General features: G+C 38.6%; 4 protein-coding genes across 4 annotated transcripts; 2 read left to right on the plus strand and 2 right to left on the minus strand.

Moving 5' to 3' along the window:
• The first annotated feature begins 3,068 nt into the window (after positions 1–3,068).
• Positions 3,069–13,081, plus strand: LOC119793172 (fibroblast growth factor 6-like). The gene is made up of 3 exons (XM_038300193.1): positions 3,069–3,839; positions 4,262–4,365; positions 10,419–13,081. Exons 1-3 carry the CDS (start codon positions 3,497–3,499, stop codon positions 10,593–10,595), a joined length of 624 nt encoding a protein of 207 aa, XP_038156121.1. The 5' UTR covers positions 3,069–3,496; the 3' UTR covers positions 10,596–13,081.
• Positions 13,082–18,095: 5,014 nt separating this feature from the next.
• fgf23 (fibroblast growth factor 23) lies at positions 18,096–21,464 on the plus strand. The gene is made up of 3 exons (XM_038300191.1): positions 18,096–18,429; positions 18,542–18,645; positions 20,526–21,464. Exons 1-3 carry the CDS (start codon positions 18,195–18,197, stop codon positions 20,973–20,975), a joined length of 789 nt encoding a protein of 262 aa, XP_038156119.1. The 5' UTR covers positions 18,096–18,194; the 3' UTR covers positions 20,976–21,464.
• A 2,755-nt stretch (positions 21,465–24,219) lies between these two features.
• tigarb (TP53 induced glycolysis regulatory phosphatase b) lies at positions 24,220–31,246 on the minus strand. Its single transcript, XM_038300192.1, has 6 exons — positions 31,179–31,246; positions 30,984–31,021; positions 29,655–29,776; positions 26,736–26,813; positions 26,518–26,628; positions 24,220–25,504 (listed from the first exon to the last, which is right to left on the minus strand). Exons 1-6 carry the CDS (start codon positions 31,208–31,210, stop codon positions 25,112–25,114), a joined length of 774 nt encoding a protein of 257 aa, XP_038156120.1. The 5' UTR covers positions 31,211–31,246; the 3' UTR covers positions 24,220–25,111.
• A 4,204-nt stretch (positions 31,247–35,450) lies between these two features.
• On the minus strand, positions 35,451–51,094 carry ccnd2b (cyclin D2, b). The gene is made up of 5 exons (XM_038300202.1): positions 50,686–51,094; positions 48,380–48,595; positions 43,466–43,625; positions 41,510–41,658; positions 35,451–37,992 (listed from the first exon to the last, which is right to left on the minus strand). The coding sequence occupies exons 1-5, from the start codon at positions 50,908–50,910 to the stop codon at positions 37,828–37,830; spliced, it is 915 nt and encodes a 304-aa protein (XP_038156130.1). The 5' UTR covers positions 50,911–51,094; the 3' UTR covers positions 35,451–37,827.
• Positions 51,095–71,805: the final 20,711 nt, after the last annotated feature.

The raw sequence follows: 71,805 nt of genomic DNA on the forward strand, positions 1-71,805 counted from the left end.
TTGTAGGTTTTTGAGAACTGAACCTGAGTTCTCCCCCTCTGTTTAATTTAGTTTTTATGCTCTTAAAGGAATAGTACACCCAAAACATGATTAGCCTTCATTTTCTACTCACCCCCATGCTGAACAACACTCTGGAGTACTTTTTTGATATCTCAAATGCATCTGGAGATCTGGGAGGCTTCTTGCTGTCTGCTGACATTCAAATAATGGAGGTCTATGGTGCCCGAGACAGAAAGGTCCATAAAAGTCCACAAAAAACGTGTCAATATTCCTCCATACTGCTCGTCCAATGTAATCCAAGTGTCCTGAGTGGGTAGCGTCCATAATTTACTCGAAACAAAGTCATTTAGAATGTTTTTAGAGCATAAACAGTAGTGTATAGGATTTCCTGAAAGCACGCGCCTGCGAGTTCACGACTCTACGGAAACCTCGGCAGACCAAACCAGATGAAAGTGCGCATTGAGCGTCTGCTCTGCCGATAATGCAAGCGTAGAAGAAGAAATGTGCTGTTTACCTGTGCAAAGAAAGAAACAACGAAAGAAAAATGTCTGAGGACTTCAGTGTTGAGGAAGAGCATGAGTTCTTTGCCGAGCTGAATGCGCACTTTCATCTGGTTTGGTCTGCCGCGGTTTCCGTAGACTCGTGAACTCGCAGGCGCGCGCTTTCAGGAAATCCTATACACTACTGTTTATGCTCTAAAAACATTCTAAATGACTTCATTTCGAATAAATTATGGACGCTACCCACTCAGGACACTTGGAATACATTGGACGAGCAGTATGGAGGAATATTGACACGTTTTTTGTGGACTTTTATGGACCTTTCTGCCTCGGGCGCCATAGACCTCCATTATTTGAATGTCAGCAGACAGCAAGAAGCCTCCCAGATCTCCAGATGCATTTGAGATATCAAAAAAGTACTCCAGAGTGTTGTTCAGCATGGGGGTGAGTAGAAAATGAAGGCTAATCATGTTTTGGGTGTACTATTCCTCATCTTAAAGACTAAAAGAAATTAAAATGGTGCAAATAAATTACAATATTACAAAAATGAAAATTCCCGACGAATAAAAAAAAATTCCACTCCTTGGAATGAGGTTTACACATCTGTTAGAAGGTAAGGAATTTCCACTACCAATATTTGTCGTTCATTGTGTTTTACCTGATCTTTGTTCAGCTTAAGTTACAGTGGAACCTTTACAAGAGTAGCAGTAGCAAAAAACTTTTCCTCTAACTGATAATCAGGTAAATGTAACTGAGTAGATGTAGATAATTACTACCCGCCCCTGTCAAACTTACTGTTTTTATTAATTAAGCAATTAAACCCCTGTTTTTAAGTTCATTATCAAATGCATTTCTTCCAGTTAAATATAGAACCTTGTAGCATCTGTACGGCTTTAAGACTCCAAAGGTTTATCAATCTGTGACATGCAAACAAGGACCTAAAAAAGAAAAAGTTTGTTCATGTATGTGTATATAAAGGCATTTTCTACAATCGTATTTCAATTTAGATTAGATTTTTCTTATACTTTAAGAAGAGAATTTATATTTTAAATGAACTTGTAACATTCACAACTATTTCCATCAATAATAAGGTGTAACAGACCCAAATATAGCAGGTATATAGCCATACTAAACAAATCTATTATCAAAGGGACTTTGATAAATAAATAAATAAATGGTTTATGTTTCTCTGTTTTGATTTTGCATAAATGGTCGTTCTACTGGTGTATCTCTGTTTATAAATCCAATATTGGCATTATTTCAAGATCTCCACACAAAAGTATGCCGTGAATTTGATCCACGCAGATGCTATTTATGCAGTGCAGAGTGTGTTAGTTACAATAATAATAATAACAATAATAACAATACGCAATCTGACCTGGTGGAATATTTTGGCTGTGTAAACTTCCTGGACAAACAGCGAGGGAAGTGTCAGACAGGATTGCCATTTGCTCCCCCGAGACTGTTTTTACACCTCCTTCTAAATAAGGACGCAGGCTGCCAGGACATATGACCACCGTCCCAATTTGGGCCCTGGACACAGTATCCATCCATCTATCATATGCCTGCTCTATGCCAATAAAAGCCAAAGTCTCCCTCCCTCTCTCTGTCTCTCTATGGGTTACACACAAACACTCACACACACTGAAGGTTTCCCATGTGAGGAAAATCTCCATCAAGTTAGCCTTGTTATACCGAGGAAGACTAAAAAGACAGGTTAGTTCCAATTCAAAATAAAATCACAGATTTAAACAACAATTTTAATGATAAGTTAAAGTCTTCACTAGATATTAATTTTCGAATGGCAAAATATCAGTTTAATATTTCAGCAATGTTTGGGCCTCAGCCAGCTTGCTTGCAGTGTTTCTGTTTAGAACAGATATAGAACTTCAGATTTCCAGGTATGGGACTTTTACAAGCAGTTTTCAAACGTTTTTAAAAAACCTTTAAAATAAAAACAATGCAGCAGTGTTCTATTTTAGAAAACTAGCTTAATCCAGCCTACCATGACAGCCCTGACAATTAATGTTGTCACAGAAGGTGCTTGTTTCGTAAATTTTATGGTTTAGAAAAGTGTTTCTTTCGTTCTGGGATTGTTATATATTATATATTTTTTATTATAGTTCATAAAATACTAGAATTTCCTCATATCTTGAGGAAATTAAGACTTTTTACTCTCTTGGAGTAATTTTTTGGATTGCTACTTTTTATTCTTCCTTATGTAAAAGTATGATAAAATTGTGTTTTTATACTCAAGTACAATTTTTGAGTATTTTGAGTTTAGTAATTTTTTTCACATAGAGCCAGGTTGGTTTTAGTATCTTAAATATTGTTTATTATTATTATTATTTATTCAGGTTCTTCCTGTTTGCTTTTTAAATTTGATTGTTCACCTGAAACTGTAAAAACAGTAGCTAAAACAGTAGAACTATGTATAAGGGTTTTTTTTGTTTAGATGCCTGATTTGGTATTTGCATAGTCATTGATGTAATGTTTTATTTTGAAAAGCTTTTAAAGGAAACTCTTGCTTTAAGTCCATCTTACTTTCCTGAGGCTGGTGTGAAGGTGCAGTCCCCCCCATCAGTGGTATCAGACCTGCTGGTGCTGCTGGGGTCCACAGGCTCTCTCCTCCTCCCTCTCCCCTCTTGTAATGGGGGGCTGCGTGCAGCGGTGAAGTCACAGTGATGTCATTTGAGGAGGTGAGGGAGTAGGGGGCAAGGTGAGCTGGTCTTGCAGTGAGTGGTGCCGCCCCCTCCACGGCAAGCGTTGTCTGTACAGAGGCGTGGAGCGGCGAAAGATGGTCATCGCCACCGGCACCAATCCAAGTTGCGACGCCTTCTGTTCTCCACTTGTTCAGATCTCGGGCCATGGGGCCCTGATCTACATTGACCCAAAAACTCTAACCCTTCACAGCCAATATGCCAGAGGACAGAAGATAAGAAGAGTTGCTTTTTCAGGGCAGGTAACTTTAACCAGGTGCCCCAAAGGTAAACTGGATGGCCTTTGCGCAAAGGTGTCACTACAGCATGCGCAGCGGGGCCAGGACGCACTGGACTTTGCCAGCAGTTATTGTTTTGTGGACTTCTCTGTGGGCAATCGCTTCCTCTTTTCCGATCCCACACAGGACTAATGCTACTTTGTTAGAAAGGAAGTGGGAGACCCTTTTCTCCCGCTCCTACCTGGGTATAAATGGGGACAGATCGCAGCTGAACTGGCAGAGCGACTACTTGCAGGGCATCAAAAGAGTGCGGCGGCTGTACTGCAACGTGGGCATTGGGTTTCACCTGCAGGTGCTCCCTGATGGCAGGATAAGCGGTGTGCACAGTGAGAACCCATACAGTGAGTTGCATCCTGCAAAAAAATAAAAATAAAAATGCATTGGAATCCAAAGAGAGTGTATCTTTAAAAGTTAGATCCGGTCCTGCATGATATTTAAGTAGCGCAGCATGGGTTGAAAGTTTCCAAAGGCAAACACAGTGTACCGAGCCGTGCAACGGTGCATCCAAAAACACGACACGAATGCATGACGCGGACTTATTTTTACCCTGATGTGGGGCACTCATATTCCTCCCAGCGCGCTGTAAACCAACCACAATGTCTAACATGCAGATAGCTGATTGCTGCACACATAACGGAGCATCATCCAAGTCGCAGTGCACCTGCAAGGCTACACCCATCACTGCTGCATAGGCCACTGAAACTTGTCCCAAACCGCAGCGTCGCACTGACTCTGCCTCTCTGTCACATTATGTCTCATTCAGGTCTGATAGAGATCTCCACCGTGGACCGAGGAGTGATCAGTCTGTTCGGGGTGAGGAGTCAGCTGTTTGTCGCAATGAACAGCAGAGGAAGGTTGTACGGAACGGTAGGTTACAGTGGCGCAACTCTGGAGTTCAACAGAGCTGTTGCTACATCCACTGCTTTATGAGGGCTGCTGTGTTATTAATATACCCTGATGAGAGGAGGGGGACAGGTCACAGCTCTTTACAGCCTCTGCTACAAATATCTCATTTAATAATTATTGTATTACTTAATTTAACTATCACATGGTATGTTTATAGATATTTAATTGAACTGGTGTGGTATGTTTGTTGTCACAAATCAACTTGAAATATAAAGCTTGGAGTATAATATCATAGCCACAGTCACAACCTAACTTTTTTTTTGTACTTTTATTTTGCTTTTGCATAAAATATATATAACACTTGGACATTTTACCAAGTTATTTTAAATATTTATTAAAAAAAGGCAAAAGTTTGACTTGGGGGGAATTAGCCTGCTGCTTTAAAAATGTTAAATAAATGCGATAAAGCTTATAAAAGTGAATCAAACTCTAATCTCTTCATTCATATGTTTGGATCGTTTGTAATGTTTACAAAAGTTGATTGCTGCAAATTAAGTTTAATACTATATATCTTAGAAAAACAAATGGACTAATCTTCAACTGAGTGACATACTGTAGTCATCAATATCACATTGTTAGATATTTAAAAATAACATTTATTATTAAAAGGGCTATAAATCACAGCTATTTTACATATGTGTGATGAATTAAGCTATTAAATCAGTGTAGCTTCAATATTGACATTGGGCGAGTGGATTATTGACTCTTTTACCATTCAGCCTTTAAGAAAATGCACCAGCAAACTTCTTATTCATGGTTTTAATTTTCTGGAATGAAAATAAATCTACATGGGTATATATTTAGGGAATGGTTAACAACAAGATATTTTCAAATAAAAAACATCAGATTAAAAGTTTAGCATTTTTGCATTAGTTGGTTAATTGTTTTTAATATAACAGATACTAGATGAGGGTTTTTGTACATCTACATTGTTAAAGGAAAATTCCGGTTTTTAACACTTTTAGCCCATTTTCTGTAGTGTCCAGGATGAAATCGAATGATCGACACCAAAATTTTGACGATTGGTCCTGTCTCTGCTATTTGGCTCATGCAGAATCCCCCCCTGGCTGCTTCAGAATGGCTTCCATAGTGCATATCCAATAATGTCCTTAAAACAACCTTAAACGTTCTTTTTTTAAAATATGCTACACACCGGGGTCGTCAGCGCTGTTCAATGACGTTCCAAAAAAAGTTTCGTGAAGAAAAACCGTTCCTGTCTTGTTTTATTTAGCATTTTGTAAATCCCAGGACTATTTTTTCCGATACATCACAACCGCTTATAAACTTCCGCTTCCCATTCCAATCTGAAGCGTTGCACACTCCAGACCACTAGTTGGCGACGGTATCCTCTACCGTCAAACTCAAAGTCCAATATGTCCTCCTCAAGAATCCACCTTTCGTATTCCATTTTCAGAGTTTTTTAAAGATTTTAACAGAGATGTTAGCACCTCGACGTCGGAGTACACAGAGTGAAGCAGAAACACTTGGGCCTTGCGAAAAGATTATAACTAAGCGTAAACAGGCCCCATTTCCTATTTCCGGTGGCGGAGGGATATTGACTATTCCAACAGAACTCAATGGGATTTACAAACTGCTAAATAAAACACTACAGGAACGTTTTTTCTTTACGAAACTTTTTTTGGAACGTCATTGAACAGCGCTGACAACCCGGTGAGTAGCATATTTTAAAAAAAGAACGTTTAAGGTTGTTTTAAGGACATTATCGGACATGCACAATGGAAGCCATTCTGAAGCAGCCGGGGGGGATTCTGCATGAGCCAAAAAGCAGAACAGGACCAATTGTCAAAATTTTGGTGTCGATCATTGGATTTCATCCTGGACACTACAGAAAATGGGCTAAAAGTGTTAAAAACCGGAATTTTCCTTTAAGGTCTTAAAAGCGTCTATAGTAAAATAGCCACAGCGTTTCTGATCATCCTTGGAAAAGTAAACAGTGAACCAGATTTTATGCAATATAGCAACATGAAGCAACAATGCCACATACAGGGTAGGGAAAAATGCTGCAGGGTTTCTGAAATTGTTCCAAATGGAGAATCTGAAATGTTGTGTACTTGTATTTGTGGAACAAGTTATTGTAATTCTAGCTGCAGGTCCTTTGGGTAAGGTCTCAACCATCTTTCTAACTAGAAACAGAAATGCTTGGTGATTCCTTTCAGTCAGATTGGAGATCATTTCTGAACTTATCAAAGATTCTAGTCGGTCTGGTCTTGGTCATGATCTAACCATCGCCCTTTAACTGCTTTAATGTTATGGGCCATATTTTTGTGGCTAGATTAACCTCCTCCTTAATCTGAGTTTGTTTTTCAATCCCACCTCTTTCAAGAATAGCCTTAATTTCAGCTCTATACATCTTCTGCTGTAACATCACACACCATGATGCTGCCACCACCGTGTTTTACTGAGGGGTAGTATTCTCAGGTTTGTGTGTGATATAATATAGGGGTGTTGTACTAAAGGAGGCTAAATAAAATCACAAACTATGCTTTTCAGAATCGTATTCAGAAATGTTGCCCTGCTATCTGCTTATTAGATGAAATCTCCTTAAAATTGTCAAGTGGGGGGGAGGTTTGACAGGAGGACCCAAATGTAGACTGAAACTGAAGGAGTTTACTTGTATATTTATTAACGAAAACATTCAACAGAGGCAAAAATCCAAAACATACAGGTGCTGGTCATAAAATTAGAATATCATGAAAAAGTAGATTGATTTCAGTAATTCCATTTAAAAAGTGAAACTTGTATATTATATTCATACATTACATACAAACTCATATATTTCAGATGTTTATTTTGTTTAATTTTGATGATTACAAATGACAACAAATGAAAATCTCAAATTCATCATATCAGAAAATTAGAATATTACTGAAGACCAATAAAAACAAAGGATTTATAGAAATGTTGGCCAACTGAAAAGTATGAACATGAAAAGTATGAGCATGTACAGCACTCAGTATTTAGTTGGGCCTCCTTTGGCCTGTATTACTGCAGCAATGCGGCGTGGCATGGAGTCGATCAGTCTGTGGCACTGCTCAGGTGTTATGATAGCCCAGGTTGCTCTAATAGTGGCTTTTAGCTCTTCTGAATTGTTGGGTCTGGTGTATTGCATCTTCTTCTTCACAATACCCCATAGATTTTCTATGGGGTTAAGGTCAGGAGAGTTTGCTGGCCAATTAAGAACAGGGATACCATTGTCCTTCAACCAGGTACTGGTAGCTTTGGCACTGTGTGCAGGTGCCAAGTCCTGTTGGAAAATGAAATCTGCATCTCCAAAAAGTTGGTCAGCTGCAGGAAGCATGAAGTGCTCTAAAACTTCCTGGTATGTGGCTGCGTTGACCCTGGACCTCAGAAAACACAATGGACCAACACCAGCAGATGACATGGCACCCCAAACCATCACTGACTGTGGAAACTTTACACTGGACTTCAAGCAACGTGGATGAAGTGCCTCTCTTCTTTTCCTCCAGACTCTGGGACCTTGATTTCCAAAGGAAATGCAAAATTTACTTTCATCAGAGAACATGACTTTGGACCACTCACCAGCAGTCCAGTCCTGTTTCTCTTTAGCCCAGGCAAGACGCTTCTGACGCTGTCTGTGGTTCAAGAGTGGCTTGACACAAGGAATGCGACAGCAGAAACCCATGTCTTTCATACGTCTGTGTGTGGTGGTTCTTGAAGCACTCACTCCAGCTGCAGTCCACTCTTTGTGAATCTCCCCCACATTTTTGAATGGGTTTTGTTTCACAATCCTCTCCAGGGTGCGGTTATCTCTCTTGCTTGTACACTTTTTTCGACCACATCTTTTCCTTCCCTTCGCCTCTCTATTAATGTGCTTGGACACTGAGCTCTGTGAACAGCCAGCCTCTTTAGCGATGACCTTTTGTGTCTTGCCCTCCTTGTGCAAGGTGTCGATGGTCGTCTTTTGGACAACTGTCAAGTCAGCAGTCTTCCCCATGATTGTGTAGCCTATAGAACTAGACTGAAAGACCATTTAAAGGCTTTTGCAGGTGGTTTGAGTTAATTAGCTGATTAGAGTGTGGCACCAGGGGCCATCAATTTTGAACCTTTTCACAATATTCTAATTTTCTGATATGATGAATTTGAGATTTTCATTTGTTGTCATTTGTAATCATCAAAATTAAACAAAATAAACATCTGAAATATATGAGTTTGTATGTAATGTATGAATATAATATACAAGTTTCACTTTTTAAATGGAATTACTGAAATCAATCTACTTTTTCATGATATTCTAATTTTATGACCAGCACCTGTAAATCCACAAAATACTTACAAAAGGGGTAAAGAAATGACGACAAACCAGCAACAGGACTGAACAGGTGGAGAACATATGGGAGAGAGAAACAAAGACCAGACTAATTAGCAGATTGGGAGCAGGTGTGAACAGAGGCAGGAAGGGAGTTGGGGAAAGGAGAACGACACAAGAGGGAAATATCTAAGAACTCAAAAACAATCAAAAATAACTACAACACAAAAATGGAAGTAAGACCAATGGAAACTCAGAGTTAAAACTTGAACAGGACCAAAACCGTGACAAAAAAGCTTTTTTTGATTGTAATATGGAAAAAAGGTTAAAGGGATATGAATATTCTTGCAAGGCACTTTAAGCAAATATTATTCTTTTCTTTCAGATTAACAAACAAAAGTAAATGTATCTCCACTGTCAAAAGCTACGTTATTTAAAAAAAGAGTCATATAATGATTGTTGTTTAGTGATTTTCATTTGTACCATTGTTATCTATGGGATTTGTTAGTTCAGGTCGCACCAAATGACCAGGGACAGCCTTATCAGTTCAGATACGAGAGCACGATGAATCCTTATTTCTGAAATGCGTCTCTTTTCCAACAACATTCCACCTCCTCCATGTTTACTTCACAGCACTTTGTCTGAAAAATCTGCTCACTGCAATAAACACCTGAGCCCCATATATATTAAAACCTGTTATTAACATACACATTCTGACACTAAAGCTGATTAAACCTCAGTATATGGTAGGATAAACTCTATAACTTTGGTCAAATGTTTTGGAAATCTTGCCAGTAGGTTCTTAAATCAGTTTGCCAGAATTCAGCCCTTTTCCTTCTAAAGAGAACCTGAGGAGCTGATCATTTGGAGAAGGCACAAGCTGCTTTTTTTCTTGGAAGTGAAATTATTTTTAGTGTCCCCGTCTTAAAAATGACAACCCCCACTGAAGGCGGAATGGAAAAGTCCTAGAGCAATCCAGAAGACGGACCCCAATAGGTCTGAACCAGCAATCTGCCAATTCTTAGAGTTTAAATCGATAAACCAAGTGGCCCACATGGTAGTTTCTTTTGTGTGTAAAAAATAATAATTAGAGATAATTACTTTATTTATTTGTATCATTAATCAGGACCAAAACGGACACAATTTCCAGCTTTGAGCTACAACTTTTTAGACAAATCAAATGCAGCATTTGTTTTTCAAACTTGACTGTTTTTATTTAGCATTTGGAATAATGGCTTCTTCCTCCCAGAGTGGATTTTCAACCCATGCTTGTACAGGCTGTGATTCACTGCAGATAATAAATCTCTGCAAACAGCTTTAAACAGCATCTAGCAAGGTGCTAAGCTGTCGTTTTGAAGTCGATTCAACACATTTCAAATGGAAACTTGTCCAACCTGTCTCCTCTCTAAAAATTGAGACAGCTGGACTTTCCCAAGCTATTTATACTAGTATATAGTTGTCATAGCATCAGGAGATTTTAGCAGACATGTGGGGGTCCACCATTCTCTCTCTAATATGTTGGCTGACTTCTTTTAAAATTTCTGATCTTAAACAAGGATATGCATCTCTGAGGGATTGCCTTTAAATAAATGAACAGATGCGCCTTTTTTGAAATGTTATAAATTAAGAAATAAAAAAAAATTTAATCAGACTTAATATCAGAAAATAATAAAAAAAGCTCCCGCGTTGTGACAGTCGCTGAAACATTTCTTCCTCTCCTCTCTAGAGAGTCTTCAAAGACGAATGCAAGTTCAAGGAGACGTTGCTGCCGAACAACTACAACGCCTACGAGTCTTTTGTTTACAAGGGCTTCTACATCGGCCTGAGCAAGCACGGCCGCGTAAAGAGAGGCAACAAGGCGACCACGGCCATGACTGTCACACATTTCCTCCCGCGACTATGAAGGAAGCTGACTATTTCATAGAAATTTGCACATGCGGATGTTCCTCCAGGTAACATATATGTAGAAATGCAAAGGCCTGACAGACACATCCATGAACTGCGAAGGAAAATACAAATATTTATTCTGTTATACATAAATATTTATGTGTATATTTGGATAGGTGCGTTTGTAAATGTATGCCAAACTGAGCTGCTTATTGTTATTTTTTTTCTGGACAGGGTGAGTCAAAGCCTTTTTTCCCTGTTCCACCACATTGGTGCTTGCTGTAACTGAACTACACACCACTTACTTTTCTGTGATGGAGGATGAGCTATATGCTGTGCTTTTAAGAGTGAAATTAATACTTTTTATTACCTCAACGAACCACTTCACTAGATGAAGGAATGCATGGACTTCTGCTCAAATGTCTGTTTATCGTTTTATTCAAACCTTTAAATGCTTGATGGTTCACTGCTCAATTATTGATGTCCAGCAGTGGAGAGGAGGAAAATTAAATGCACTACTTTTTTTCCTGCACGATTTAAAGGTGCCTTGGTGTTCCCACTAGCTGGCCCCCGTTAAACTTCTGTGAAAGAGACACCCGGAGGAGTCAGAAATAGGGCTGACACTCCAGAGAGGCCCTCAGAAAGGGGAAAAGGTGGGATCGGCTATCTCTGGTTTATTTTCTTTTCTGTAATTAGATCGATTAAGTAATAAACAATCTGTGGTTGAGACCAGAGAATGGTCAGCCATAGAGACTGGCACAAGGCCGTATGTTTTACTGCGTAGCATATCCAGTAAGCAAACAGGGTGAAAAACCATATGTGCTGCCGCATGGAGAAACTTTTTGGATCGGACCTGGCTTGCTTCTGCACAATTATCGACTGAGTGGACAAAGGACACACAAAAGCTGCTGCACAATGCCTTTGAAAGAGCCCCAGCAGTAGAGTGGGCTGCTGTTTTTGAAATGCAAAGCTTTTAGCTGCTATTAAAAGGATGAAACAAATGGAAAACAATGTAAATAGCTGCAAGTTTGAAAGACGAATTTTTGTTGCACGAAAATACAAAGGCTGCACAAGAAACCAGCAATGATGCTACTTATCCATTCGCTTTCTTTACATTTTCTTTGGGAATTTGGAATATTTTGATGCTCTAGGTGTTTTTTTTTTTTGCAGTCTTTCCATCTTTTCTGCAGTAGCACTGCAGTGGCACATCGGTGAATAGAGCTAGAGCTAAAACAGGTCTAAATGCAATTATAGATTAATCAGTTTTTGTGCATCGAAGACTAAAAGGATAATGCAGATGAAAAAATGGATGCAAAGCTTAAGTTTTACTGCTAATCCTCTACATTAAGGGGGTAAAACGATGGAGGAGTTTAGCTATACTAGCAGCAGTTTGTTCATGTTTTGCAGACTCACAAAATGGGTATTCTTGTTCAGTATTCCAAAGATATTTTTCTTGCCTCGTTCTCTGAATTCCCAAGACTCCTCTAGAGGGGATCTACTTGTAGTTCCTGCAGCTGTTACCTGCTTCATTCCTGTGCGACAGGAAGCAGGACTATTTAAACCCAGGAAAGACGTGTGTGTGTGTGCATGGAGTCCGCACGCTGTCTTTGTTTGTCAAACCACCGCCTCCTCTGCGGGAATGTGGCTCTGTCAGGATGACAGGGACGCTTCCCCACATACCTGAACCCTTTGACGGGCCGCACTGTCCACCTCTGCCTGTTTGCTAACCCTAACCTTCACCCCCACAACTCACCCCCTGCAGGGTGGAACCTTTCAGATTCCTGTTTTAACCTGTGAGCTTCTTCCTCGAATATTAGCCTTTTTTAGTTCAAGGTCAGAGTCGTTGAGCTGTCTTTGGTTCCACGCCTGTGGTCAGGGTGGTCTGTTGTTCACAACAGGAATTTAAATCATCTTTTATGTATAAAGTGTAGAAGTACTTCTATCCCTTTATGTGAACTTTTCAACAATATCAGATGAGAGATCACCACAAAGTAGAGCTTAATTGTAGAGTGGAATGAAAACTGACATCCATTTGGCTCCCATAAGAAAATTAAGACATTGATGATGCCTTTTTGTGTTATATTGGAGCTTAATTCATCTTTCCATAAATGCTATCTGCCGAACAAACATCCCCACAGCAAGATCCTGCCACTACCATGTCTTATACTGTAAATTATATGTTCAGTTAGTTTCCTGCTAAACTTAGTCAGAAAGCTAAACATTTTCGTTCTTCCACGTGTTTCCTGTTCACTAAAACATGCAAACAGATTATGTGTTTTTCTTTACACTGAAGCTTTCTTTTTGCAACTTATCTCTAAGATTTTCGACATGGGTTGGTAGGTTTGTAGTTGTGTTGTATTCTGTCCCTTTTCAGCTGATGGATTGCACAGAGCTCCAGGAGATGTTTTTAAAACACTCAACACTTCCATAAACTTCTCCATATCTTTATGTCAGAACCCTGAGATTAAGATAAAAAAACATACTACTAGCACTTTGGGCTGTACAGGTGCTGGTCATAAAATTAGAATATCATGAAAAAGTAGATTGATTTCAGTAATTCCATTTAAAAAGTGAAACTTGTATATTATATTCATACATTACATACAAACTCATATATTTCAGATGTTTATTTTGTTTAATTTTGATGATTACAAATGACAACAAATGAAAATCTCAAATTCATCATATAAGAAAATTAGAATATTGTGAAAAGGTTCAAAATTGATGGCCCCTGGTGCCACACTCTAATCAGCTAATTAACTCAAACCACCTGCAAAAGCCTTTAAATGGTCTTTCAGTCTAGTTCTATAGGCTACACAATCATGGGGAAGACTGCTGACTTGACAGTTGTCCAAAAGACGACCATCGACACCTTGCACAAGGAGGGCAAGACACAAAAGGTCATCGCTAAAGAGGCTGGCTGTTCACAGAGCTCAGTGTCCAAGCACATTAATAGAGAGGCGAAGGGAAGGAAAAGATGTGGTCGAAAAAAGTGTACAAGCAAGAGAGATAACCGCACCCTGGAGAGGATTGTGAAACAAAACCCATTCAAAAATGTGGGGGAGATTCACAAAGAGTGGACTGCAGCTGGAGTGAGTGCTTCAAGAACCACCACACACAGACGTATGAAAGACATGGGTTTCTGCTGTCGCATTCCTTGTGTCAAGCCACTCTTGAACCACAGACAGCGTCAGAAGCGTCTTGCCTGGGCTAAAGAGAAACTGGACTGGACTGCTGGTGAGTGGTCCAAAGTCATGTTCTCTGATGAAAGTAAATTTTGCATTTCCTTTGGAAATCAAGGTCCCAGAGTCTGGAGGAAAAGAAGAGAGGCACTTCATCCACGTTGCTTGAAGTCCAGTGTAAAGTTTCCACAGTCAGTGATGGTTTGGGGTGCCATGTCATCTGCTGGTGTTGGTCCATTGTGTTTTCTGAGGTCCAGGGTCAACGCAGCCACATACCAGGAAGTTTTAGAGCACTTCATGCTTCCTGCAGCTGACCAACTTTTTGGAGATGCAGATTTCATTTTCCAACAGGACTTGGCACCTGCACACAGTGCCAAAGCTACCAGTACCTGGTTGAAGGACCATGGTATCCCTGTTCTTAATTGGCCAGCAAACTCTCCTGACCTTAACCCCATAGAAAATCTATGGGGTATTGTGAAGAAGAAGATGCAATACACCAGACCCAACAATTCAGAAGAGCTAAAAGCCACTATTAGAGCAACCTGGGCTATCATAACACCTGAGCAGTGCCACAGACTGATCGACTCCATGCCACGCCGCATTGCTGCAGTAATACAGGCCAAAGGAGGCCCAACTAAATACTGAGTGCTGTACATGCTCATACTTTTCATGTTCATACTTTTCAGTTGGCCAACATTTCTATAAATCCTTTGTTTTTATTGGTCTTCAGTAATATTCTAATTTTCTGATATGATGAATTTGAGATTTTCATTTGTTGTCATTTGTAATCATCAAAATTAAACAAAATAAACATCTGAAATATATGAGTTTGTATGTAATGTATGAATATAATATACAAGTTTCACTTTTTAAATGGAATTACTGAAATCAATCTACTTTTTCATGATATTCTAATTTTATGACCAGCACCTGTAAATGTAATCATTTCGGACTATCAGATTGAAGGAGGCTAAAATCAAATGGGAATAACAGTTTTTACATTTAGATTTGCAAACGCAATCAGCCATGTAACCACTTTTTGTTTTACTTCATCTTAATGCTCTACTTTGTGTTGGTCTACACCATAAAACTGTAAAGAAAACTAGGGAAAGGTGAAGGGATATAAATAATTTGCAAAGAACTGGATGTTTTTTTAGCCAGTCTTGTTCCTTTCAAGGATTTCAACAGTTCACTGTTAAGAACGCATCAGTACATCATGTTTCTTTCTGTTTTCTTAACGCGCTGGGATTGGAAAATATATATATATATATATATATCCCCCCAGGTCTTTCTCTCCTCAGGAGATAGCTCCTCCTGTGCTGACCTCAACCCCCCTGATTTTCTGTCCGCTCCATGGATTCCTGCCATTATTCTCTTTGCACATAAACTGCTTCAGCAGATAAAAATTCGAGAGAAAGAGTCAAAGTGGAAGTAAACTCTCAGATTAGGAGATCTGATCCCTCTAGTAGCACTTTAAACAGGACGTCTTGATCAATACACCACAGCAAATATATGATACTTAAAAAGGGGTTTAATGGACAAAACTCATTGTTTTCCTTAAATCCAAAATCTTAAAAAATAAAAATAATGCTATTTATTTATCTTTCTACATCTTATTTTAAGTGAAGGTAAGGAATGTGTCCTTTTATGTTTGAATGTATAGCAGAAAGCCTGACTGCAGGCGCGTGCTTCATACATTATCTCGATTCCTCTGTTCTCATATACCTCACCTCCTGCCTTAGTTTTGGTTTGCTGATCACTGTAAAATAAGGAGAAACAAACTTTAGGGGTTTGTTTCCGAGGGCAGACATTGCTAATTGTTTTTGTTCCTTTTATTTTTGTACGTATGTGCTGTGCACAGCAATCTACTGTATTCCTGAGAAAATAAATAATAAAAGTTTGTTTTGTTTTTTAAAAAAACTGCCTGGTAATTTATTGTCTTTCCCCCCAAAGTTAAAGTTCTAGGGTTTTTTCCTCAAACTACATTAATGACTTTTAATGTTTGAAGCTTTTATGTTAAGTTAAACAGAAGAAGATGAACTAACTCTGCTGTATCTGAAGACAACGGCATTAATTAATCATGCTTCCAACCCCTGAAGAATACCATGAAAATGTTGGGTGGGAAAAACCAATATACACACAGTAAGCATGGGTTAAGGCTGCATCTATTGTGAGAAATATATATTCACAATAAAAAAGTAAATACTAGTTATTCAGGCTATTTATTTTCAAGGAAATGACATACAGCAAATAGTCTTCAAACACAAAATCCATACATATTAAAACCAGTAAAGCTGCTCAGTTTACATAAAATCATAATGGGCATAAATTCTATTATATTTTTACCTTAATGGGGAATTTTTGCATGACATTCATGCATGATAAGTTTGAAAAATACAAGCGTTACAATTTTTTATCAGCTGATGTTTTTCTAAACCATAATGAATTCAAGATATTTAGATCATCTTCCAATACTTAAGTAGAAAGTTTCTCATCAGGCTGCTCTTACTTGCTTATTTTAGCCATAAACAGGCTTACAGCTCTTTGCACAATTGGGATTTTTAAGAGGTTATTCTAAAATCTTACTTTCAGTCTAATCTATTCAATACAAAGCTACTATTTGTTCGGCATAATTAAACACTAAATTGTGTTCCAGTTTCAACTATTTAGCCCCATAGACTCCCACCCAGATGTCAGGAAATTAGCTGAAATATCTAAAACAGTCCACGAAACACCACTGCTCAAGCCAATCATAAACTTAAGTAATCACAATAAAGCAAATTTTACATAACAATTGACTTAAAATGTGAGAAAATGGAGGAAAGCTTTACAATGAGCCTAATCATATAAATATCCAAGAATAAGTTTGCTGCAGTATAGGTGAGGCTTTAAGACCCAAGAAGCCAATACCAACGATTAGGGCCTATTAGGCCAAAGCTTCCATGGGGCCCTAAGCAAATTTAATTTCGGGGGCCCTATGCTGCCAATATCATCTTTGACTGTAATCGGCAGTCCAATGAGTAGAGCATTCACACACCGACTGAAACCTCATTGTAGCTGGAAGTGCTGTTTATAATTGGCTCTTTGTATGGACCACATAGGGTTACTAAAGGTAATAATACAAAATAGTTTGCAGAAATGTGTCGTAAAAGCTTAATGTGGTACTGGTATATACTTTTTATATTACAACTGAAACAGCAATATGCAAAAATAACCTGTAAAGCGATAGCATCAAACACATATTGCTTTGATAAAAACAAATCTATTGAACTGTACAATTATATCAAATAACCAATAAAACATCCAGCATATCTTTGCTCTTCAACGATAACATTGCCTCTAAAAAGATTCAATGATCATTCCTCTTCTTTGTGTTAATCTAGCCCCATCAGTAATAATTATTTTATCCTGTATAAGTAATAATTGTACATTATTAAAGCTATATTGATGTAAAAATACATAATTTCATCATGAAATTGAATGTTTTCTTGCATCTATATGAAAATCATTATAGATGCTAAAGAAAACAAAATATTGTTCCTGGGGGCCCTCTTAAAGCGCTGGGGTCCTAAGCAGTCATCATCATGCATGTTGGCTGAAAATCTGCATATCATGATTAAAAGCATCCATACCTGAAAGCTAGATGTCATTCACCATTCAGCAAGAAGGCTTTCAGAAGCTTGTTCATTGTTACATTAACAATTATAAAAATTAAGTTAACTTAATCCAAGTAAACAAGTTCAAGAAGTTGCTTTTTCTCCTTGACTGTAAAAAAAATCGTATTTCCTTAAAACCAAATGATTGTGAGGAAAAAACTGGAAATGACTGTTTCTGGGGGTTTTACATTGTCCCATTTAGATATTGCATCTCAGCCTCTTTTGCAGACTTTTCTAAGTAAGGAAGTGTCTCCATCTGCTGGTGAAAGAGTGGAAATGTAGTGACCAGCAGGTGTCTTAAAACAAGAGATAGAAAAAGCAAGCTGTAAGCCAAATATTGGCCCTAAAGTTGCACAGGGTAAATTGGAAGTATATGATGCAATTAAAAAACAAACTCTATAATTCTATTTTTAAAAGGTTCCAGGTTAAAAATGAAGATTTTTTTAGTACAATTACATAAATCAACCTCCTACACTAAATGACAACTTGAACCAGGATGATTATTAATAAACAGTTTAAAGTGGAGGAGGCGTGAGTTGTAACCAAAAATATGAGTGCCGTTGTTTGACCAACAAACCTGGGATAAACACAGAGATGTGGAAGTGGTCCTTCCGTTGCAGCAGCCCGCACATCTTTGGGGGCGACTGTTTTGCTTCTTTTTTTTTTTTTTTCTAGCTGTGGATGTGAGCAGGAGTGGCGCTCCGAGGGGTTTAAAAAGGTAGCGCCACCAAACTTTGGCGCAACAGAACCTCTGAACTTCCAGTGGAAACCAACAGGATGGATGTCAGAAAGCGACCCAGAATGAGGGACACCATGCTGGCTCTGCTCCTTGCCGTCCTGCAGGGTCTTCCCATCGGTGAAGCAGCCCCGAACCCCTCACCGCTGCTTGGATCCAACTGGGGGAACCCCAGGAGATACGTCCACCTTCAGACCTCCACGGACTTCAACACCTTCTACCTGGAGATCAGACTGGACGGCACTGTGTGCAGAGCCACAGCCAGAACATCTTACAGTAAGCTCTGCTTCTGATGAGGCTGTTCCTTAAAGGTTCATATGTGATCCTGACATCTGCGCACATCTTTCCAAGGTGGTGAAAAGTTTACTTTGTTTTTCCCCCCCTGCAGGTGTAATTCTTCTAAAAGCTGAAACACGGGAGCGAATGGCCATCTTCGGCGTCAAAAGCAACCGCTACTTGTGCATGGATTTGGAGGGCAACCCTTTCACCTCGGTAAGGCAAACAATAACTAATAAATCTCAGAAATATATAATCCAAACTAAACCGTGTTATAAAACATGTTTGGCACCTGTTACGCATTTTCTCCCATTTTACGCACGAGTCTGTAACATTTTTTCATTTTGTTTTATTTGTTAAATCTACTTTTTAATGCTTTTAACTTTAATCACAGCCCCCATTCTACAGTTTTATATTATCATTTCACTCTATTTATGCCATTATTGTGCTTTATGGCGCAATACGAACTTTTACGCACAACTCCAAATGCGTTCTTCTGCTCTTTACATAAAAGTTAAAAGTTGTTTCATCGGGAGATTTACACCAAGGAGCTTTTTATTACAAAACAAATTTAATTTGTCATTGATATGGTAAGTAATCGCGCCACTAAATTCAAGTTGAAAACAATTCAGAAAATGCATATTTCTCTGTTTTTGGAAGATAGATTTAAACAATAAAATTTGTCTGATTGGTTGAATATGAAAAACAAAAGTAATAACTAACCGGAAAACATTTTTATTGTGTAGATTTACAGTAATGTCTCTTTGTTTTAATTTTTAAGTCTGAAGATTTATTTTTCCCTGAATCATTCCTTTAATGGACTAAAAATAATTTTTTCCCGAATTCTCAACTTGTTGCTGTTAAGAATATTTGATTAGTGGAACAATAAGCAAATTGAAATGTAATATTTTTTCCTATTTTCAGGCCTATTATTTCGTTTTAAGTATAATTTTATGGCTATATTGTGTATGGATCTGATTCATTGCAAACTGTCAAGCTACCATCTGAAAATAGATTTTAAAAAGTTGTTTCTTTTGTTTATTTTAACCTTTGTCAGACCTATTTGTTTAAATTTAAAATGGAAGGACAGTACAAAATCAAAAAGTTCTATATGAAAAATGTCTGTAAGGTTGAGCTTTTAAATTATAATTTTAAAAGTAATGATTAAAATGCACTGTCCAAAAATCGATACAAGTCCTCCCCCCTGTTTTAATTATACTAGTTTATTTTGAGTTGAACAAAAACAACACTTTTAAACAGACTCTTAAAATAAATACAGATGCATATTAAGATAAATAAGACATTACATTTTTTTGCAAATACTAATTTTATTTCACTTATAAATTTTACAAGCAAAAAAATTAAACAATCCAATTAAATTTCTTTACCATTCACTAACAAAACAAAGGGTTCAAATTTCACCAATAAGACTATCATCATTAAACATTTAACTTTAAAGACTTTATCTAATAATTCTAGAAAGAAATGATTCCAGTTTAACAGTTAAGACAGATAAAAATTCACCCATTTCTGATCAAATTAAAATGTTTAAAATTATTCATTCAATTCAAACTCAAATAAGTTAAATTCTTACTAACTATTGAAACTATTTGTTATCCAATTAGTTATAAACGCTAAACATCGCAGCTAACCAGCATCATTAGCATTAGCACTACCACTAAGAAGATACAAATTAAATTTCTTTCTTCAATAGCATATAATCTTAAGATTATATATTTATATATATATAAATGGCTTTCTTTCCTACAATCTTTGAGTGAACCAACAGCTTTGTTTAACCATCACCTATTAGTAGTTAATGTTAGAATTTACAAGTTGTTTTGAAATTCAACATTTGTGGCTAAAAGTGAAAAAGAGAATCTATGGCTAATAATAAAGACACTCTAAAATTAATTTTCATAGTGTATACTGATAAAACAATCAGCATATATCAGCATTGATAGGATCTGTTGCATAATATATTTTATTAATCTGAAACTGAACTGAACTAACTTAATAAAATATGTTTTATAGTTTTCAAAGTTATGAAACTGAACATTAAGTGTTGATAAATGTGAACCATTTCTGTCTTGTAGCCTGTGTGTCTGAGGGAGGAATGTCTGTTCAACCACAAGCTTCTGGAGAATAACCGGGATGTGTACTACTCCACCCGGACCGGCATCCTGTTCAACTTGGAAGGCTCCCGGCAGGTGTACTCAATGGGTCAGAATCTGCCGCAGACCGCCCTCTTCCTACCCAAGAAAAACACAGTGCCGCTGGAGCGCCTCTTGCTGCACAGAGAAAAGAGGAACCGAGTGGTTGATCCCTCAGACCCACACAATGTCCTGCTGGGGCAGGCAGAGGAGGGCTCAGACTCCCAGGCTGTGCGAGAGGATGACGGCGAGCTGGAGGTGGAGATCGAGGTCGGGGATGACGGCATCAACGTTTCCAGGGAGACGCTGCAACAGGCTCCGTCCAACCAAGACCCCTGGAACGTTCAGTCTTTTAGACAGACTGGTCCAAGGAACACCGGCTCCGTGGGCTGAGCTTAGAGGGACAAACTACTTCTAGCTTAGGCCAAACTGCTGGTGGATCATGTAGAAACACAGCGTGTTGATACAATGAAAACGCAGCATATCACTTGAGCTATCGATTTTGCACAATTTATATTGTATTTAAATAATCTGTAACATTTGCGAAGATGGGATAATTAGATAGATTTTTTTAACATTTTAGTTTAGTTAGTTTAAATGTAATTTAATTCTGTTAAAACACCAAAGCTAAACCATATTCCACATATTTAGTTGGTATCTTTTCCAAAAACAACAAAATTCAGTAGAGAGAATATTTTCAAATGTGTTTGAGAACTTTTTGGGTTTCTTCCCAGACTAACAAACCCACAAAGATGTTTTTCCAAGGCAGAAATCCTAATTTATCCTACCTCTGGAGGACCAAAGTGTACATATAAATACATGTAGGCAAAGCTTCCATTACAGTTAGGGTTTTAATTAAATGCTTTTCCATTTCAGATATCGAAAATGACTTGAACATATCATGACAGAGTAGATTTACTGAATCAATCTAAACTTTATTTGTCCAATATTTAATTCATGGCTTTAAACGAAAATACAGGTTGAAAAATGTTTTTAAAAAGCTGTAAATTTTAGCTCCAATTAGTCTTCATGTGATAATCAGGTGCTGCACACCACCAGCAAACACAAAGAACAAAAAAATACCCCAAAGTGTATTTATTTATTTAAATCCATTCCTTTATTATTTATAGTATTTATAAGGATGCTTTGCAGTAACTGTGTACATACAAAAAAACAAAACAATTAAAGGTGTACTTTGAATGTATGAGCTGGAGTTGTTGTGGAAGGAGAGTTGCTTGAATTTGGGATAAAATAAAGCGAGAAAAGGAAACACTGTGTGTTACTTGGTGTGTAAACATTTGTGATTATAATAAACATGTCTTAAACAGCTTTCCACTCATTACTTAACATCCTGACATTTTACCTCAATCCATAAATAACATGCAAACAGGTAAAGCAACACTTTATAAAGCTTGTTCATCACTTCAATAATTAAACCGTTTTATTTAATCTAATCTTAAATCTAAACCAATCCTTTGTTTATATGAAATTAATTCATCATGTTTCTAAAAATACTTTTAAAATCAATACACTGCAACCTTTAAAATGATTGGCACTCCTGGTGAAGATAAACGCCTTTAAATTCATTTGTGTTTTTATATCTTTGAGTGCAATTATTCTGCAATGGAGATTTAGCAAGTAAAGAAATAAATAGCAGGGGGGAAAAATGAACTTGTTTAACTTAAACATGAACCAAAAGACTCCTTCTGGCAACACAACAGCACCTAATCTGGTTCTAAGGGATCTTTTCATGAGCGTCTCTTAAGATCACCTAGTTTTCCCTTATGATAAACTTACTGGATCTCTTCTGGAGTTTGAGTTTTAGGCCAAGATGGATATAGAAGACAGCTGATTGCAAATATTACCCAATGTAATATCAATTATCTGGCATCTTAACAAGTTATTGATGTTACACCCTACAGATATGCCGCATCACAGTTCCTGGGACATGGTATTTACAGCCTCAGTGGTTACCCCTGGCTGCCCGCATCAAATTCAAGTCCCTGATGCTAGCCTACAAAGGGTACAGTTCCCATCTACCTTAGCCCTCTAACAAAGACTTATGTCACAAATCAGCCAATTCGGTCAGCAATGTCAATGTTACAGCAATGATTGTCATCGAGCAGTGCCTACACCATGTTTAAGAAAATCCAAACTGTTTTCATGTGTTGTTTCAAGAAGGTGGAATGACCAACCAAGTGCTACAAGAACAGCAGAATCCCTGTCTTTCTTTAGGAAATGTGATCCCCTCTTCACCTCTTCACAGGCATCTCCTATCCTAACTCTTGCCCATGCCCCCTCTACTACTCTTTCTGCACTTCCCTCCCTCTTTGCTGTCACCACTGATTCTGACCAGGGATTTTAGAGAACTTATTTTCATATTGATAACTGTAAAATTGTATCAACTTTTTGGATAAAGGTGTCTGCTAAATGCCTTAACATTAACATTTACAACATCTTTTTCCTTTACTGAGGACCAATCCTCCATCATACTGGAGTCCGCTCTTCCCAAAGCACACGGTACCAGTGCTTTGGAAAGAGCGATAAACGTCATACACACTCTGGTTTGTTTAAAAAATATATATAAATATAAAAAATATAACCGCGGATGTTTGGGGGACAGTGATTCGCCTACTTACCATAAAGAATAAATTATGAACAGTTTAGTTTGTGCCTTCAAGTCGTTGCCCATAGGAAGACGTTACTTGGATATAACCTAACAGAATATCTTCAGAACAGCTTCAAATGACACAAAACTCATATGGGAGAGTAGAACATGATGTAATAACGAAAATCAAGGCCCAATGTAATATAAAAAAATAAAAAAAACGGCGTTCCCTTTTTAGCAAAACATGGTGGGAGAGTAAATGTCTTAATGCAGTGACTCAAACAGCGCCAATTTGGGAATTAACAGATTTATGGTGGAGCTGAACCATATCACCAACATCTAATTCTATTCAGATGAAGTTAATCACATTTTACCAACTTTTTTCACATTATAATTTAACTCTCATATGTGTTCTGATACATGTAGCATCTCAGCTACTAAAACTATAAATCGTATCGGGAAAACAAAGGCAACCAAAACATCCCATGGGCCAGAAGTGTTATACAGCTTTGATTCTGAGCTGAATCTGTCACCATGGTAACTCATTCTGGAAAAACTAACCAGCTCAGAGTCAGGTTTGGTTTCAAGATCATAGATCAGGACACGGAAAGAACAACTTCGATATTTGGATGCAAGTTAAGAATAATTTAGGACCAGACTGAGAAAAACACTTAAAAGCTTAGCCGTATTGTTTTCTTTCATGCTAGAATCCGTTTTTCCTTCCTGAATAAAACCTCACTGGACCATCTTCAGATTGTACATGTCCCTTTGTTTTAGTTTTTTTTAAGTGAAGGTAAGGAATGTGTCCTTTTATGTTTGAATGTATAGCAGAAAGCCTGATTCCTGAGCTTGGCTGCAGGCGCGTGCTTCATACATTATGTCGATTCCTCTGTAAAATAAGGAGAAAAAACTTTTGTAGTTTGTTGCTAATTGTTTTTGTTCTTTTTATTTTTTTACGTATGTGCTAGGCAGAGCAATCTACTGTAATCCTGAGAAAAAAATCAATAAAAGTTGTTTTTTTAAAGATGCCTGGTACTTTTTTATGTCTTTTTATTTCGGGGTTAAAGTTTTAGGTTGTTTGTTTTTTTTCCTTAAACTACATCAAAGACTTTTTACCGCTTGAAGCTTTTATGTATGGCTGCATCTACTGTGTAAAATAAATCTCTTGTTTATTTATTCTCCTGCTGAATAAATGCACTCAAATTAAAAGTTAGATTTTTTTGTTCCTTATACCTTATGATTATACTGCTTAAGCAGTAAACACACTATATATTTAAGGCTTAATACGAATTTCTACAATGAGCATCGACAGTCATACAGAATCAGGACAATGAACAAAAAGCAGCTTAACTCTTAAAATAATCAAACATGTCTTAAACCATTTTCTTAGAGCTGAAAGTCAAATTTATGCCCAATGACGGGAATAATTTAGTCATTTTGTCTTCAAGACAATGAGGTCAGGTTTTAATGTAAGCTTTCAGCTTATAAAGCTTTTCAGTTCACCAAAACTAATCATTTAATACCCAATAACAAACAAAACTTACAGCCACACCTTTCACCCATTTATAGTGATGGATGACTGAGAATCTTCACAGATATACCCATTCATAGTGTCTTTACACAAAGTCTGTTTTACAGAAAGTTTTACCCTAATTCACAACTCAGTGCTCCAACTTTTATTGCACAGCACAATAAAGAATATCTGCACACAAAGACGGAATAAATAGGCTCTACTTTGGTATCAAGTTATAAAAGAGGTAACTAAATTACCTGTTTATAAATGAAATACGTCCCTCTGTAATGTGTGAAGGAACTACTTTAATACAGTGATTCTAAGTGATTTTCATGCTGATTATTAAGAAAACACTGTTGATTTGAGTTTCCTGTGCCACTGCTGAGGTCCTACTCTGTCATTCGTCTCCTACTCCGGTTCTTGTAGCTTTTCCAGGTGGTCTTTTCTGTTGGTGAATAGACAGCGAGCGGCAGAAAGCACCGGACCTGACTCGGTTCGGCTCAGAGTGATAACAAAGCGGCTGATCCCCGTGTTGGGACAAGGCGAAAACAGCTGTGACGTCTTCGCTCCAGCAGGCAGGCTGCACTTTAAGTCCTCCACCAGGTGCCTAATGGCCACCCGGATGTAGGCGCCATGGCTCACCACCAGAACATGGGCCGATGCCCCCTGGAAATCGCAGCTGGCCATTGCGGCGTCTTCTGCAGAAAGCGCCAATGAGGGAGTTTCCTGTCCTGAGGAGCCACTCATATCCAGCATTTCTTTAAAAAGGACTTGTAGAAAATTTTTGAATCTCAGCTTCACCTGGAAGTAAGTGACATGGGGGCTACAAGTTTAACATGATTGAGGAGGGGGGAAAAAACTAAGATGAGTCTTTGGTTTTGATGCTTTTGAGAGAAAATGAAACTCAAATTGTTTATTTTTTCTTTCATACAAAGAGCAAAACATCATCTGCTCACAGCTGATTTCTAACTGCAAACATTAGTGGTTGAGCTTGTACTTGTTTTATGACGAGTACGGGTGCATCTTTACGCTGCATTACAGCAATTTTTAGACCCCATAAAGAACACACTGGTCAAAATCAAAACCTTAGTGGGATTTTATTTGACTGATAACACAAAGAGGTATGAAAATAAGGCACTGTTTGTATTGTTTTGGATGTGGCAAACATTTGTTTAAGAATATAGAGTCCCCTCGTTTAATACCTTATCTGATTCTGTTAGCCCATGATTACAAAGGCTCAGTCTGACTAGAAAGTGTTAAGTTTAACCTTCACATCCTTGTAAGATTGGATTTAAAATCAGGAATTTGACTAGAAATTTCTATTATTTGTGTTTTTATCCAACCCATTAGTTCTGAAACCTTTCATATCAAGCAGCACCTTGCTAAATGGAAAAATTTCCCCAAGTGTTAATTTCTTGGTTTATATTTCAAACTGCAGCACAGAGACATTTTGACCAGTCTAGTCTGTCTTGTTGGGTTCATGTGAACTACTGCAATAGTGTGACTATTAAAGGTCACCTCATAAAAATTAGGACCATGACTTCAAATTAAACATAACTAAGTTTGCTTGCATAAACCAGATTGAAAAGCTGTCAACACTAAAAATATGAGATCATATTTATGGTATAATGTTTTTAACCAAAGCTCAAATATCACATTTCAATTTCACCCAATTCAGTTTTTCGGTACTATTCTGTTTAAAAAAAAAGTGTTTTCTGGGGAAATTAGGTTGTAATGTTGTAATACCCAAATATTACCAGTAGGTGTCACTGTTTGATAAGAAATACTCCTGATCTAGATGCTGTCCAACTCACCTGGTCTAAAGTTTCTCCTCCTGGAGGCGTGTAATCACGGCATGACTGACCGGCAGCGTTCGCCATGTTCTTCAGGTCTTCTTTGTGGCGTCCTTCAGCGACACCAAAACCCTGTGTCAAAAACAATTTGGTTCAAATCCAAATCCAGGAAACATCATCTAACTAGTCCAGCTGTTTGTTGTTTTTTTCCCCCCAACATTACAGTGAGTGGATCATACCCGTTCTCTGAGTAAAGGCTCTGAAACCATCTCCATTCCAGAACAGTGAGTGTTGTTCTTCAGGATTAGCTCTGCCGTCTGGAAAAAAAGGGCAAATATACTGGAAATCAAACGGTTCAATGTTTAAATGCATATTAAGACATGTATTTACGGTCAGCATCAGTGAGTCAAACACCACCAAATCATGAATACCCACACAGCAATTTCATGTGAGAGTCATCATCCTGTTTTCTGTCTTACTAATGAGATATGCATGAGTATAGACTGATTTTCTGCAGCTGTTGGCATGGGGATGTGAAGGATAGGGTCAAAAGGATAAAAACAAGAATCCTGCTTTATTGGACTAATCCACGAGTATCAGAAGTCCTGCAAAAATATCCCGCTGTCTCACAGATTTCTAAAGCTTTCGCTTTTTATCAAACTTAAAACATTTTAAACTGATTTTAACAAAAGACAAAGATTACCTGAAAATACAACATGATTTTTTCAGAGGTTTTCATTATGAAAGGAGAAAGCTATCCAGACCAACCAACGCCCATTTAAAGACATAAACTTGTCTTTCATCTTTTACATCCCTTTGGGCTCCACCTTGCAGATGTCTTTTCTTAATTAAAGGAACACTGAAGGCCTTCTAAGCATGAACAGCCTGTTTGAGGTCACAACACTGCTTCACTTACTGTTTCTGATATGGTTATCAATTTATTTAGATGGGTAGAAGGTCTACTGCTTAGAAATCGAATGATTTAGACATCCGTTTAATCAATCCCGGATATGTAATGCTGATTTCTTGGGGCTGACTCTTGGGAGAAAATAGGGCTTTTCCTTCCACCATTTACATGATAAAGTTGTTATCAAGACAAAAAAAATGTTACACAGCTCCTAACTTTAATGGAAAATAATTAACAAATCAATCTAAACATCAAAAAAGGATGATCTCCTTGAGATTTAATAATGCACGCAAGTATCACCTAACAACAAAAATATGGCAACATCGGCCAAAAAATACCATGTAGTTGATGTGTTGGTCTATCTCTAGTACTGCTTTTTAAGATGTGCCTTGCTTTATGCTGCCATACATGTCCCATTTCAGTAGATTCAGGGTTTCTTTTTGTAAACCTTTTAAATCATGGTTTACAAGAGAAACCATTTTTACCTCCACTAAGTAGGTTATGTTTTTAGGTTTGAGTTTGTCCATCTGTCTGTAAAAAGAATAACTTTAAAAGTTATGTACAAATTTTTTATTAAATTTTTATTAGAGGTGTTTCTCATGCAAAGGAACAATGCATTAAAATCTTGTGTCTTGATTATAATAGACTTAGAACTTTATTGATCCCTTGGGAAGACTCCCTCCTGAAATTAAGGTTACCAGCAGCTTACAGGGCAAAAAAGTATTAAGTTAAATTAAGTTAAAATCAAGCAACAAAAAAGTATTAAGTTAAATTAAGTTAAAATCAAGCAACAAAAAAGTATTAAGTTAAATTTAATTAAAATTAAAGCTACAGTGTGTAATTTTCAGCGACATCTAACGTCCAGACTGCAGACCGCAGCAACATGAACATCTCCCCCCACCGCTTCTCCCCCCCAACAGTACGGCGAGCGTTACGGGACAAAATGTCTTCCAAGACGTCCGCATCACCTACCTTCTCAAGTGATGAGGTTTGTTTACATAGATAATTTTACAGATAGTATTTCATTAGTCTGTGTTTTCAGTACTGTCTCAGTTCATCTCTCTCAACTTGCCGTAGTTACTTTTGAGCGCAATGGGCGATCTCGCAATCGCTAGTTTGTTGGCTCTGCGCTGCCGTAGCGCAAAGATGTCTGCCTCCATGGCTGCGAGACCCGCTCCTATGTAATTATAAATAAAGAATTCTAAGGCAACGCAAAAATTAAGGTTAAGAGGCTGAGCTCGTAGATGATGATAAATAACATAGTTATGTATAATATATTACATTTCTGACTGTATATCCCTGTAATTATTACACACTGTAGCTTTAAGCAAAATACAAATAAATATGGAGTTCACATTTAACAGAAAAATAAAAAAAAAATACAAGTGTTGCTACTCCTTCCCTCTTCCCCCTGTCCTGTGTCGCCTCCTCGCCCCCAGTGAGGCGTTGTACAGTCTGATGGCGTGGGGATCAAAAGAGTTCTTAAGTCTATTGGTCCGGCACGTGGAAAGCAGCAGTCTGTCACTGAACAGGCTCCTCTGTCTGCTGATGACGGTTTGCAGAGGGTGGCTGCTGTTGTCCATGATGTCCATCAGTTTATTCAGTGTCCTCTCCTCTGCCGCCGTCACCAGAGAGTCTAGCTACATGCCGACCACGGAGCCGGCCCGCCTGATCAGTTATAATTATCTAGACATAAGAATTTTTAAACAGATTCTCCAACATTGTTAGATGAGATACTTGGCAATTCACCACTAATCCAGAAGGTGACGGCAGTGACTATTGACAGCCTCAGCATCAGACTCAAAAAGTCTGGAGGTATATTACTGAAAACCAAATTTACAAGAAAAAGAAGCGTTGTTGGTTTTCCAGCAGGATCAATTAAAAACTAATGAACGGATATTATGTTTTGGGTGTTTATTTTTTTATAATTTTTTATACCAGAGGTGCACCTCATGCCAATTAACAGTTTGTTTACATTTGCTGATGATCCAGATCATGTGCGAGTTTCAGCTATAGGTGTAAGTCCCAATATGGTGCACAATTTGCTTCTTGGTGGAGGTCCGCGCTCTCTGATTGCTTTTCTAGTATTTATACCATATTTCCTGAGATGTGCCTTGAGATGATGCGTTGTGAATTGGTGCTATATAAATAAACTAAATTCTAAATTCTTTAAGGGAGCGAATCCTTTTTTACATAATTGCATGTCTAAAACAATGAATGCAAAAACTCAAATAACAAACATGTAATTTACCTGCACAGCTCGCTGCAGGTTACTAACAAAGACTTTGGAGAACTTGACGTCTCTGAGGTATTTTCCCACGGCTTCTCCCTGCTGCACACCTGTTTCTGACAGAGGCATGTCCACTCCCTGACCTACAAGCAGAGAGCAATTGGCCTGAGGACACGCTAGATGTCACCGAAACACCAATTTGACAAGTTTCACATTTAAATTTAAGACACCCTATTATCATAATTTAGATCCTTATTTCCTGTTAAAACCCACAAATGAAAAACTCTACCATCGAGGGCGTCACGTATCACTGTTTTTACTTCATACAATTTTGAATAAATAAAATATATTTTTACTGTGTAGTGGTACAGTCATCTATTTAATAGGAGTGTACATTTTGAATCTTATTTTTTATTCCGTCTCCCTTGATATTTAAGGGGTTTAATATAATATATTTCAGGCCTGGGTACAAGCTGTGATTTGAAACATAAATAAAGGGATCTTCACTAACCTGCTGTAAACAAAGGAGATGGTCTTTTGTTAGGAATTTAAATTTAAGCTTTACCTCCTTATTTAATTTAAGAAAGAAGTATAATCTCTAACGTTCTGCTCTCTTTGCCTTTTCTCATAGTAGCTTTGCCTTGTCTGTTCCTGTTTGGCTGTGACTCAATCCTGGAGAGAACTATCAGCTGTGCTGCTGCCATCAACACCAGTGTCCTGTTCCTGTGACTGGCTGGATGTGCTCTCTTCATCCTCTGACATGGGAGCTAGCTCGGAGCTCGACTGCCTGGCTGTGGGTTTCCTTGACAGGGCCGCCTTTTACAGCTGCTTTTTGTATCTCAGCTTCTGTCTCCTTGAACCCCAGTCGGCCTTGGCAGATGGCCGTTCACACTGAGCCTGGTTCTGCTGGAGGCTTCTTCCTGTTCAAAGGGAGTTTTTCCTCTCCACTGTCACTACAAGCATGCTTGGTGTGAGGGATTGCATTTGAGTCAGTGAGTTGATGCAATCAACTGGTTTTCCTTAGACAAAAAACTTTTCATCAGTGTGACTGGATGATCTGGCTGAACTGTAAAGTGCCATGAGATGACATGTGTTGTGAATTGGCGCTATAAAAATGAATAGCAGAAGAATCAAGATCCCAATAACTTGACATAAAGTAAGCATGGCCTAACCCTTATTAAAAGTGTCATCTATTTGAATACAGATTAGTTTGTAGAGCTTTTTTACTTTTGCACAAAATAAATTTGTCAATATTTTTGGTAACCTTTTTTTTTTTTTTGCCCCTTAACTGAATAAGTTGCTTAAGTGTAAAAATAAAGAACAATATCGCATTATTTTATTTTGAATTACCTTGTAGAAGCTTGTCTCTGTTGTACTGCGTCTCGCCACTGTTTGAAAGCAAGGTGAATGAATCACATTATTGGCAGATGGTTACAGTTACCTCAGAGTATTTCAGGCTATATTTATTCAACAATAAGCTAAAAATAAACCAACTGCAAACTAAAACCAAATAAACAGAATAAAGTCGTTAAACGACCGACTTACTGCCGTATGAATGTTAGGATGAACGTTGACATTTTCACCGGCTGCTCTCGAGCTACTTCCTGATTGAACCCTACGTCATGAGATGCTGCGTCTTACGTCATGACGTCTTGCGGTGGAGCTTTTAAGCCAATTACTAAATCCAAATGCTCATTCCTTGTCTTATTCTGACTTTCTGTCACTTTTCCATTTTCCTGTTACTCCTAAAGAATATGCTGTTGTGAGTGACGTAATTCCCAGAGGGATTAAAGCTTTTATCATCTTTACCCACAAGTCAAATTTACTCACTGTCAAGTTTTTATCCAGAGTCCATTTATATTGATTATGATTGTCCTTTTATAAGTAAGAAAAGAACCAAAAAAGGTTAAGAAATATTCTATTACGAGATTATGTTTACTCCTTAAAAAATACTTAATAAAAAATAAAGTAAGAGAAATTTCCTATTAAGTCATTCGTAATGTTTATCCTGTTAAAGCATTTTTGATCAAAAAGATGTGGACCTAATGTATACCTTTTTTTTTTTATAATGAAGAAAAGCTTGTTCATCTTTTTTGGGGATTGTAATTATACCAAAATATTCTGTAAAGATATGTCAATTTTTTTCATCGAAAAAATCTTAACTCTTACTTTATAGTTTGAGTGGCTCAGGTTATCCTTAGTTATCTCTATAGTTATGCTGCTATAGGCTTAGACTTCTGGAGGACATAGGGACCCCCATTTCATCGTTCTGCTTCATTCTATCTCTTTTCTCCCATTCTGCAGAATCTATTAGTTCAATCTCTAACGTTCTGCTCTCTCTGCTTTTTCTCAAAGTAGCTTCATCTGGTCTGTTCCTGTTTGGCTGTGACTCCATCCTGGAGAGAAATATCAGCTGTGCTGCTGCCATCAACACCTTTGTTTATAGATGTTGGAGATCTGCCTGTTTTTCAGTGTAGTCCTGTTTCTCTGACTGTGACTGGCTGGATGTGCTCTCTTCATCCTCTGACTTGGGAGCTGGCTCGGAACTTGTCTGCCTGGCTGTGTGTTTCCTGGACGGGGCCGCCTTTAATAGCTGCTTTTTGTATCTCTGCTTTTGTCTCTTTGGACCCCAGTCTGCGTCAGCAGATGGCCGCTCACATTGATTCTGGTTCTACTGGAGGTTTCTTCCTGTTCAAAGGGAGTTTTTCCTCTCCACTGTCACTACAAGCATGCTTAGTGTGAGGGATCACATTCGAGTCAATGAGTTGATGCAATCAACTGGTTTTCCTTAGATAGAAAACTTTGAATCAAATTGACTGTATGATTTGGTGAACTGTTAAGTACCTTGAGATGACGTGTTGTGAATTGGCGCTATAGAAATAAACATTTTGACATTTTAAAATAATAGCTCTGTTCTGTAAAGCCCTTTGTTGTTATATATGTTTGTAATCCTGAATGTTCTATATTGTTCAGGCTTTGTCAAATCACATCTCCAGTATAACGGGAAACCACTAACTTTCTAAATAATGGTTAATTCCTTTAAAAAAAAAAAAATAAGAGAATAAAATCTTATTTAAAGCATTTTTTTATTATTATTTCAGCAAAATTTCAAATTCATAAATTTCCTTTTCAAAAGCCCCCATTTAAACTTTTTAAATTTTCAAAATACAAAGAATCAATACATTCCTCTTCAAACTCCAAAGCTTTAAAGACTCTTGATGCTTTAAGCTTTTTTCAAGTGCTGCTGTTGAGTGCTGTTGTGTTTATAATTCACATTTTTAGTGTAACACTGGGAAAAAAAAGTATTTTTAAAAGTTTTGTTTCTGTGTGAAACACTTTTTACACATCACACAATTTTATTAAAGAATAAACAAACATGGAAACTATATTCATTTATGTAGGCTGATCCAAACAGTATGTGTTTTGAAGACCAGGGGCCAAACCGAAGTGTGTGTATGCACACAAAAAAAATAGGCACAAGTAAGTAAGAAAGTTGCTGATGTTACTCAATAAGTGTTGGTTAGTTTAACAATCATCCCTAATAAGGTGTGTAGATGTCCTCTGTGATGACTTACTTCTCACCATCACCATTGGCCACATGCCACGTTTTGTGTGAATAGAAGCTTAATAAATTAGACCCTGGATCCTCAGGAAACAAACCGGTTGTTTGTACTGGTTGATCTGACTGGAAGGTGGGTTAGGTGTTCATTTGTTCCAATACCAGCAGTTACAAATGCATGTCACAGTAACACTTCTTTTCGTCCAACAACATGCTTAACATATTTCCAACAGCAATTAAGGACTTTTAAAAACTCTGCCAGCATGCCTGGGCCTGGCTGTTCAAACAAGATCACCTGAAGAGCAGAGGAGAACGAGAAGATAGAAAGCAGGGGCCACTGATGTAAAGCATGACTATAATCAGAAATACATAAGTTTATCTTCTATGGGAGATGGGTCAGGTGGACAAACAGGCCGACAGCATCACCATGATGATGGCATGCTGTTTCACAGCTTCCTTCCAGGCATAAAACCGGCTTCTTCTGCGTCATTCATGACCAAAAAACTTTGATGGAAATCTCATCAGTAAGGTTTGTTTAATCCTGTACATTAAATTTTGTGAGGGTGAGACAAGATAACTCCAAACTTTTCATGTCTGTTTCCCCAAACAAATGTAGATAGGAATGTCCTAATACATTTTCCGTACTGATATTGATCCAATACACACACACACATATATATATATATATATATATATATATATATATATATATATATATATATATATATATATATATATATATATATATATATATATATATATATATATATATATATATATATATATATATTTTTTTTTTTTAAGTGTGGAATGTTAAAAAGGGCTGTTCAAGTGATTTTATTAAACAAGTATGAGAACAATTGACCTGTTTATTCACAAACGGGTTACAGAAGAGGAGTGTTATCGGCCAGTTGATCTGATGATCGTTAAGCTGATTTTGGTATTGATGAGCACCTATCATTTAAGCCTCATGTTCATTGTCTAGTGAGAAAGTTGAGACTAAAATTGGGTTTTTACTTTCAAAATAAGCTGTGCTTTTCTTTTAATGTAAAAAAAAAAACGGTTGGTAGCATCCACTTTTTTAACTGTGCGGACTATGGTGATATATGATATATGCATTCATCTGCTCAATGCCTGCAGATGATTGACACAGCCTATCACGCATCATTGAGATTTATTACTAATTGTAAAGCTCGCACCCATCACTGTGAGCTGTATTCTCGTGTAGGGTGGTCTGCCTTGGCTACACCGAGGCTTTGTTATTGGTATATATTTATATATAAGGCTATTCTTGGTGCGCTTCCATCTTATGTTCACTTCTTATGAAAAAAAGTACTGGTCATTACTCTCTCCGTTCTCACGCTGTTGTCTTGTTTTCTGTCCCACGTGTCAGTACTGAGCTGGGTAAAAAGGCCTTTGCTTACTCTGCTCCCTTTACATGGAATTTGCTGCAAAATAACTTGAAACTTAGTAAATTGGTTCCTTTGAATTCTTTTAAGCTGAGAATTAGATGTTTTGTTATGGACTCCCTCACATGTCAATGTTTTAATTGAAATTTTATTGTAAGTGCATATTTAGCTTTTATGTGTGTGTCTTTGTACGTACGTAATGATGTGATGTAATTTTGATGCCTATCTTTGCCAGGTCTCCCTTGCAAAAGAGATTTTTAATCTCAATAGGTATTACCTGGTTAAATAAAGGATAAATAAATAAAAATTCGATTCTAAACTTTCTTAATTGCAGAGTCAGTCATAAAGAATTAATGCCAGTTAGACTGTAATTTAAAATGACTTTAAGCATAAAAAAAAAATGTATATTAATTTACCAGAAACACAAAATTCCATTTTGTACACTGTACAAAATGGAATTTTGTTGCATTTTGCAGCATATCTATTTTGCACTGAACCTTTCCATATTATTTGCCCTTCTGCACCATTATTATTTTTTAAACTGATTTTCCTTTTCTCCTATACTGTTTACATGATTATACACTGTGTATACAAAATTTGGTTAAGTCTGTTATCCGCAATCGGTGATCTATATTGTTCTCAAGCCCCAACTGGTTAATAATCTGAATGTTGGGAAGCTGTTATTCATAGTATATGCAAAAATTTAAAATATTACTTGAATGTTTATTTTTTTTTTATGTGTTATAAGATATAAAGTAATGTTTTAATCTTGAACCTTTTTTCAGTGCATTCTTTCTGACAGCTTTAGCACCCCCTGGTGGCCTTAAATTAGAAAGACAACCCATACCAGTGATTTTAGCCAATTTATTGAGAACAAATTGAGGTACACAAGTGGTTGCACACAGGGATAAATGGGAAAGGATTTGTATGAACCACGACAAACAATTCTAAAATTGAGTAAATGGGTACCTCAAAAACAAATGACAATGCATTTCATTGAACTGATCCAAACTTGTTCCCCTAATAATTTTTTTTTTTTTGCATGCCTATCAAAAACATGAATAAAACACACTATTGTATTTATTTGAGCTGGCACCAGACTTGAAAATTAGCCATTTGAAGGTAGGCAGGAGGCACTTTTAAATCGGTGGGATCTGTAAGGTGAATTTCTTAACATAAGGAACAACAAAAAGAAAAAAAAAAGAAAAAGAAAAAGCGAAACCCGTCAGACGAATCAGGAGTGAAGTGATTGTGAGTGATACGACGTGTGATGAGGTAAGTGTGAGATTGCCTCTCGCTGTGTCTGTCCAATTCGATTATCCTGAGATACACAAGAAGCAGCAAGAATATAGATAGAACGAAGATAGAACAAAGATTACAACGATTAAAACAATAAATGCATAAAACATGCTGATCAAAAAAAAAAAAAGGATTTCCAGTCCCGCATCAAAACTCTGCTCCCTTTTCCCTCTGGTACGTTGACAAAAGAGAAAAGCACACTTGTTACATGTACAACATATTACAATATAGCAGCACACAAGTGAATGACGATAAGGCATTTTTTTTGTGTAAGACAAAGAAAGAGAAAGCTTAATAGCAGCAAAGAATGTTGTAGATCATTTCTTTTTACTTTGGGAATCTAAAAGCATCAAACATGCTTGACTTTAAAGCACTCCTTAAAACAATTTGGCTCTTTTTGCACATTTGAAAAAGAAATTAGAGCTAATTGGAAACAGTTTAAAAGGTTTTCAAGCATTTTTGTTTATCTAGAGATATTTTTTTTATTTATTTACAAAAAAAAAAGGGCTGCCTTTAAACTGCAGTTAAAAGAAGAAATCAACACAAAATAGAGATGTAACTATTGGATCTAATGGGATGGGGCTAAATGATCTGAAAATGAAATAAATTCAAGTTTAGGATTACACAAGCAGACTTAAATCTGATTGGCTTGCCTTGGTTTACAAACTTTTACATTAGGAGGGTGATTTTTAATAAGTCTATTCACCAACTGAGGCAAAGCATTCAAGACAACATGCTTCGCCCCATGGGAATCCAGCCCAGGAAAAAAACAAATAACTTAAAAGAAAAGATAGAACAAAAACAAATGACTCCTAACTTTTCCTCGCAAACCATCCCCTTACCGAAACTTAAGGAGTGTGTTTTAAAAGTGCATCAATATCGTTCCATGTCGCCCTCTCTACAGAAGGACCAATGGTGTAATTGATAACAGGAGAAACAAAAATGAGCCATTTCTCCTCCTGTCACTCTGATTTCCTGCAAGAGAAAAATCCTGCAGAAATATAAAGCTTAAAAGAATCTTCTCAACCTCACTTTGCATTTTTTTTTGCACCCCATACTTTTAGCACACTTTTTAATCCACTTTCCACCGGCTTTCTTTTACCCTCCACTTCTAGAAACACAGCTGTTCACTCTTAGACAACTTGCAAATCCTTGTGTTTTAAAAAACTATGAACGCTAAACCCCTTCCAAACAAACTATTTTACACTTATAACCGCTCCGACAACACAACACAGGTGGCCATGGTAAATTCAGACGCCACTCCAAGGAATCAACAGCTTTTGGAAACGGCAGCTCCACAACTCAGACCTGTTTCCTTTCACATCCTTCCTCTGTGAGCAGGCACAGCCCACTCACTCACCAGCACTCCTCTGCATAAATAATAAGCAGTGCTACAGGTGCACAGTATGATAGATGGAGCAGCTAGCTACGAATCCGCTCCCCTGCTTTAATTACTGCTATGTGGATTTCCAAGTAATGGAAATTGCCAGTAAAACTAAATTGATAACTACTAACTAAAGTTGGTTAAAGAGTTATAAATGCTGGCTAAATGTACATCATTCAATATATCTCATATATTTATGCAATTTTCAAGTATGAAAAATATGTTCAGGTTGCCGTTTTGACACCTAAGGCACTATCAAGTCTGTTTCTTTTCTTAAATAGCTTGTTTCGTTACAAGTTACATGTACAAAAATAGGTGAAAATAGACCCAAACCAGGTGTGAATGGGGCAAAAAAACAAAAAGGAGAAAAACTACTAATTTCTTATTTTCTAAAAGTTCATAGATTGTCACGCCATCGCTGAAGGGGGGTATTTTAAAATTGATACTGGCAGCTCATGCCCCCCTCTCTCCTCCCAGCCTCATGCTCCTGTCAGTTCATTGGTAAGCAGGCACGCGTTGGCCGAGTCAGGCGGCGATGGGAGCTCATAAGTTGACATCACGCACGTCCGTGGGGGTGCTGGACTGATCCTGCTGCTCCCTTGACTTGTTGCCGCCGCTGATGCCGGTCTCTGGCCCGTACTGCTGGCCCTGCTGCAGGCTGGAGGCCAGCACACGCTCGATTTGCTCCTGACACGCCCTCAAACAGTCCTGCAACAAAAGGGTCAAATGCGGTTACACATGCATGCCTCCAAGAAACGTTCCTAAATCTCCGGGCTAATTAAACACTTGCGGTGCGGTGACTCACAAAGTGTTTCCACATTTTTTCACATTAAAACCAATAACATCCATGAGAAACCAATCAGCAACAAGCATCATTCAAATGATGAAATTGCTCATTTTTTATTTGTTTAGATTAAATGTGACCTGGGCTCTAAAAAGGAATAAAATCCAAGAGTAAAAAGCTGTAGAGGGCAGGATCATGTAATTTTGTTCGGTGACAGCCTTAGAGGGTCATTAGAGAAAATTAGTGGTCAAACAGGATCATGGGCATGGAACAAAGAATACCGTTTGTGGATAAAGAATTCAGGTTAGGTTATAAAAAACGTTCAAAGCTTTAAACATCACAGAGAGGTCTCTTTAATCCAGCTGAACACGGGAAGAGCTCAACAGAACCACAAACCTACCAAATCAAGTCTGTTCATCTAAACCAAAAGGCTGGGAAAGAAACGGCCGACAAGACATGAGAACTTTAGATGCCTTTATGGAGGAGATGAACGGAAAAAAACGGTTGCTTTAAGCCAGTTTCTGTGTTCAAACAACAACAGGATCTCTGCTGTGCTACATAGTGGTTATTAGGGGTGTAAATCACATCCATCATCGCGATTCGATCCAGTTTCGATTTCCTGACCCAACGATTCGATTATTTTTGATACTCAAGAATACACCACGATAAGATTCAAATAATTGGTTCTTTTTTTTTTTTTTTTACACCTTATAGTCTAGACAATGTTTCAAATTTGAAATAAATCAAAGAAAGCTGTAATATCGTTATGCATTTTTGTTTTTAGAAACAGCAAATAACAGAAGTAGAAAAAGTTGCACTCCATCTATTCCTATTAAAACCTCATTCACTGAAAAAAAATAATACCCCTGCGTTATAGATTCTGAAAGGCTTTGCATCAAAAAATACTGCACAAAATCAGTGCAATGAGTGCAATGCAATACCTGGGCTCCAGACGTCCCGCCCCCTCCACAGACGCTCCGCTGCTCCTCTCCCAAATTGTAGCAGTGCCGCAGACAGGAGGCCGGCTTGTTTTGTTTTTATGACCGAAATCGCGGAAAACAAACCAGGAAGTTTGACCCGCTAGAAGAGCGAGGTGCACGAGAACGCTGGGACCCTTTTTCCACCTGGATCTCTGCTCTTTTTGGCCCTCATGTCCCTCCGTCGTTGGACTAAACTCGCCCCCACTTCCTCGCCGCCTCGGCCGTATCTAGACTCACAGCGTGTAGCACAGACCACGCTTCAATATTGAGCAAAAATCAAAAATGTCTGTGTCAAGCTCACTGCAACACACTGCTGTAAGAGTATAACCAGGAAACGGGGTAGGAGGGCAAAATAGGTTTAGCGCCACCGCAGCACGGGAGGAGAATTACGCCCAGGAGCAAATGGATAAAAATACACTGGAGAAAAAAAACAAAAAAAACATGAATCCATACTCTTGCGGACGTATCGATGCATCGGAACGTCGGCTGTTGGATCGATACAAAACGATTTTTATTTACACCCCTAGTGGTGGCAGCATAATGCTGCGGGATGCTGCTTTAAATACAAGCCAATCATGTGAGACGAGCTGAACAAACACAAACAGACTGAGGCAAAAACACAAGACCAAAGCTACAATGAGCATCATGATGTGTTTGAACGGCCTAGTCAAAGTCCATCACTAAACCTAAATGTCACAGACATGCTTCTAAGGTTGGAAATGAAATACCCTTAAAGTCTCCCCTCTAAATGCATCTAAAATTAAATAAAATGCACACAACACCTTTTAGATTATTCATAAACAATTAGTAATTGTCTCTTACACTCCAGGATTACACAAAACCCAATTTCAGTCTGTAAGATAAAATAACATAAAGAGAAAAAGAAAAGGGAGATTATCAAGTAAAAAAATGAAGGAAAAAAGAATTTAAGTAAAAAAAAAAGAAAAAACGTACTAGAGTTAGTTTTGTAGATATCTGAGGAAACATGAAGATGATTAAAGACGAACTGGAGGCGCTCGTTCTGCACACCTTTTGCTCCATTTGTCATGCAGACTGTTAAACTTTTTTAATCACATGCTTGGCATACCGGAGGGGAATTATATGTCTTGATGTAGGTGGTCCCGCCTGCATTTTGAGCAGAACAAAGAGTACCAGTGCGCTCCCAACACCAACAACAGAGTAGCAAAGCGGGAACAGGAATCCTCTCCCAGGCTGGATGCATGTTCATGCGGGCCAAGGGTCCCAGGAGGCAAGTCGCGGGTCCTGAAAGGGCTCTGGGGTCCGTCAGGCAACAGATAAGCAGACCTAAACCTATGCATACCCTTCCTCCAACAAAAAATGTTTGGGCTCAGAGCACGGACAATCTCACATAGAGGCCAAGAGGAAATGGCTTTGACCTACTGCACCCTGACCCCTCTGAGTTTCAGCCTAAAACATAACACAGGACAGTGGGACCGGATGTTTTTGGAAAGAGGATCCTTTCTCCATCCTCCACCCTCCCCCAGCAGGTCTGTGCTGAAGATGTGGGAGGTCTGCCTCCCTGAGCCGAATGCAGAACCCTTAAAGAATGAGCCAAAGCTCGCAAAAAAAAAAAAAAAAAAAGAAAGAAAGAAAAAAGGCCGACATTCCTTTAAAATGTAGGAATAATTGGAACCTGATGGGCTGCAGTCAGGGGATCTTGTTATGACGGCCATGTTGGGGGGCCCACGTAACCATAGTAACCCAACCACAAACTGGGAGGCTGTGTTTGTGTTGATTTTAACATTGTTTAGAGCTAAATATTGTTAAAAGAAAACAATCCGAGTGATATATGTGGGACTACATATTCAATTAAACTTCTACTTGCATTCCTTAAAGGTCAGGTCTGCCCCATTATTAAATTTATTTAGTAAGAGCAGTAGAGAGCCCAAAATGTCTCTGAATCTCAGATGAGAGGAGGACTTAATTACAGACTCCATTTTCCAAACTTCTTGCTTCTTTTTGACCCGTTTTCAAGCATGAATACAAAAGTCTGCTTAATTTCTGCAGCAGTCAGGCTTTAAATGGACAAAGATGGAGGGAGGAAAAGTCAAACGGTGTGAGAAAGCAGTGAAGATGTCACCTTCACCAATGAGCTAAAAAGCAGCTGATGTTTTTATTTATGCAGATATGACAGTTTGGAGAACATGGACTGAGAGCCTCTTCCTCCACCAGGAGGGGTCCACAGCTAAAGCAGGAGGCATGCACAGAAACTGCATGTGTCCCGCCACAAGAATGTGGGCTCTGAGTTTTAAGAAGACATTCCCCCCTAGCTACCCAACCAAGAACCAAAAGGCTCTCTCCCTCCTTCGCTCCACGAAGAGCAAATAGCTTCAGTCTGCTGCGAACAAAGTCGTCAGCGTTGTTTACAGAGGAGCGCTTTACACAGCTTGCGTGCGATATTGCAATCCTGGCTGAGAAGCGTTTCGGTGCAACCACTCACAACTTCAGTGTTGGTGATCTTAGCCAGCAGGTTCGTCAGGTTGTCTCGATTCAGCCTCTGGTCACTGTGGTCCAGCTGCAGTCCGCAGATGGCAGCTGCCATGCTGCCGGTGGCGATCATGGAGGGAGGGTTCATGGCGAGGCGGTCATCTGCCGAACGAAGACAACGAAAGAGGCGGTTCAAAGAGCAGGAGTGACAGCATCTGTCTGTGCACGGCAGGTGGAAATAGCTGAACCGTCTCCGGTCCGTACGCTGCCAGGCAATCCAGATTTTATTTTTTTTTTTTCCCACAGTCTGGATCTGAAAAGACGTAGCTACAACAAACCTGTGTGGGTTTTCCCTCCTCAGAAACCTCAGCTCTGATTGCAAAAGCAGAGCAGGAAATTTCTCCCACTCGCTGCGCAATGAGCTACAGGCACAACTCTCCCGAGTCCACATGTGAGTCTGAGAATCTTCAGCTACAGGCGGACCTGGATGGATGAAGTGCAATCCCTCCTCAGCTTATTCAAACCTAAAACTATTTGAGGTTTCTCTTATGCAATCCTGACCCTCCTGGCTCAGTACTCCTCCTATTAGAGGACATTAGTGTTTTTTAAACAAAAAAAACAAAAACAATGTATGCTTTTCCTTTCACTTCAAGGATACTTTTTAATAAATCTGTCCAAAAAAGGACATTAGAGCTCCTGCAACATGAGTTAAACGGGTCGGAAGGGGTGTGAATACTTGTGCAAGCCTCTGTAACAGCGGTTCCTTCCACATCTTATTGCTGCATACAGACAATCTGACTTTTATGTCAGCAGGTCCGTACTTCTCTACTTCTTGTTTGGCGTCAAAACATTTTTCTGTCCATGAAAAGTGAAAATATAAAGAAAATATTGGAAGTTTAACACAAGCAAAGTACCTGCAGCAAAGCAAGGAAACAATCAAAGTTCCTCTGCAGCCGTGGTGGGATGATAGCTTTAATTAAACCCTTCTACAACCATCCTGTCCTCAAGGGACCAGCTGTCCGTATAGGAGGAGCTCCGCCGATATAAGAATAACATCTCCACTCTGTATAAAACTCCAAACATTTACATTACAGCTAAACCGCAGCAGGCTTCCCCTTTTTTTTACCCTCGCTGCGGCTGCTTCATGCTTTGATATGAGCAGCTGCTTATGAATAGCAGAAGCAACCGCCGAAACACACCCAAATGCAAAAAGAAGTGTCACAAAACTGTGCAGAGAATCAAGCTGGGAATGAAGCTTGTTACAGCGACATGCGTCTGCTCCGACTGCCCTGATCCGACCACGCTGATGCCTGTGGGATTTTAATTGCACAGAAGTCACCTTCCTGTTTTGTTTCCTTCATTGAAATTAGCAGGAGAGCCGTCCTGTGACAGACTCCTACATATTATGTCTGCTGGACAATCATGTGGCAGCATTTCTGTCCAGGATATGAAAATATTAGAGGGATTCCTAGTATAGGCAAAGGAATCCCTTGAAAACATAAAGGAAAGGCCTGAGGGGACAAGCTCCCCCTTAGCTTTCAGTTTATTTTGGACATGAGGCCAGGATGGGAGGAGGAAGGAAGATCAGCCTGACTCTAAACCTTGAAGCTTCCCCGACAACAAACAATAAAGGACGACCAGCGCAGGAGCAGCTCTACATTACAGTACAGTAGAATAATTAACAGTTAGCGCTACTAATCCAGAGACATCAGATAAAAGATTCGTGGAAAAAAACATGGCAGAGTGCTTTAAATGCTTTAAATGGCTGTGAAGAAGTGATTGAGGGGGTTTTCTAGAGAGACGAGGAAGATGAATCAGCCTGCAGAGACGAAAGTCGTCACAGATGACTCAGTCTGGGGGAATGTTCACATGTGTGGGAATATTTGGTCGAAGGAGGAATGAAAAAGCAGCAAACTGAACCTGCAAAACAAAAAATGTGCAATAAAAGGCAAAGGAGCAGATTTTTTACCTGTGGCACAGAGGGCGATGAATGTCAGCGTGTGTTTACGGACCATCGCCTGCTTGTCTTTGGGAAGGGGCAGCCGGCGCATGATGTGCTCTATAAAGTCATTGGGGATGACTGAGGCCATGTTCCACTTCAATTTCCCCAGGACAACCAGTTCCCAATCCTAAAGCATTAAAGAAAAAACACAAGTCTGTTTGTTAAAAACTGTGATTCTAGACAAAAAAAAAAACACCCATGTACTGCCATGACTTCATCTGCCATAAAAAAGATCACAGCTGCTCTTTATTCCCAGAGGAAACGACTCCGTAAGAAGAGTAACTTTTCTTCAGTTTATATCTCCTCACTGTATCTTATTATCTACATGCCTTTCTCATTCCCAGCATCCTTTGTGTTCATATCGCCAGCATGTGACAAGCTTTGCCCTCTTCAGAGGCCCTGCCAATAGACGGCAACCCTCCTAGCTTCCTGTCACAAGCCTCAAACAGCTACAAGTTCACACTGCACAAGCAACAGTCAGCCTTTGTAGAAAGCAAAACAGGTCTTTGCATTTTCACCTTTTAATTTCCTGTGTTTCCATATCATTGCAGTCATAGCTGCAGTTAGTTATCTACTAATCATCTCTTGTTATACCTTCGGTATCAAGTCAATAAAAGGCTAGTTATTAACGAGGATCTTCACATTTCTTCACATTAATGACAACCTTTGTATTAAATCGTTGTATGTGATCTATTTTTGCCATTGACTTTAAATAAAAAACACATCGATTTGAATGGACTTTCAATCAATGATTTATATCTTTACTCTTTAACTGGAGTGGATCTGATATCTTACACCAAACGGAAATTGCGTATTATGAAGGAAAAGCATTGAGCTTGGTACAAAAAGCAAGCTTCATCTACATGCATCGCCCAAACGGCAACCTAGTCAGATTTTATATGCAGGTAAAGTCATGCTTTAGGACCAATTCACAGTTTCAAGCTGCCTTAAACATCGAGCCATTGTTTTAGGCTACAGATTCAAAAGCTTAAATTTAATGACAGATTGTGACTTTTTGAAATTTCTACACCAGCTGCTAACTGCTTGCATTCATAGGCTTTCAGACGAATGGCACTCTGATGGCATAGTATATTCCATTTCTTTGTTGGTAAACAAGCAGATTCATATTTAACATAACATGTCATTATAGGTAAGATGACACAAAGCGACTTCCAGGTGAGGTAAAAAAATGTATAAAATGTTTCAATCCAAAAAGGATAAGAGATGAGCAGAGCTTGTGGTAGAATAAGGGCGCTTGGGATGACCACTGCCAGCAGAGGGCGACGATGTGCATCTCTGCTGAACCCGCCTGATGCAAGAATTGCTTCCATGCTTGAAAATGACAAGGTAAACACTCAGTATGACCGCTTTGTTAATTTTAACAAACTTTTATGTTTTGGTGTAGGTGGGGTACGTTATTGACCCCTTTATCACACAGACCAACCTAATCGTCTTTCCTTAAAAAAAAATCTGTTTTTTGCCTTCATTTCTTATTTTTCCATGGTGTCACAAATGCAAAAACAAAACAAAAAAGCACTAATAATTTATTTGAACGTTTAGATTAAACTGTTTCATTTATTGATCCATAACCTGCACAGTTCTCAAATCGGTTAAAATTAGATTTTTATCAATTTCAGGCCTGTTTCTCCTAAAGTCTAAGACTCTCCACATCTAACACAGAGGATGAAAATGTATATAATTCTATTTCTTTGCACAGACAAAAAGGTGATCAAAATTAATCAGTTAGGAAAAACCTGTGGTCTCAAAGTTTAATTGGAGAGGCAGAAACATCTCATCTATTGTAATAAAGATAAAGTTGGCTGGCTAATATCAGTCCATAAATAATCCCAGGTTTAAGGTAATGGCAAGTCTGAGCTTAGAGCTATCCAGTCCTAGCCTTGTGAGACCATCCTGATCTCGCGAGCTTTCAAGGTTTCACTCGCAGATCAGTCTGGAGACTCTCCATTAAAGAAAATTTGGAGCCGTTCACCAAACGAACGTCCAATCAGCGTTGGCTTTGAGGCGGGTTGAGGTGTGACGCAACGAGAAGAGCGACAGTTCGGTCTAAAGAACATGGCAGCTTCAGCCGATGAAACTAGCGTTAGCGTGGCTATCGAGCAAGTTTTATCGGAATTACAGAGTATTTCTTCACTGAAAGAAGAGCAAAACACTGCTCTGGAGGCTGATCTATCAATTGTCTCCTCTTTGTCGTCGCTCTGTTAGTACGTCATATGCTTCGTTGATCTGATTGGTTTATTTGGCCCGTCTATCGCCAACATAGGCCAATCAGCTAACCAGTATTTTCGCCCCTTCCCAAAATTACTTCAACGGAAGGTTTCCAGATGGATATGCGGACCAAATCCATCTGGCGGAGTCAGGTTAATCCAGTCCTGGAGGGCTATCATTCGGAGAGTTTTAGAAGAATCTCCTTTCAAACACAACTTCATGCAAAGGCTGAATTTCCTCAGTATGTCTTTCCGGAAACCAGCCACTCATTTGGTTAAGAAGTGTTGGAGGAGGGATGCATCTAAAACGTAATAGGGTGGTGGCTCTCCTGGGCTGGATTATACTACAAACAAGATGGCAGCATGTCCATCCTTTACATGGTGTCTGCTCTTCTTTGGTCTTTAAATTAAATCTATTTAAATTTTTCTTCCAACCTATCATTATGCCTTAGAAGGTTAAAAATAGAACATTTTAAAAAAAATCAATGACTTTCTGAGGATGTTTTGGATCACATTGGGTTCCTAACATTCTCTACTTTTCATGACTTTGGAGAGTTGTAGATAATCTTTTTTTTGTGTGTTCCAAGGTGAGCACACCTGCTAAGATGCTAAACCAGGACGTTACTCCTGAAACCACTTGTACTTTGACTATTGAACAATCTGTACAACCAAAATATTAGCTGGCATTCGATGTTAATCCTTCACCCTGAACCCGTTATCCCTGCACAGATTTAGGAGATGCTGCTTGGTGTCATGATCCCTGTTGCCCTCTAACCAGAGTCTGAAAAAAAACAACCTGCTGGTTGCCGCTCTGTGACGCTCTTTATGCAAATATCTGGATTCATCTGCAGCTGCTAAGTCTAAAAAGTGAAACCCAACTTGTATCACTTTGAACTGCTGGCTATAAATGTTCAAACCTAGTAAATCTACAACCATGATGGTGATCTGTATTTGTGTTCCCAAGTTGTCAAGCATTCATTACCCAAGTTCCCATATCAAGCTATACTAAGGTATTAAAGATTTACAGTTTTACAAGCAGTTATCCATCATCTGACCTCTGCAGCTATACGGAACAGAGTCCCGTACCCCTCCCCCTTCCTGTGGATGTGCAATCATGGTCGGCTGCAGACTGACCTGTTCATCCACTATTAGCAGCTTTATTAACTCAAAAGTACACTTTGTTTAACAAATGTTTTCCCCCTAAATCTATGCCAACAAAAAAAAAAAAAAAAACACAATATAGAATATCTGTTTGTTGAAAATAAATGCTACTAAATCCTATTTAATATTTAAAAATCAAAAAAAAAAAAACCAAAACAGATAGGTTGCAGTGTTTGTAATGAAGGACATTATACCTTTAAATTTTCCCCACATCACATTCTTAAATCTTTGATTTCAAAACCAATATGGCTGCTGTGCTCATAGAGCACGGTGAGAGATGCAAGAGAAAGTGTTTCACACGTTTATAATTCATAATAATGAAACTTAAATTGTATTTATGGTTTTCTTTTGGCTATAGATTCAATATATCATTTGTTTTTTATAAAGAGGTGCGGTGATATAGGAGTTAACTTAAAACTGATGCATTTCAATGCTGGAAATTTAAATTTCCCATTACCGGTAAATTAGCTCTGAGTGCAATACACCATCATAAGACAGGAGAAGCTGTGTGATTGTCTTGATGAAGATTTGTAATGTTTAAATGCTGTTTAAAAAAGAAAAGAAAAAAAAGAGAAAAGGTCCCGTCTATTGGTTTTAGTAGTTCTAAAGGCTAAAAGTAGACAAACATCTTCAGAACATCCTAATCCAGGATGGCTAATTAGCAGCACAAGAAATCCAAAAAGAAAAACATTTTAATCTAATTTAGTAAAATCTGAAATATATTTAAAAACAAACTGCACAGCTAAATCCAGACAAAACTATTCAACATTTAAACATGGTGACATAAAAAAAAACAAAAAAAACAGATGACTGTAACTTCTCATTTCCTCTACGGTAAAGCTAATCCCCTACAATGCAAACGTAGTGAGCATTGAAACCCCAACACCAGTTAGGGACCGTCCCCCACCGGCTTTCTACCAAAAAGGCCTTTATCATCTCGGACGCCGGTAACCAGTCACACTTGCTTGGGTTTCCTGTGCATAACCCAAATCTTACGAGCTTATGTTAAAAGGAAGATCATTGATAGTAAGATGAGAAGTGAAGATCGTCTGCTCACTTCCTGAATACTGAAAACAGTCCTGACAACCTTTGCTTTAATCTGTCCTGTTTTAAAGGCCGTAACATGTTAAACATCCAACAATTTATATTTCCTGATGATTAATAATGCACAAAAGATTGAAAATACTCACCTCTTAGCATTCCTCATGCTAAAACTAAACGGGAAACAGCTGAAACCCTGATAAATAATGATATCTCTATCTTGTACTGCATTGTTAGCACTAGATGGCATCACAAACCCCTGCAGTCCACGTGAACCCAAAGCACAGACGTGGCTGTGTTGTTGCACAGTTTCGCTTGTGATGAAAATTGGATACTTCCTGTGAGACTAATTCAGCTATTAGCATTATAAAATCCTCCAAAAAAAGAATGTGACGCAGCATTTTCAAAGGCTCACATGAATGCATGAATGACTGAAGGAAACCTTGGTTCTTACCAGCAGCTCTCGTGGTGTGATGGAGTTGTCTGTGTAAACGCAGAGCTTCTCTGCTGATAGAGGCCTGCAGTCCTTCAGCTTGGCAGCCAGGAAGATGCACACAGCACCCAAAAGCTGCAAATAGTTTTTTCTTGTGGGCATGGTTGCTAAAAATCTGTCCAAATAATTAATGGCTAAAGGGAAGACATCTTGGTTGGTGTTTTCCTCCTCACAAACCTGCATAACAGACATTTAATAGAGAAAAAGATCCATTTGTTTAATCTAAAAGGAAAGTTCATTAACAAGCTTTTAAATTCTTAGAAAAAGACGTTAAAAGCTTGGTTGATTTTTTATTTTTTTTAATTGCACAAAATAAACCGTAGAGAAGTTTAACACAGTGGTTCACATGTTTAGAAAATGTTTCCCTAAAAATTTCCAGGGGAAAACGTCTCCATTGTTACTGGTCTACTGGGTCAGCTGAACTAGTTTTCTATAAGTTGCTTATAGTTCAGGTATGGCAAATGAGCTGAAAAATTACCAAGAAGTCACATGTCATGGTTTACATTTATATTCATTAAAAGGAATTATTTTTCAAAGAACTAACATAAAAGTGAGCTGTTAATGTGGTTGACAGTCCATCATTCACATTCCTCAAAACAACATTTCAGTTTTGCTAATAGAATTAACTGGTCCTCCCTTTAAATACTTCAGGTTAAGCTTGTCTGAGATGCAGCTTTCGTTTTAATGACATTAAGCCTTTCATCAGATTCCCCGCCAACATATTTCCAACGTCTTCCTAATGCTAAAGTTTGGTAATATTGTTGAGTTCAATTTCCTGATTGGTCAGTTACTGGAGCCTCAGATATCCAAATTTAGACTTATGCAACAAAATGTGGTTAGTCTAAATTATAGAAGTGAAGCTTATTTTAATAATTATTTAATTAGGGTGTAATTACGCTGACAACCACCAGGGGCAGACTAAGTTATTGGTAAATAAACGTTTACAACTTGAATGTTCAAAGAAATGGGGACACGTGACTTGGCCTCTTTAAATATTCACGACTAATATATTAATGACTTATAATTCAAGGCACTTTGCAGAAGATTCGTAATTTCTTTGAAAAAGAATGGCTAAGGTTTATTTTCCATTATCTAGGAAATAATCTAAATACTGCCTTCTGAAAAAATAATATACATTAAATTACACATAAAAAAAAACAGGCTAACTTCCAGAATTTGTTACCAAACAAACAGAATGTAGATTTTTTGAACTTCAAAAAATAATGACAAGTTATTGATGAGCTTGGATAAAGTCTATTTGTTTTCTTTTAAGATATTTCGATATGCATCGTGGGTTTTTATCTTGAAAGAGTACGCAGTGACGTCATGAGGTGCAGGCTGATAGTGAAAGTTGTGTCGCAGTGAATCTGGTGAATGCAAGGTTTTTAAAGTTAGAAAATAATTATAAAAAAATAAAAATATGATTATTCGTTTTTACCACTAAAGAAAATATAGAAAATGGGTCAAATTTCGATGTAGTTCTGCATTTCAAAACTAAATAACTTGTTTAATTTTAGAGCGTTAAATGCATCAAAACGTGTTTGCTCTTTAGAGAAAAAAAGCAGGCCTAGGTGGCTTTGTGAGCAGGGACATAGTTTCTTTCCCTTTTAGTGCCTTTTATTGGCTTATTTTTTTGCACCAATTCACTGAATGAAAAGCAAAAGAATTAAGCAAATGATCTAAGTAGGAAGTCCTTCTGCAACTCCCTTCTCGTTTTTTCTAATCCTCTTCCTCGTTGGCGATTGATTCATTAATGAAAGTTATTCGAAACTTTTTTAGATGCATATAAACTGCCTCATAAAACACTTTGCAAAAGTAGCATGTGATGAAATGTTAATACTTTGTAGATATTTGTATTCACTAAAAAGAGAGCGCCTCTGTCTGCTTCTGGTTTCAAAGCTGAGTCGCTTTTTCAAAAATCTGTAAAAATTAGTAAAAAATTAAAAATCCCAAATTTTCGACTATGTAAATTAAGACAAACTTGTTAGATATCGTCTGATCACGTTTTGAAGCAAATCAGACATACAGATTGGCTTTAAATTGATGTAAATAAATGGCTAAGCACATTGAGGCAGATTTTTCTCCTGGGTGGAATTTCCGACTCCCCCACGCCTTTGGTGAGTCACTCTCATTCAATTGTAAAATAGGTTAACAACCAGAACAGCTTTTCTTTGAACTTATCCCTCAGTTAAAACCACTTTTAGCATAAATATAAAACATGCAAACAAACGGGACAGAAGTTAAGCAGGCAGAACTTTCCTACAAACCTCATGCATCCAGTCTGCAACCATTTTTCTCATATAAGGCTGAATGTCCTTCTGGACCCGCTGGAAATACGAACACTGAGGTAAAAAACTCTCCTCGATAGTTAATAAACTCTGCAGCACTCTGTCATCATAGAGGATGTTTGGGTCAGGCTTGGCTTTCACGGCTGTGTCCGACTCCATGCAATACAACCCCATGACCAGGGCTCCCTTCTCTTCTTCCCCCATTTCTCTAAACTTTTTTCTAACTAAAGTTATACAAATAATATATATATATATATAAATAAATATCACAATGACTTCACCAGCCAACTGGAGGAGTAAAAGTCCCCGAGACGAAGCATGAGGCTGAGGCAACGAGGTTCACTCCCGACCTGCTGCCTCTCGGGTCTGCTCCTTCCTCTAGGCAGCTGAGGCAGCTAACTACGACACAACATCCGGCATCTTCAAAATAAAAGCCCCGGCATTTAAAGTATTGTGTTTGATCATACAATAGAAAATAAAAGAATTAAATAGAAACAGACACACACATACAAGCGCAAAAGAATAGGGGTTCACAATTAATTTAAAATATGAAAGAGCAAAAATATTTCAATATAACCATGTTAAATTAAGGTCAAAATGTATATTTAATAAAACATTAATCCACCAACACATATGGGTAAATAAAATTAACAATGTAATAATAAGGAATAATAAAACAATGAAAACAAGACAGAAAAAGATACAATGAAGTTTTAAGATACATTTTTTGCTTTTAAATATAGTTAAATAAAATGTTAAGCAGAAAAAAAAACATAAAAAAAAATAGATATGAAACAAAATAAACAGGATAAAATAATCAGAAAATTAAATGCCATTAAATTTACCTTATTGCATTTAAAGTGCATAAAGTGGGCCTCCAGTGTGTTATTTTAATTGAACAATTTAAATTTTTTATTTTTAGCTGAGCAATTTTACATTTGCAATATCTGTCTTAAATTTATTCTTTAGGCTTTTATCATCATAGCCTTACGTTTAGGTTTAATAAAGCTCACTCAGACACGCCTCCATAGCAAGTCATCCTGTCCTCTGCCACCTCATCAGCATCGGCTTCAGGCATTGCTACAAGCCTGATAAATTGCTAGCACAGTGCTCTCCATAAAGCCTCTCTAAAACTGGTGACAAAAACATGAAAAATTCTCAGCTTCTTGATCTGTCTGTGGTGTAGCTACCAGCATTCTTCTGCTCACTCTTCATACTTCAATAAGGCTTCACTCAGATAGGACAGGCTAGCTGCTACTTTCCCTGGCAACCCCCTCGCTAAACCCAATTGGATAACAGCTCCAACTATGCTTCTACTACAATGTATAATGCAACAGCACCAACTGTTTGTTTAAGCTAATTTTGTTTTATAGTAGATTTTTTTCTAAACAATTGTGTACAGTGGTTGTGTGCGTAAAAACAACAGATTTTTATAAAGCATCAGTGAGCTAATTCTGATGATTTCCCAAAAATGAAACGGTTACTTTTTTCATGGCTTTTCAAAACCCATTACACTTTTAAGTTGTCTGAAATTTGCTAAAGCCAGGTGTTGCACGCAGCTACAGCTCACACTGTATGACGAAACCGCAGGCTTTCATCATACAGTGTGAGTTCACAGCTCACAATGGATGTTCTCATACTGTGTGACCCGACGCTCTGATGCGATCTACCTGCTCACACTGTATGTCTAAAAACGTCAGACTTAGCTCCGCAGTGAGATGGCGCTACTCGGAATCATCTATCCAGAAGCCAAAATAGTAGAAGAGGAATATGAAGCTCACTAGAGTGAAACGTGCTGCCTTTGCAATTTGTGCAATTTTGTTCTGAAAGCCCTAAAAAGAAAAGGCGACAATGTATTTGGACAAAGACATGGCTGAGCAAACATGGCTACTACGGTCTGTCAATTTTAAAAAAAGAAGTCCATTTTACTCATTGAACCCCTGCCATGCTTCTGTGTTTTCATCTGAGAGGAAGAAGAAGAAGAAGAATCCTTGTTTGCCCACTGAGCGATTTGCTCACAACAGCTGGCTACATTTCAAACATGTTTGATATTCTCCTGACCTCAAGATTGGTCGTGGGACGCTGATCGCCCCCCTCGACAACGACGATCAAGCTGAAAGTAGGCCCGATTGAAAAATTCTTGCACAACTGGAAAGTCATAATCGATCTGTGTATGCCCGGCTTAAGTAAGCGACTTTAGCAAATGCATTACCTTTAACAAGACAGACCCAGAACAGAGGTCTTCTTTACACTGATGTTCTAAATGATTTACAGATATGCAAACCATCGGAAATGCAAAATAACTGTTGCAGCTATCTGTAAGAGTATGGCAGCCATATTGGATTTTGAGTTGGTGCAAGTGAAAAATCTTCTCAAGCTGCAATCCACACTGACCCGCCAACTTAAACCGTTTAACAATTGGTTTGTGACTCGCTGAAATATTTGAAGTTTTCCAACTTGCAGTCTAAATTGTTTTAGTTGGGTAATACCAGGATTGACTTCCAAGGAAATGAATGATCTTTAAAATTATTGCATTTAAGTAAACAAATTAAATATGAGTTTGTAATATTTACCAGTTGACAAGAACACACTTTTGAAGTTCAGCTGAAATCTCTCATTAGGATGTTTTTCAGTGATTGTCAAAGGTAAAAAAAAAAAAATAGTTTAGGAGAAACCAAACCGAAGAAACTCTCACTGTCCATGCAGCACTTTGTTTTTTATTTTCTCAGGACATTGATTGGTCAGAAAGTGTACAAATACTTCTTATCTAAAAGCCCAACCTGCTCTGGAAGAGGACATGCAAATACTTTGGAGTTAATTATTGACTTGATTTGCTTCTCCTGCACTTGACATTTGTAGCCAATATAACTTAACTTTCAGAGTACAAAACTTCAAACTAATGAGTAATTGTAAACGGCTAATAGCGTAATTATATTTGCACCTGAGCCAAACTGCATCAAAGGGACAATGCTTTGATCATAGATTAATTATTTCATGTATTATTCCCAATATGTAGAACTAAAGCTATTTGTCAATAAGCTTGGTAATCTCCCTCCAAATGGGCACAAATATTTGGTGCATAAATCAAAAGACTGTGTTTGTGTCTTCATAAAGTATAAGTGTTGACAAGCTATGACAAAAGGTAGGTTCACACTGAAGATTTATGCAGAGACTGCAACGGGTGATTTCAATTTTATCCCTATGAAAGGCACATGCAGGAGTGACTTAACGGTCATCGATGCAGAGACTAAGTTTCAAGTACATATTTTATTGATCACAGTAAAGCTGCACTGCAAGTACAGGTATGGTGAAAGGACAGACAGATTGAAGTAACACTTGTAAAAGCTGAAAAATCCGAACTTCTGAGCTTGGTTCTGCTGGAGGTTTCTTCCCGTTAAAAGGGAGTTTTTCTTCTCCACTGTCGCTACAAGCATGCTTGGTATGAGGCATTGCTGAAGAGTCAATGGGTTGACGCAATCAACTGGTTTTGCTTAGATAGAAAACTTTGAATCAATTTGACTGGATGATCTGGTTGAATTGTTTGTAAAGTGCCTTGTGATGACATATTTATGTGAACTGGTGCTATATAAATAAAATGAATCGAATTGAATTAATTTGCCTCTGCTAATCATTAAGGGGACTTGATGTGGTTTTAATATGGGTTAAAAAAAGGCAAAAAGGGACGAGGATTAACTGGCATCAGTTGTAAAGATGACAAAAAACATTAGAGCTGTAACAAACAAGTATTTTAGTAAATTATTATTCTATCGGTTATTGTCACGGATAATGGAGCAATGAAAAAAGGACATTCTGCATATTGTTAACTTATTGCTTAAGGTTCTTTTATGAATAATAGGAATACGTTCAAAGTGCAAATAATTCATACCTTATCAACAAGAAAATAAGTGAAAATGGTCATAAAATAGGAAGTACGTAAAGTTTCACTTGCATATTGTGGAACAAACTTTTTGTTTTTGGTCCATCAAAAAGGTAAACAGATTTATTGCTATGATTGATATGATCCCTCACTCTGCCCCATCAAAACAAATTTCTCCCGATACAAAGGTTGGGGGCAAGAAGTGAGTAAGAACTGATCGGCATTAAGATTTAAAACTCACCATACTCTCCTTTTTACCCATTGCTGTCACCCTTCATTGTTGATAACCACACTTGGCATCCATATATCAGCAGGGTGAGCGATTATTACTGGGGGCAAGCCGCCAGTAAAACAGTGCATTTAATGTTAAATGAAGCATCCAGACAAATAACTTGACTCAAATATCCAATTATCCAAATCTTTGAATCATTCAAGGAATCGTTACGCCCCTAATGAATGTTGGCTTAAACTATTCAATTAAGGTTTAAAGATGAGGGAGGATGCTTGCATGCCAACATTTGTTGAATATTCATGATTTCCTAATTATATTAATTAGACATCTATCCTGCACAATTCAACTGAAAAAACAAAAAACCAAAAACACATTTTTGCATAAATCTTTCCGTAAAAGTTCAAAGAAAAAAAATCCACTGGACTTGGTTTCCAAGGTTCAAATCTTGGAAACCAAGTCCAGTGTACGGAATGACTATGACCTGGATGACTGAGAATCTTCATCAGCATTTTGCATAAATCCTAACATTCTATAACTTTATAGAAACTCTTCTGGATCACAGCTTAGAATTAAGATTGTTCAGTTCCCTTCTAACCTGGCCAGCCATTTTGGTCATGTGTAGCTGACAGGTTTAGTTCTACACATCATCAATCCAGGATTTCCCCCAATCGAATCTGTTCAGAGAACATTGAGCAGAACTCTCTGAGCTAATTGGGTGAAGCGACACCTAGTGCCTGCCTCCCAAAATTTTATTTTAACGAATCACGGTAACAAATCCAAAAGCCGTCAGATGCCATGAGAAACCACACCTCACTCGACCCAAAACGAAAGCGAGAGCTGCCGAGTCCCAGCTAAACCAAAAAGGACGTGGATCCTGACAAAACAGACATGATCACAGGGGCTAGGTGGACATCCTCTTGAACTGCCATGTTTATTTTGGTTCAGCTGTCGACTTGGAAGCTCTCACTTTCGTTTTGTGTCGAAGTGAGTACAAGTTGGATTGTTCTGTATTTGTGAACAGTCCAATACGGAGAGTTAAGCCTACAGGCAAGATCAGATCACCTCCTCCATTGACTTGAATAAATCAACCTTACCTGATAAACATTAAAGCAAAACTGTATTTGAGAAAAAAACCCTAATAGCTTCATTAATGGTAGTACGGTGGCCAGACAAAAAGCTTTTATTTCAAATAAAATGTTTAAAATGTTCAGAGAAAATTAGTTATGGTTGAAGGAAAGAAGTCACAATTTTAAAGAGCATCTTGGGCTTATTAAAAACATAAAACCCACGAAAAAGCATGGTAGAGACAGCACAATGATTAATTTAAGTAAATTACATTATGAGCTTTCCCAAATCTATTTATTGTGGACCCAAAACCTTAAGATTGCTTGTATTACATTAAGTTCAAGAATGCAAATATAAATTACAAAACACAAACAAACAAAAAAACAAAAGATGGAGCATAACTAAATCTGACAGAAAGCTTCACTCAAGAGTCCCCTGAAGATGAATTTAGGGATCTTTTGCATTCTTCATAGGGTGGGTACTTATTGTCAAGTCAACATAAAGTAGTACTGAAAAGTCCAACCAAGGGTTTCTGAAAGTCTGTTGTACCAAATTGTGATTTAAAGGGGTCATAGAATGATTCTATAGGGTATTTGGAGCTGGTCCTTAAGGTCTCTGAATAGGGTATGTAACATTGGTTGGGCTGTATGCTGATGAAGGTTCTCAGTCATCCAGGTCATAGTCATTCCGTAAAAATTCAAAAAATATCCACTGGACTTGGTTTTCAAGATTTAAAGACGTTTTCGCCACCTCTCCAGGAAGCTTTCTCAATTCTCAATTCAAACTCACTGCGGATCCAGACATTTGAATTGAGAAAGCTTCCTGGAGAGGTGGCGAAACGTCATCAAATCTTGAAAACCAAGTCCAGTGGATATTTTTTGAATTTTTATGGAATTGGTTGGGCTAAAAATAGCATTTTTGCTGTTCTATGAGCCCTAATGCAAGCCGGATTAAAAGCCTTAGAATGAAACGACAGGTTTTCTTCCTTTAATAGTATGCTCATGAATATTTAGATGAGCTGTGTGCTGATTGGTTGGTTTACAACGAGCGAAGCTGCTGAGCAAAGACGCATCAAAGCAACAAGCACTTACTCACTGAAACATCAAATTGTTGATGTCCGGGCGAATTTCAAAATCGTCCGGGGTTTTGGTCGACTACAGTGCAGCAGAACCGAGCCGTCAGCTCCAGGGCTGGTCCGGGAAACAGGGCGGGGGCAGGGATTCAGCGGGGGACAGAGCGACCGAACCCTGATGCGTTGATGGTAGCCTGGGCAACGGCGCCCGTTTTATGGTGGAAGTTTAAAAGAATTGTGAGATTTGCATAGACAGGAGGTGTTGATAGGGTTTGAACTTCTCTGTACGTCCATTTCACCCACTGAACTATCGTTATTCATCTATGACAATGTAAACTCAGGTTTGCAGTCTATGACCTCTTAAGTTTGATTTTCAAGGATATATGTCACAACAAAACTGAAAGCATTTTGAAATCCCTTGTACGCCGGTGCCTTTGAAGCCTATCAGTAGACCTCCATACGGTATGAGCAGCACTCCGTGGGAGGGAGCATGATATTACAAACATCCTTACGGGAGTGGAAAGTGCGCTGATCTTTTCCCAGAGAAAAGTTTTCCATAAAGGAAGTCTTTTGGCATGGTAGCATGCATTACAGATATGCATGAAATTCTGCACAAATCTTGATAAGTGCAAACTCTGTATAATTTGAACTCATGTGTTTTACATCTTAAGCCTGATTCAGTTCAATTTGCAACTGTGAGAGCAAAGCTAAACATAACAGACAAAATTTCTCTTTTGAGGAATCTAAACCTAACCGGTTGTGATCAAGGCAGTTGTGCTGTTGGAACAAACAGAGGAGCCTGACTGAGTCACTCTTCAAACTTCCTCCTTTTTACAGCTGCAACCAAACGGCTGAATGAGATATGGAGTTTCATTGAGAAAAAAAAGGCAGGCAGTCACACACACACACAGGCTAACTGAAAGCCTTGCCTAAACCCCGGAACAAGATAATCTAATGGGCCCCCAACGCATGACATTCTGTAACTAGTAGAAAATCAACTAATATTTACCTTCTACAGACATGATTTATAGAGTGTCTGTAGACTTTGCTTTTTCTACCTTCATATTCTCTTTCATTCTCTTTACTTGACCTGTTTAGGAGAGCATTTGATTACATTTGTTCCAAGGAGCAAACAAATCTAAATCTAAAAAAGAAAAGTACTCATTTTAATTGCAATTCAATATTTTTTTCATTATATTTATCTATAAACTGGAGAATCTAATCTCAAATTGAATGACATATAATCAAGAGTAATGTAATATTACACATGAAAACCAATACTTTAGACAAATATTTATTTTTATAACACAGCTATCTACATTTTTAATATATATAAATTTGATACTTTAACAACTTAACATATTAAAATGCTGTACTTCCAGCTTTCCGTACAGGCTGGGTGCTCTGACCCAGTATTATGTCAAGCTTCTTTTTGTGCATCATGCTTAGATTTGTGCCCCAAATTGTAAAAGCCAGACTTGAGGTTCGACAGATGCGTCTTCATTCCCTTCATGGGTGCGCACCTCCTGCCCAGATGCAATATGACGGCGCTGTGGCGAGGACACGCCTCAAATTCATAAATTCTGATTTTACTTAAATACTTTGCTTTCCCTCATGAAAATGTGCCCATAAGATAAAAAAAAAAAAAAAAACGCTTGCCCATGATTTAATGGTTGAGGAGCCTTTCTGGGCTTCCCCCGACCTTGAGCCCAAGACGTCTGACCCGACTGCTCCCCACTGTCGGCTGCCTTGCACGTAAACCCCCACCACCACACACATACACACACACAGAGCACTGTGGAGCTATTATGAGAGCAGACTGTGAAGTGAGAATGGGAACTGTCTGCAAGGGAACATCAGGGTTAGCCAGATTAGTTCTGCTTTAGAATAAGGGGTGTCTGTGAACGGGCTGCTCTCAGAATGCAGATTTCATTTTGGGTTATCTAGTTATCTTTGCATGGAGTGGCTAACAAATCCCTGCATCGAAGTTTTTCTCAAATGACAAGGGGGCCTTCCACGCCAACCAGTCGAATCTCCTACACTTGAGGCGTTAGAGATAAAAGCAGCCTTTCCCTGATGCTGCTGTTTGTGCATGTGTCCTGTGATAACACGTTAGAGCCTGGAACCCTGGGAAAACGTGGAGCAGCGTGAAATCACCTTGATCCAAAGATTCCTGCTGCATACCAGTCCGCTGAACCCACCAGAGCACAGGGGCCCGCAGATAAGCAGGCTGCCAATGATCAAGAGAAACAGACAAAGGAAGAGAGAAAACGTGGAAGGATGTCGGTCCTGATCCGTAATCCTGGAGTTTGGTTTGGAGCTTAAAAATCATGTAATGCATTTCCTGTGCAAGATCAAGGAAGTTTTGTCCACGAGGGAGGCCATGTCGGATATAAACACAGGATTTACTTTGGCATGCCAGTTCCAGAGCTTGATTACAGGTTACCCATGTGCTCTAAGTCAAGCAGGCTGTTTGGGTTTACTGACAGCACAGAAGAGGATGCTATGGTTGGAATGTAGTGGTGTGAACAGTGGTGAGCGCTCCTCCCTGAGCTAACCGATAGCTGGTGTTGCTAAGAAAGAGATAGAGACGCTTTTTTTTCTGTCACATGGTGGCATTCTGGGAACTTACATGACTTTGGAAGGGGGCCAAACTCTCCGGAACCTAGAAAGAAGGCAACACAAATGTTGACTTGCATGTTCTTGCTCTTTCATATGCTATTCTGGTCATGCTATCAGCAGCATGGGGCAAGTTTTTATCAGAAGTGTTGCACATCAAAGGTCTCTTATCACTGCCGCCCTCTCCAGAGAGGCTTTCCAGGAGAACTCCAACAGGGCATGTTGAAGCTGCTCCAAACAACTGCTTTGGTTTTCCTCTCCCAGCATCTCTTAATTATATTTTCTGGATGCATAAATCTTTCTTCCTCAGCACCAGAGTAACTCCCGCCCTGAATCCGCCCTTAAGATGTGATTGGAATCTGCGGTACAACCAGTTAATTTACACTCAACTGCGAAGGCGAGATTAGAAAACAAATGGAATGAGCGCAGGAAGAGGAGGGTGTTTCCCCCGCTCCGTCTCTGGAATGTTTTGGCTAAACTGAAAGCCATCATTCAAACCCAAATGCCAACATTTGAGGAGACAATGAAGAGATAGATAGCAACATCCGGGCCTGGTCCGGGTACTGAGCACACAAGGGGTTTCTTTTCCTCGGTCACTGCAGAACTGAGCCCCCCCTCCTGTTTTGCGTCTGTAGACGAGGCTGACGTGGAGCAGATTGCATCCCCTGATTTGACCAGAAACTTTGAGAACATTACCCCATTCACTACCATGAAGTCAGGAGAGACAGCAGAAAAAGCAAGGAGATAATATGCATGCGTTTAAAACAAAAGGGGGTCTATAAGGTGCCGGAAACAAGAAACTGTAAACCAGCCACCAATTAGTTTGTGGCCTGTTGCAATTCAATTATCTCCTTAAATGAACAGCTCAGCTTCTGAAGGGGAAGAACTCAATCACATTTTTTTATTTGTCTCCAATAGTTAAGTTTATTCACTTTAGAGAGAGACAGATTGACAATTTCTGACCGGTGCTTTATCTCTACCTTGTTCCAGATTAGGAAATCATATTCCTCGTTTAGATTTCCTTAAATCTATTAATGGCAGGACTCTATCCCAGTTCAATAAACTATCCAAAGCCATATTTTCTTTCTTCATATGTCTGTGCAGCCAGGGTTTTCAAGAACAAAAATATCACACTGATGATGAATAGGCCATAAAATATCATGCATCAAATATGATACAATTGGCTTTAAAATGCATCAGATTTAAAGTCGTAGGGAAGCGGCTGTTCCAACCGTTGCATTTCTGAATTCTCCCGAGTGGTGTCCGACTTTACACAAGTGAATAAATTGAATGTGATTGGTCGATTATCAAGGGGGTGGGATTGTTGTGGCGTAAGGTGTTCAAGCAAGTCTGGTTGTGGCCGGTGTCTTGGAAGCATCTTGCTAACCAGTTAGCAACTTAGTGCTAGTAGGTTCCCAATGGGAAATTCCATTGGGACCAAGTAGCACTAAATTGGTGACTTAGAAACGACACCGTCAAGGAACGCTATGGACAGAGGAAACATGCAAGAGGAGGAGAGTTTTGTGTCGGAGGTCATGGATGACCTCCGACACTAGCGGAGGAAAGAGGGGATGAAGATGTAGTGGAAGAGGACGCCAGGGCGGCAGAAGCTTGGTTTGGTGTAGAAGGCTTCCAGCCGTACTTGTTTGAGCCCTTCCCTCGCAACACTGCCAGTTCTATTAGCTCTACGCCTGCTGAAGACACAGACGTCCATCCCCGTGAACACTGGGACGGAACTCAATGGGAAAGGAAATGATTCTTATTCCAACCGTTCCATATATTAGCTGCGACATATGAATCAAGATGTTATGACCGAAAAAATTAGATTGACAGATGATCGTTGATATATGATTGACCGAATTTAGGTGTTCAGGCTGACATATAAATAACTGGCCTGCATAAGATAACGAAACAAAAAAACAGATTTTAGGACAGGATTTTTTTAAAATATAAATTTTCTAACTTTTGGGACAATACCGTCTGATAAAGAGTAAATTTATATACATGTTTATGCCACAATGATTTTAAATTTAAATATGACTTCCCTACAACTTTAAATGATCTAAAACAGGAACTGTTTCCTCACATTCATTGTTAGACTCAGAAAAAAAGCATTGTGTCTTTTCACATTGCATGTAAACATCTGTCTTAGGCTGTTCATGTAAAATTCAAGACAAAATACTCAAAGAACACGAGTTGTAAGAAAAACAGAATGGATACCCAGACTTGGACACAAGTCTGGGCTAACTCATAAGTGAAAAGCTTGAATGCTCTCCAATTTACAGTGAACTTAAAAAAAAATGTAGACATGAATAAGACTGTATTCTTCCAGTTTCTTTGCATGTCTGACTGTTAAAAAAAAAAAAAAAAAAAAAAAGCGTATGAATGGAAGACAGTTAGGCATGTGTTTCTTAAAAAGACAGAGCAGTGTTCTTCATGTGAGCATACAGCTTGCTTTCTGTTATATAACTGTTGGGGAGGGGGGCACTTGTCCTGTTCCAACAGTTGACTCTGAAGTTCCCCGAGCTTTCCTTCTCAATTGCTTCACACCACACACATGTCTCAGGGTGGGGGGACTGAAGTGGACCGAGGCCAAAAGGCAGTGGCTGCCTGTCACAAGTGAACAAGAGCTTTTACTTAGAGATTACAGAAGGACGGACACACAAAAAAAGAAAAAAATTATTTAGAGGAGCTCCTCCAGCAGCTGTGACTGCTGGAAGAGTGGAAAGGATGCTGGACAACTGGAGAAAAGCGATTGGTTAGTGAAGAAATGTGGGTGTGCCCACGGATAGGCCATGATCCTCAATGAGAAGAGTGACAATTCATCAGAGACAGGATGTCCAATAGGAAGACGGATCCCAACAGAGGACAGAGCCTTGCAGCTGGCCACTAAATGACCTTGGTCGAACAAAAGTGAAGCCTTTCTTTCCCTTTCTTGCTCTCAAACAATATGTGTGCCTGCAGAAAAATGAGGCATTAATCAGCAACAGACGACTTGGATGTTTCCAGTAAGTCATTTTGTGTAAGTTTATTTTAAGCATATGGGCCTCCCAGCACCACAAATAACATTGGTTTTTTCGTCCATTTATTTCCCCTCAGCTCTGCAACATTTTCACTTGGACACACTTACATTTCCCTCATGAGAAAGAGGAGGAAATGAGGGGCCTCACAATGTTAAAGAAAGCCCTTTGAAATGGGTTCTAGCGAGGTCTTATGCTCTTTATAAAAAGGAGTATTTAAAAGGGTTTCAGAGGCAGACTGATCTGGTTTGGAATGTCTGGGGGCTTGCCTGGTGTTTTTCTATGTGTGATGCATGCTAACCTTGGGCCTCCTTTGACGATGACACTGGCATAAAGAGGCGTCTGTGAGGCTGACTCTGCTTGCCTCACCTCTTTGGTCAGATTGCCCAATTTTATTCAGATGAAAATTCCACAAAATGTTTTACATTTGGACAGAAAATGTATCAATAAAGGAGATACAGCTTATCTGAAAAACAGCTTAGTTAAAAATATATATTACTAAAAAAGGAAAAAGAGCAATTATATAATATGATTGAAATAAGCACTGCCACTTCAAGTACAGTGTAATCTTTTGGCTGACCTCAGCCCTGCATTCAACTCACCACTACTGCCAGCAATGCAAACCCTACAAATAAACACTTTGGTGATGGCGAAGTCCAATATTTCCTCTTACGTACTGTGCAACTCGACATTCCAGAGGGCCCTAGAATAAAGGAATCAAGACAAATGTGGGCATACCAGTCATATCAGCAGGAAATGCCACAATACGAGCTAGCATGGTGATGGCATAGTCAAGGGTGGGTGACAACAACCTTCTCCTGCAGTCCCCTGACATTCAGGGAAGCTTTGATCATGCAGTGGGTGGGGGGGGTCCCACAGCAGTCCAACAAAAGGGTCCAGAGGCGCAAAGGAGCCAATCAGTCTATCTGCATGCACATCATCAGCATGGTCCTTATTGGGTGTTCCCATCTCAAATGCTAAGTAAGTTCACATGTTCTTATAACACTTCATGGACACTGACTATGTTTTAAATTGTGTATAATTGTATCAAAAGCAGATGTGAAGCTTTAAAATGACACACACAGACCTTTCCCTTTAGGAGTGCACAACAAAGACAGTAGAGGGCTTGTTCAACATTGACAATAGGTGGCTGTGCGCAATGTTGTGCCAGTTCATAAATAAGAAGAACAAACTCAAAGTTTAGCTCAAACAGATGAAAATAAATTAGCTCACAATCATTATTTTTTTCACAAACCTATAAATGAAATAGTTCAAGTTCATTTTTTTAAATAAAGCCACAATCCTACACAACAGAAACTAATATTTCACCCTTTAAATGTGTGTTCATAATATATAGAAAGAAATGGAAAATCCTCCATGCAGTGAAGGTATACTGATGTGGAATGAAGCCTTTATTTAGCCATATTATGGAGAACTTCAGAAACATACAGGTACAATCGGATTCTGCTGAAAAGATCTGGATCAAAAATGATATCTGACGTTCCTCATTCAGTAGCAGATGGTTCCCATGATAGCTCGGATGTTTTAACTCGATGCAAGTTTAACTCATGTTAAATTTGAAGTGGATGTTAGAACCCTTAGACATTCAGCCCCTGTCAGCAGCCAGCTACATTATAGCAGATCCAGCCCATGGATCGAATGGGTGGGGGTGGGATTTTAGTGATATTTAAGAAGATAGGAATAATTATGAGAGAAAACCTAAGTATGCGTTTAGATTTGAACTGCATAGCTTAAAAGGTGGCTGTAGTGTAGCTAAGGTGTGTGGACTTTAATATCCAAGGGAAAATGGAAAGTGCATTGATGATATACTTCAAAATAATGAAAGTAAGGGCAATTTAAGAGCAGCAACATTCTAAAATATCAATATCAGTTTAAAGGGAAAACCCGTTATACATTTTCAGCAAATTGTATGCTTGTAAACTGGGCTGTTAGTGATATTTACAGGTGTTTGGAGGCAGATTATGTTACCCATAGACAGAATTTTGAAAGCTTTGTTATTGTGTTTACAGTCAGTAGACGAGACTACGGGTGTCAAATCTCTTTAACTCAAATTAATATATTAAAAGGTGTAAATCACCTAAAAATTTCAAACATAACCAAATTATTAATGTATAACAAGTTACTTTAAGACCATTCTTATCTCTTTATTCCTAAACATCACTTTGGGTGTAGTGCTTACAGGTCATAAAGCTCAAAATCCAGTTTTACCAGTTGAACATTAATTTAGACACCAAAAGTACTTCCACCTTAGACAATGCCAGTTGAAATCAAAACCTAGAGATTAGTCCTAATCAAATAACAAGCTTACAGAACCAGATACCAGGGCTTTGTTACCCCCCTCTGAGCTACAAGAGGTGGATCAGACTGATCATGATACAACATGCAATAACTCGGAAAAAAGTTATATATTTTACACCCCAGGAAACAGGATATTCGATCTAACTAAACATTCCCACAAGGACTGCCCTGTTTAGCAGCCGATCAGGGTTGTTAATAATAGTTACCGCCCAGAATAAAAACCCTTTTCTGAACAGAAACTCTCCAGTGCTTCCCACCGAAAGTCTGGGAGGAACAGAGCTAATCCTACTGGTTGTTCAAATGTCAGCCGGCAGACCACGCTGGGAAAATAGGAGGTTCCCAGTGCTGCTCCGACCTGATGCTGTGATGCTCCGCTTGATCCTAGGCCAATGCTTCCCAGGACCGAGGCCATGTCTCTGGGGAGTGCCGCTGGAGTCGTATCACTCTGCATCTTCAGCACTGACCCAAAAAATTGTGTTCAAAGAAAAGATGGACAAAAAGGAGCTGCAGGGTTTTTAACCTGAAATCAAACTAACAAACTCTGTTTCGAGAGAGAAAAAGCTGAAATAACTCGAATGTATTCAAGTGCAAAGTAAATCCATCCTTACTCTTCCATTTATCCAAGACTGGATACTGAGGGGGGTTACAGGTCCTGCTAGGTAACCCTTTGCCCTGCCTCTCCTTCCTATAGGACCTCATTTGAAAACGTCCAGAAAGATGCACCCTGATCAGAACTTATGTGCCTGGATAGCATCCTCAGCCCAAATTTCAATGAGAGCCTTGGCCTGGGCATTATTCCAGGTCGCACCACGCTTTTTTGATGCCATCTATTGTTAATAGGCTGAGAAGAAGTTAGTGTTGTGATCAGGTGAAGAGATTTGTGAAATGCAAAGCCGGACATGGCGGAAAACCCACGAAATGAGTCAGCTTACTGTAAATACGAGATGTGTGCTCTTTGTTATCAGAGAACCGAGCCACAACTGAATCGTGACGAACCCTGCAGTTGAACTAGCACTAGATTTAGCTCGGAAAAGGGTAGAGTGCCTTCTCCGGGTTGGGGAGGATGTACTGCCCCTAGTGGAGGAGTTTAAGTATCTTGGAGTCTTCTTCACGGATGAGGAGAAGATGGGGTGGGAGATTGATAGGCGGATTGGTGCGGCGTCTGCTTTGAAGCGTGCGCTGTACCGGTCTGTGGTGGTGAAGAGAGAGCTGAGCCAAAAAGCAAAGCTCTCGATTTACTGGTCGATCTACGTTTCTACCCTCATCTATCGTCATGAGCTTTGGGTCATGACCGAAAGAACATGATCCGAATACAAGCAGCTGAAATGAGTTTTCTCCGTAGTGTGTCTGGGCTCTCCCTTAGAGATAGGGTGAAGAGCTCAGTCATCCGGGTAGGACTCAGAGTAGAGCCGCTGCTCCTCCACATCGAGAGGAGCCAGTTGAGGTGGCTCGGGCATCTGATTAGGATGCCTTCTGGACGTCTCCCTGGTGAGGTGTTCCAGGCATGTCCCACCGGGAGGAGGCCCAGGGGAAGACCCAGGACACGCTGGAGGGACTATGTTTCTCGGCTGGCCTGGGAGTGCCTTGGGATTCCCCCGGAGGAACTGGCCCAAGTGGATGGGGAGAGGGACGTCTGGGCCTCCCTACTGAAGCTGCTACCGACCCCAGATAAGCAGAAGAAGATTGCTGGATGGATGCATAGATTTAGCTCGTTCTTGAAACGGTTTCAAATAGGGTAGTGTAAATGGGGCTTATGATACTCAAATTCATCCTCTTGCAGTAGGGGGAAACCACCATTCAACAAGGAGCAGGGTATCACCTCTTGTGTGAATACATCCTAAATATTGGACATATAGATCTCTGTGGAGAGATGCTTTCACCCTCTCCTGACTGATATCCTTGAACAACAAGATCCTTAATGACCTCTCAGAAAACATCACCAAGGCCATAGAAACAACTTTTTCATTAGAACAATATATGTTTTATACATTTTGGTGAGTCTAAAGTATCTGAATATTTCATTCTGGTTGCGATGACCTCAACATGGAAGGATAGTAGGTAGAAGTCCTGCAACACTGAGCTCGGATGCTGGCGGATTTTAGTAGCTCCGTGATAGAGCTGAGAAATTCTTCTCAGACTGAAGGCCATAAGAAGAAGATCAAAAAACAAAACAAAAAGAAAGACAAGCAAAATGAGGGTTAACTTCGGTCAAGCTTTTGATCATTGATACCTTATTAGGTTTAAGCTTTCCTTCTGGATAAGTAAGATAAGTATTTGCTAATTCTATCTATTAGTGGACCTGACAACTGACAGGTCAACAGTACAGAAGAAAGAAGGGTACAAGAGTGCGTCACTCTCTGGTTGGGAGGAGCTTAACTTGTATCTAACACCTTTAAGTAAAGGATATAAATGTTGAGAAAATCCTATTTTATTTCAGATTAATTAGGTTTTAAATAGATATTAGCTATGAAGTCCAGAAGACTGATTGTTATATATGACAGAAATCTTCCATTTTGACTGGAATGTGTAGTTTCTAGAGCTGATGTTACACTGTGATAATTTATAATATGAATCATGTGTCCAAACCGTTTGCCTTACAAGCTAAAAAGGTTTAAATCCTCACTATCTTGAATTAAAAACATTACATTATTCTGTTTATTAAAAAGCTAAAACAATTTTAATGAAACTAAACAAATTTTCCTGTTAAGAAGGACATTGAAAATCACCAAATAAACAAATTTTAGTGTCTAAAATTATCCCGCTCATAGGACAGGGATACAAAATCTTTTTTTTTTTTTACCCAATTCGGTTAATTTCAGAATTTTTTTGGGCCAGAAAATGTTCTCTGTTTTTTTTCTCCTCAACAACAGATTTTATGCATGTCAGACATTGTGGAGCCTAGTTTGATGAATTGTCACCTATAACTCTGTTTTAGTACAGAGCATGTTGGATGTCGTTGGTCCCATATAAAATTAAGAAAAACAAACATCTAGCACAAACACTGTATAGTGCCTTACCTTTATAACCTATCTGTTAATCTGTTTTAATCAAGTTGCTTCTGGTTCAACCTCCTCTGTGAGGTTGGGCGAGCATGATTCCTGAATTTTGGACAGAGGCCTCCAAAAATCATGCAGAGGTCTGCAAATGGCTTGTAGGATGCACTGAAGAGACATGTAGTGCAGAGATGGGCAACTATAGCCCTTGAGGGCCAGTGTCCTACAACTTAAAGATATGTGAATCATGGTTGCATTATATCCTCAGCATGCAGTTTCTCCAGAGTCCTGCTATCTATCTAATTATTTGATTGGGGTGTGTTGGAGCAGGTGCACATCTAAAAATGTGAGGGTGTCAGGTCTCATGTACTGGAGTTGTCCATCCCTGGTGAAGAATTTAACAGATAGTCCAAAAAAATTGATTTTGTCAAGACATTTTGCAATTATGATCAGCGTACTTTGGACATTGATGATTCACTCTGTTTTACATAGTTGATATCTTAGTAACCTTCATCCCTTAAGTGAACCTTAAAGACTATACACACCCTGAACATAACTGAGCCATTGATGCACAGTATCTTTCTTGTTGAACATACCAACAGCTCATCCCACCATACAGCCTTTTGGTATACCTCCATTGTCCTATAGTGTCACTAGAAAAGTTTTTTTCTTCTATGAAACAGGTTGATCTTCAGACATCTTAAGTTCCATATGTTTTAAAACATGTAATCCCCGGTTGCAGAAAATATTTTTGGAGTATGGTATGTTTGGAGCTTTGGCCAGAGCCCTTAGTAAATATTCCCACTGTCAATGAGGAAATGAAAGCACAGGGAGGCTATCTTTATGGTTAGCCTTTAAGGACATAAATACTCACAGAGAGAGGCCTGACCTCCAATCAGGCTGCAGAAAAACTGATGACTGGGCAAAAAGGATTTTGAAAAACTGAAAATGTCTTAAGGAATGACACCAAAAGCGAAAACAAAAAAGCTGCCAGAGACACACGGCAGAACTGGATTTATTCTTTTAGCCTAGTATGAAAAAAGCAAACATTTGAGAAGAATATGTAAAGGGTGCCGCATGGGAAGAGAGGTCCAACACAAGTAGCTTTTTAACAGATATGCTGCCAGGTCTTCTCAAGGTGTGTTTTCTCCACCCTTTACTGTTGACCCTACATTTGATGTGGAGTAGGCTGTGCATGTTTGCATTGTACAGGTTTTCCTAGTTTGAGCTTAGTGCTGATAGTTACAAGTGATTATACTTGGGGTCAACAACAATAATCTGAGAGAAGCAGATATTGAAGAACATCAATCTGAAAAGGGTCAAGTATTTGAATCAAAGATGATTACTGAAAATAGAAAAAAAACATTTAAACCAGCAAGGAATATGTCCCAGCAAATTTACCCCAACCCAGCCCTATTTAAAAATGCTTCCTCTCAGACTTTACAGGCCTCAGCAGGCATGCTCACCGTTAAAACTCATTTAAGTCCAATTAGGAAAAGACAGAACAAGTATGGCTTGTTTGGAAAGGTAACCATGAGAAAAGAATTTGACTTTTAGCTGGAGTCTATTAACCCACATATGTGCTACTCACCTGAATCAAATGACTCAACTGCCTCACTACCCTGCAGTCAAGCTCTACAAAACACCCCCAATGAACCAATATTTGAGTCAGGTGTTAAAGCAAATGCACCTAAGTCACAGGACAGCAGTAATGGTTTTTAGTTTAAAGCCACTGATCTAGATGAGCAACAACACTTGAATATTATTTGAACAAAGGAGAGCAAAGTAGATATACTCCAACACAATGCAAAGTGTTGTGTCCGGAAGAGAGTTCTACAAAACAGCACAAATAACCTAAAACAACCCTTAATCTTGATGATGGTAAGACAAAGATTTGGGCTTATTTTGCAACTCCTTGCAGCCACAGCTGGGTCATGTATGAAATCTTCTACAGGACTGTAAAGAGAAATATTTGTGGCCGCATCTTCACTACAACAAACTGAAGTGCAGGAACCTCAATTTTAGAGCCCCCTAAACTCTTATACAAAGAGAGAGAAAAATTAGAATCAATTAAGAGTTAATTTTAATACATTTTAAGTTATCTTTTGTAGCTTTTTAGACAAATAGAATCTGTAAAGTGTTTGTTTTTGCACTTGAGTTTAGAAAAAATTATTTTAGAATGTTGTAGAAACAAAATCGTTCTTATGTAATGATCGGTAAAACCCTAAAACTAATCGAGAGTTTTTTTCTAAGCATGGCAGGTGACAATTGTGGGTCAGCTGGTGTAGCTGAGCGTGTAAGAAAGAGAGAGGCAATCATTTTTTTTGGCATTTACACAGAACATGAAAGTGAACTAATGAGGCTGCAGCAGCTGATGGCTTAGTATATTGCGGTTCAACAGAGAGGAACAACAAAAGGGTATCAATGCCAGACAACAGCTGGGTCTTCTTCCTCCAGAGAGCAGGGTTTGATGGATGGGGAACATGATATAGTCTTTCTCTACTCCGCAGCCAGGCAACAGCTTTCTTGACATTTGATATTTCACCCTGCAGGAATAATCATATTGCAAAACACACGGAAAAATGTCCATATTTAAAATACAACAGAGGAGCTGAGCTGTCCAAGCTGTGACATGTGGTGGTTTCACATATCACAGATAAGAAACACAAATAAATGACATTCAGCTGATTGAGGGGAGAATACACAAGAAAGGGAAAAGTGATAGCACATTCTCCTATGCTATTATTTCCTCTCTCTGAGGGACGGTTTCTGCTTCGACAGCTAGCTCTCCAGCTGAGGGGAAGAGAGGATGTAATACAAAAATGTGCCTAAGTAAAAACAAAAAGGGGGAAAAAAAGGCTACATTAGAACTTTCTAGATTAAAGCTGCATGTAAAACAGTGGAGCTTTATTGGAATAAAACCTAGAATTTAGAAGTTAGCTATTTTTGTCTGTCACAGGCTATCTTCATATCACAGACAGCCTGTGAAATGAAGTGAAAAAGTAATGACTTATGAATGTGAATGGCTTTACACAAGCTAACTTAGCAGTGAAAGTCTGCAGGGCCTTTCCTCTCTTAAAGGGAGAGTTCAGGAATTTTATAGTGTGGTTCTGATAAAGTTATAAGTTAATATCTTACCTGCAGTAAATAGCTCTTAGAATCATACTGTAGTTTAAATCTAGACTAGTTGGTAGCACGGCCTGAAGTTAACAATGTCTGAAAAAGACAGAAGGTTTATAACTCCAAAATAAAATAAATAAAAGCAGTTTATTAAAATGTTATTTCTGAATCTTTAAGGAATCTTCATGTTTATTTTGGGTGGTTACTCACAGGATTATTGACATGAGAACTAGAGTTTGGAGCCAGTACACCACCTATGACCTTTCTGTGTGAAACTTGTGCTTAGATCAGAATATGTAAAGCATTTCCAACTTCAACTTCAGTTGGACCTAACTCAGACTACATGCACTCTCAAGTCATGACTCATAATGTAGATCTGGGACCTTAGTCTCATGAACAATCTTTATCCTGTGTAAGTTAAAATAAGACCCTCGGAGTTACTGTAGGAGAGACAAATCACAGGCCTTTGTGTGTTTTTTTTCACTAAGCTTGTTTAGGACATTTGCTCTGAACCTGCTACCCTAACAGGTGATGGAAGAAGGGATCACAATCTCCAGGACAGACTGAATAATTTGCTGCAAACACTTATGGACCAAAGCTTCCTCAGGGAGTACAGTCTATGGATGGTTTCACAGTTTCATCTTCAGTCCAGTCAGCTGTCCGGATGAACGCAACTATTTATATTTGTCCAGCACTTACGCTTCTTTGATAACCTGTCCTATTTTCTTCTGAAATCTACAATCATCTAACTTTTTTGTTCACATTCAGGATCAGACAATCAT

The sequence above is a fragment of the Cyprinodon tularosa genome, unplaced genomic scaffold (genome assembly GCF_016077235.1).
Source record: "Cyprinodon tularosa strain WSP-4 unplaced genomic scaffold, ASM1607723v1 ctg442, whole genome shotgun sequence".
Classification (NCBI taxonomy): Eukaryota; Metazoa; Chordata; class Actinopteri; order Cyprinodontiformes; family Cyprinodontidae; genus Cyprinodon; species Cyprinodon tularosa.

Excerpts from the sequence above, each read along its gene's own strand:
- ccnd2b (XM_038300202.1), bottom strand. The coding sequence starts at position 50,910 with ATGGGGGAAGAAGAGAAGGGAGCCCTGGTCATGGGGTTGTATTGCATG. Across the intron at positions 43,626-48,379 it reads TCACACCACGAGAGCTGCTG|GATTGGGAACTGGTTGTCCT; the intron begins GTAAGAACCAAG and ends TTAATGCTTTAG. Across the intron at positions 41,659-43,465 it reads CATCGCCCTCTGTGCCACAG|ATGACCGCCTCGCCATGAAC; the intron begins GTAAAAAATCTG and ends TTCGTTCGGCAG.
- LOC119793172 (XM_038300193.1), top strand. The coding sequence starts at position 3,497 with ATGGCCTTTGCGCAAAGGTGTCACTACAGCATGCGCAGCGGGGCCAGG. Across the intron at positions 3,840-4,261 it reads GCACAGTGAGAACCCATACA|GTCTGATAGAGATCTCCACC; the intron begins GTGAGTTGCATC and ends TGTCTCATTCAG. Across the intron at positions 4,366-10,418 it reads GAGGAAGGTTGTACGGAACG|AGAGTCTTCAAAGACGAATG; the intron begins GTAGGTTACAGT and ends TCTCCTCTCTAG.
- tigarb (XM_038300192.1), bottom strand. The coding sequence starts at position 31,210 with ATGTCAACGTTCATCCTAACATTCATACGGCA. Across the intron at positions 31,022-31,178 it reads ATCCTAACATTCATACGGCA|TGGCGAGACGCAGTACAACA; the intron begins GTAAGTCGGTCG and ends GCTTTCAAACAG. Across the intron at positions 26,814-29,654 it reads ACCTGCAGCGAGCTGTGCAG|ACGGCAGAGCTAATCCTGAA; the intron begins GTAAATTACATG and ends CTTTTTTTCCAG.
- fgf23 (XM_038300191.1), top strand. The coding sequence starts at position 18,195 with ATGGATGTCAGAAAGCGACCCAGAATGAGGGACACCATGCTGGCTCTG. Across the intron at positions 18,430-18,541 it reads CACAGCCAGAACATCTTACA|GTGTAATTCTTCTAAAAGCT; the intron begins GTAAGCTCTGCT and ends CCCCCCCTGCAG. Across the intron at positions 18,646-20,525 it reads AGGGCAACCCTTTCACCTCG|CCTGTGTGTCTGAGGGAGGA; the intron begins GTAAGGCAAACA and ends TCTGTCTTGTAG.